The following is a 72,089-nucleotide window of genomic DNA, read 5'->3' as shown; positions in this document are numbered from 1 at the left end:
TAATAATACTCAAGTTTTACATTCAAAAAGTTAACAATAAAGCTTTTAAACAAAAGTTAGGTTTTTGGTTCGGTCCTTGACTCAGAATAAGACCGAGGATGGTTACCACATACCCAATTACCATGGAACTTGTAAAATAACTTATAAATAATAATACTCAAGTTTTACATTCAAAAAGTTAACAATAATGCTTTTAAACAAAAGTTCGGTTTTTGGTTCGGTCCTTGACTCGGAATAAGACCGAGGATGGTTACCACATACCCAATTACCATGGAACTTGTAAAATAACTTATAAATAATAATACTCAAGTTTTACATTCAAAAAGTTAACAATAATGCTTTTAAACAAAAGTTCGGTTTTTGGTTCGGTTCTCAACTCGGGATGAAACCGAGGCTAGTCACCACATACCCAATACCATGGAACTTATAAAATAACTTATAAATAATAATACTCAAGTTTTACATTCAAAAAGTTAACAATAAAGCTTTTAAACAAAAGTTCGGTTTTTGGTTCGGTCCTTGACTCGGAATAAGACCGAGGATGGTTACCACATACCCAATTACCATGGAACTTGTAAAATAACTTATAAATAATAATACTCAAGTTTTACATTCAAAAAGTTAACAATAATGCTTTTAAACAAAAGTTCGGTTTTTGGTTCGATTCTCAACTCGGGATGAAACCGAGGCTAGTCACCACATACCCAATACCATGGAACTTGACAAATATGAACAATAAACTAAAATATGTAGAAGTTAAGCAAGTATAACAAGTTATATGGTTAGATTTGTTAAATATATAAACAAGGACTACAAAGTCCTCCATGTAACCTTGCCTTACTAGCCCGACATTTCAACCGGCCGAGACCGGAGAAATGAAAGACCGAAGGTAAACAAGGAGTGTATATTATATATATGTTGTAACATCAAGCTTTAAGTATTGAGAAGCTAGTTAAAATGAAAGATTAGCTTATGAAGAACAACCTTAGAATTCAAGAATTTGAGAGAGAAATGAAGAAATGAGCAAGCACAAATGAAGAAGATGGGTGTGTATATATAGAGTAAGTTGAATGGGTGTTTCATAAAGGGTGTTTCATGAAAATGGGTTGGTTATAGACCCAAAAAGCACAAACTACAAATGGGTCCTTCAAGTCTCCATTTTGGTAGTTTTAGTCCCTGGAGTTCGTTTTGAGCGTTTTCGGGGAATTTTAAGAACCGAAAAGGGTGTTTTTTTTATCCAACAACTATAAAACAAATATTTAACATACAATTCATCATTTTGATAATATCGAAAGGTTCGGGATACAAAACGGGTCGGGTTTACATTAAGAATACAAGTATAAAATAACCCGAAATTGACAAATTTCACATGTAGTAACGAAAGTATCGGGTAAAACTGGGAAAATGTAAGTGAAAGTGAAGATGGGAAACCAAGAATGTTCATTATACCATGGGGAAGTTTGATCTATACAGGGGTTGGGCCGATTAATATAACTGGGGATGAGCCCAGTAACGGGGCACCTACGAGTGATGTTGGCAGCTAAAATTTTCAAATAACAATAACTCAGTTGATGGCCCAAGTACAAACAGTAGCAACCCAAGATCAGCAGCTAGTTCTGGTTCTGTTTTAGTTCAGGGTCCGCAATCACCTGCTGCAACTGAACTAGCCCAGCAATCATCGGTCTGAGGCGTTCGGACCGAGTTCACGTTTTGCCAAGAAGGTTAGATGACTACAGCCTCCATATTGACTTGGAATGCGGTGAATTATGGTTTACGACAGACAACGAGCCAAATTGTTATGAAGAAGCCAAATCGAAGCATGAATGGGTTAAAGCTATGCAAGCCAAAATTGACTTGATAACAAAGAATGATACTTGGATGTCAGTCAAGCCACCAAGAGGTTTAAAAGTTATTGGGGTAAAATGGGTATTTAAAGTAAAGAGAAACGCACACGGTACAATAAACAAGCATAAGGCGCGGCTGGTGGCAAAAGGGTATGTTCAACAACCGGGGATTGATTTTGATTAAGTCTTTGCCCCGGTTGCTCGTATTAAGACCATTCGCTTGCTAATTTCCCTAGAAGTAGCAAACTAATGGGAAATCCACCACTTGGATGTGAAAACTTCCTTCTTGCACGATGTTCTAAAATAAGACATTTATGTTAATCAACCAAAGGGGTTCGAAAAACGAGGCCAAGAGCATAAGGTTTATAAATTGTCTAAGGCATAATACGAGCTTAGACATGCTCCAAGAGCATGGAACACCAAGCTAGATCAGATCTTAAAATAAATGAAGTTTATTCGGTGCTCGAAAGAACAGGCGGTGTATCGAAAGATGGGTGGTAAACACTTATTAATTGTTGTTGTTTATGTTGATGATCTGTTTTGTTACAGGGACGATCCAGATCATTAATTTGTAGTTAAAGAAAGGGATGGCGTCTAAGTTTGAGATGCCAGATCTGGGAAAGTTATCGTATTATCTTGGGATTGAGGTAATACAAGGAAATGGTGGTATTAAAATAAAACAAGAATCGTATGCAAAGAAAGTATTGGTTCAAACGGGCATGGAACCAAGTAATTCGACTCATGTTCCTATGGAGTCTAGTTTAGCGTTTTCAAAGGCTGAAGAAGTGACCGAAATTGATCCAACTAAGTATAAAAAAGTGGTGGGCTGTTTGAGATATCTACTTCACACCCGACCTGATTTAGCCTTTTCAGTTGGGGTGGTTGTGAGTCTCATGGGTTGGCTATCAAACAGATTCTTCGGTATATGAAGGGTACTATGGGGTTTGGAATTTAATATGAACGAGGAGCTACAAAGAGATTAATTGGTTTGTGTGATAGCAGTTATAACATCGATCCCGATGATGATCAGAGTACTACTAGTCATATTTTCTAGGTATATTGGTTTTTAATGGTCCGAACTATTTCCTTTTGGTCACTGCTGGTCCTAACTTTTAAAGTATTTGTTCATAATGGTCCGCGACTAACAAAATCCTAACGCCGTTAGTTTCAGGTCATCGGGAAAACGTTTTTTGGCCAAAACTATTTCTCCGGCGACCTGAAACTAACGACGTTAGGATTCTGTTAGTCGCGGACCGTTAGGAACAAATACTTTAAAAGTTGGGACCAGCATTGACCAAAAGACAATAGTTGGGATCATTAGAAACCAATATACTTATTTACTATTATGGAAGGAATCTGGTTTCTTGGTGTTCTTAAAAACATGGAACCGTGGCACTCTCGTCTTGTGAGGCTGAATATATGGCTGCTACTAATGTTGCATGTCAAGCGATCTGGCAACGAGATTTATTAGTTGAGTTGTTGGGTGAATCACCTCATAAAGTTAGTCTGAAGATTGGTAAAAGCTCGGCCATTGCATTGCTAAAGAATCCTGTATTCCATAAGAGGACCAACCACATAAAGTCAAGATATCACTTTATTCGTGAACGTTATGAGGCGGAAGAAGTCGATGTTTTTCATGTAAATGGAACCGAACAGCGAGCTGACATCTTAATGAAAGCCTTAGCAAAGAACAAGTTTAAGGAGAGGAGAGATCTTCTTGGAATCAAGGAGCTCCCAAATACGATTACACTTGATCTAATAATAAGATAATAGTTTAAATAAGTTTGGTTTATCTACAAATGTTTATTAGATAAAGAAAGCGTATTTGAAGTCGAGTATAACTAGGAGTTAGCTAGTTATTATAAATACTCGATTATGTAATCAGTTTTTTTTGTGAGATTTTCTGGTTAATAAAAGTAGGAGTGTTTACGGTTTGGTTTGAAATTGTGGAACCATTCGAATCGGTCATTGGTTTGGTTTTACGGTCGCTTTTTTTTCTTAGCTTGTGGTCGGTCGGTTTCAAAATTTTCAAACCGTAGAGAACGGTTTGGTTTACGGTTTACACCAAAAACAGGCCGTATAAAACCGGACCGGACCGTTAGATTTAAATTTTTTAAAAATATTTTATATTAGATATGAATAGTATTGTCTATCACACTTAAATACATTTGAATTAAGGGTAATTTTTCTGAAGTAAATAGACTAAGTGGATATAAAATTCTCAAATCTCCATCCTCCATGGTTAGCTATTGAAATCTATTTTAAAGTTAGTGACCATTGAAATAGCTTTTAAGATGCTTGAAATTGTTTTATGCACTGCTTATGTTTTTCTTTTTTCACTTATGCATTTTATATTCATATTAACTTATATGGACTGTTATAAACTTTTATTGTAACTGGTATCTTCTTTTTTGGAAAAGTATTATGTTAGCTTTTATATCTTTTATATAGTTTAAACTGTGAAACCAAACCGGAACCAAACCGTCGGTAATGGTTCGGTTTGGTTTTAATTTTCAAAGGTTCGGTTTCGGTTTTCAATAATGAAAACCGTCAAAAGCCGGTCAAACTGGATCGTGAACACCCCTAAATAAGAGTACTTTGCAAGTTTGGCAATCACGTTTTTATTTTCCTGATTACCGATTCATTCTTGATGAGGTAATAAATATAAAACATTAAGTAGATGATTCATCCAAAAATGTACGTAAACAAACATAAATAACAAAGATAAATGAACGAACAAAAATGAATGAACAAAACGTGTGCTCATGTTTGTTCGTTTATTAAATAAACGAAAAGTTCACTAAACGTTCTACAGGGCCTACAAACATGGGTCGGTCAGTGCCAATACCGTGCCAGGCAAATGTCGTGAGGGCTTACGCTCCTACGAGCAAACGTGGCCTGGTTCTGCAAAAGAGCTAATTTTTTTTATCAAAAAAGGTTTTTCAATATATATTAGTTCACACGTTGTGTCTAAAAAATAAGAAACAAAATGAAAACTTTATATACCTTTACCATGAGCACCAAAAAACTTGAGTAAAATTCGTGTATTGCAGAGAGAAATGTGGCTGTAACTTTTAGAACGGAAAATGAAATTTCTCTGGGATATAAAGACCATAAAAGTGAACTTTGAAATGGAATACGAATATAGAACGAAAATAAACCAATACTTAACATCAGTGTTAACTTTATTTGACATTCTTATTTTTGTTTGTATTTAATATCGAGACAGTTTAGTTTGAAAGCTTGTTTAGTGTGATTTTTATGTTTCTCATCTCATTTTGAAGTTTATTTAGATGATTTTAATTTGTGGGTATAGCTAGCATATATGGCTTGATAGAAGAAAAAATTATAAAAAAAAATATTATATTAAGTTAGTTAAAAAAAAGTTAAAACTATAGTTAGTTACTCGAAAACATTGAAAATAAAAGATATAAAGAATTGATGTTAGATGAGACTATTAAAAACGTTGCTGTATTTCATCAAAATCGTTTTTTGTTTTTTTGTTTTTTTTTTGTGTTTCTTTTTTTTTTCTAACCCTAGAGTTAAAAAGAATTAAATAAAAAGGAGAGAGAAAAGAAAAAAAAATCCCCATTTTGTTAAATACTTTCAAAATAACCTACAATAGTAAATAATTTTTCCGCTCCACTCATTTTGATAAAAAAAAACCTCTAAATATCATACGCACATATGATGTGTATATGTTTGTTTGTACGTTACAAGTAGGGGTGTACATGGATCGGTTTGGGGCGGTTTTGAGCTAAACCCATAACCATAACCGATATGTCGGTTAATGGATAACCATAACCATAACCGACCCGTTATGGCGGTTTTGGTTAATCGGTTTTGTAGGTTATAGTGAGTCGATTAACCGTAACCAAAACAATGTAATTGTTCTAAAAGTTTGGTACCAATTATTACAAAAAACGACATGAGATAATCTTACAAAGTATACAATCCATAATATTAATACCAAATATACAAAAAAGGAATCATATTATATAATCGAACAATGAAATTCAACTTAATTTGATAACAAACGTTGAACCAAAAATTTTAAAATGATATAATCCAACAATATGTTTGGTGGAGGTTAATCCAAAACATATTGTTTATTAAATAAATGGGTCGGTTCGGTTATGCGCGGTTTTGGAATTATCTTTAACCAAAACCGACCCATATTTGGCGGTTTTTGAAAATTCATTAACCGACCCACTGGTTATGTCGGTTATCGGTTAAAATCGGTTCGGTTATGTCGGTTATAGTTCGGTTTAATGGTTATGACGGTTAAGTTGCACACCCCTAGTTACAAGAATAGAGTAAACAACTAAAAAGTAAATATGTCTACTTTCTTTCTCTCTATTTTGACCAAAATAAAAGGGAATGAACCATTAATTATTGATTGTTTTAGTAATATTCTTTGTTTATAAACTTAAAAAGTTGTACATAAAATAATGAGAACGTTGAAAAAATAAAGAGATTCTTTTAGACTTGTTAAAGTGAAGCATCAATTCCCATATCACCATATGTCAAGTGCCAAACACACGACTGTCTGCTTCTAATTCATGTTTAAGCCATTTGTATAGGTGCGGTTTTGGGATAAAGCCGCGGCAACAATCAAATTTGCGCTTTTTTAGTTTTTTTAAACCATTCGGTTTCGGGTTTTCAGGATTTTGGTTTTCAGATTTCGGCTTTGATTTAGTTTTGGATTCGGTGGTTTCAGTTATGCTAATTGGGGAAAAAAAATATTGGCCCAAGGTATTGATATAAGGCATAATATTATTATTTTTTAAGAAATGTAATGGGTAATAAAATATTAAATATTTGGGCCTAAAATAGAATATGAAGAGGCTAACAAAAAATACTTGCATACAAAATTATAGATATTCCGTGTCTCCGATCACAGCCGCCTTGTGTGCGCCTGACCCTTTTGGTCCAAGTGTTCTGGTTAGCTATTTAACTAAACGAGTTGTGTTCGATTTGGCATGTTTCATAAGGGGTCGTCTACGGTTTGGCTGGTTTAACTAAATGATAATTTTCCTAACATTTTCGCACTTAAAACTTCAAAGACATCCAAAGTCATGTCTAGAATGAGAGAAATGATGTACTTTTGTTTGTGTAACCTATTTATTGTTGTAATTTTACATTAGTTACTTGCTAGAATCTAATTTTACATTAGTATTTATTTCTAAGAATATTTTCTTTAATAGATTTCATACATAAAATTTCGCATTCCATTAAGGCCCATAAGTGTCTCATTAATCATACATAAATCTTTAACACAAAAATAGCTTCTAATAGAACTTTGTGTCACCTAAACTAACTCATTAACACATGGCCAGGCCTATTATGGCCCGTAAGTGTAGTTGTCATACTCATGTCTTTAACACTAAGATGACTTCTTATAACCGAGTGTGATTGTGTGCAACATAAAGAATCCACTGACATACGACAATGCCCATCGAGGTCCAACAAAAAAGTTGTGACAATGGACCAACGCTAAATCATAACTACCGAATGATTACCAACAAAATTGCCGCCGATAGCATTTTCTTTTCTTAGATTCTGCCAAACCGACCCCAATTGGAGTCGGCTAGAGGAATTACAACGACACATCTATACTACGTGCATTGTGTTTTTTATTGCATTCGGATCGATGTGTTTACACCACTAGTAAGTCAGAGACAAAATCACAACCTTTAAGGACAGTCTATGCTACCATCTTTCATTCTGCTATAAATTTGTTCTAGTTCCTTTAAAGCTTGTTCCGTTGCGTAGTCGTGCCTAGTGCACTTCAGTATTAATGAAAGCAGTTCATGCGCGCTCTCATTATCAGAATCGTTTAATATCATTCGTGGATCCACTAGATCCCTGGTCCTCGTATTTGACGCTAATGCAACTTCGCCAGACCAATGCTCTCGTCCCAAATAATCCAAAACAAATGGTTTCCCTCTAAGTATTTCCATCAGTAACATCCCAAGACCATTGATATCACACTGCCTTCTCTTAGATGTATGGCCTGAAATAGTGAAATTTGATATGATTTCATATGCAAATTATATCATACAACCATTATAGAAAAGAGTAAAACAAAGTGATAACTTTTACCGGCTAGTGGGTACCGTAGTCTATACAACAACATTGCTACATCGAAGTAGAAAAGCTTTGCGTTAAATTCCTGAAAAAGAGTAATTATATATGAGGACTTATTATGATTATTAATGATAGAGAAATAAGCATAGAGAAATGTAATATCATGAACATCTCAAAGTTTACCTTATCAAGCCAAATCTCATCCGTGTCCAGTATCCAACCTTCGACGAGCAGCTGATTACTTTGTAGAAAATGCAGGCCACGGGCAACTCCTACCGCTATTTTGACCCTCGTAATAAAGGGAATGGTTTCAATTCCTATTGCCAAGAAAGAATATATACTACTCTCTCAAATGATATTGTTTTCAAATTGAAAATTTAAATAAGTTAGAAGTAATACCTTCCTGCAAGTAATCTTTTAAGCTTCTTTTCTCCATGAACTCGTGTACAAGGTATAACGTTTCGCCTTCCAAACAATATCCTAAGAACCTATGAAGGTTGGGATGACAGAATTTACCCAATTGATGTATATCCTCCTACATATGAAAAGCTAATTAATCAGGATGCAAATGCAAAGTAAAGGCAGTGAACTGTATAAAGTAGCATATCATTAATATTAATGTTTGATAAATTGATAACCTCGATAAAATCAATAATTTGTCCGGTCCCAACTTGAGACGAGTGCAAAATTGGACCCTAATCAATAAAATAATAAGACAATAACCTTTTTGAAATCACAGTGGATATATATTGGTCCCAACAAAACTATATATTAATAATTACTAAAGGTTCCAAATTCTAAGATTGTATAGTAAAAAATGAAACTACAACCACTTGTTTTTTTTTTTTTGATGAACTTCAAATCTATATTGAGTTCATTTTTAAATCTCCTTATTGCACTTAAAAGTTGGGGCATTGGCTTCTTGTATTGCAACAAAAAGTCGAAAAGAGTTGTTGCCGCTTGCAATGCTTCTTTCCGAGTAACCGTGTTCCAAAGCTAGTGAATCATACCGGATTTTGAATGGTATCCGCCACAATTTCTTCAATGATTTGAACCTCGTAACATTCATTATTTTCAACAGGATAATCTAGCAAGTGATCAATTTCTAACCATGTTTATTGTACATGGAGAAGAAATGTGCCTTAAAACTTGTTTTTGTAATTTAATTTTTGTTTCATGAATTAACTTTTTACTTATTCAAAAACAATGAACTTGACAAATTCAATTAATTTGTAAATGTGTATATTGCACTTGGAAATTTAAAGGTCATACGTAGAACCTCTTTAAATTAATAAATTATTAATTTATCGATATAATAATAATTAATAAAATATCTCGATCCCAACATTATCAATTTATAGAGTTTCACTGTAATTGTTTACCTTGGGTCTACGGTGGAATGACGTCACCATAATGGCCAATCCAAAACCAGCCTCAGAGGAGGAATACGACTTCTTATCGATCCACCCTTTGTATACCCAGCCGCGCCGGTCACTTATTGTTGCATTTTGGAAGTTTTGTGTAGCATTTTTCAATTCATCATATGAGAATATTTTGAAAGACTGGGCATGCATTTGCTTATAATCAATAAGCATTTCATTGTTGAATTTGTCGCCTGCAGGCATTAGACGGTGTTATTATAAAAACAGATGCAAATCTATAACATTAAACACAGTGTACAAATTGATGAATTTGTCAACCTCGTGTTAAAATTACAAGTTGATGTTCTGATAACATTAAATATGCCATGTTTCAAGCCCCAAAAATATGAATGCTTTATTTATAAAAGTAAAGCAGATTGACTACTAATAACCTCTTCAATCTGTTTTTTTGAACGACTAATTTGGATCACTCACGGACCACTGGAGTATCATCATGCCAACAGTGGTACCACGCGATCATATCCACCACCAAGCCACCAATTCAGGAGGAAACTCAATATTTGAGAAAACCCCCTTTTGTGAGATTCGAACCCAGGACCTTATAGTCACTAAGTCTTATCTCACTACCAAGATACCTCTTCAATTTTTTAATATATATTTGTTCTACAATCATGTTTTATTTTACTTCTAGCCCAAGACCAACACAAATTTCCAAAATAGCCAAATTATTCCGTCGGATCCTACGGAATTTTAACACCGTCCGACGAATTTTTGGACCTTTAAAATCGCGCACGTGTCAACGTATTAATGGACCAGACGGAATTTCTTAAAATTCCGTCGGATCCGACTGAATTTTAGTGGGTCCGACGGAATTCTTTGTCTTCTACCTCTCAAACCCTAAACCTCTATAATCAAACCCCATTTCCATCTTTCTTATTTCTCCACAAAATCAAGCAAATCAATAGTGCAAATTGCTTAGTTTTTCGAGTTGAACACAACCATAGTGTTCAATTTCACTCTAGAATTCAAAATCAAAAACCCCCGAATCGAAAAGTCTAGGGTTTGTCAGATCTAACGGAAGCATGAACTGAACCGTCAGATCCGACTGTTTATTAATACGTCGGTTTGTTTCATTAATCCGTAGGACAAAATGGAAAATCGTCGGATCCGACGGAATAGTATGCTTCGTGGCGCGTCCTGATATGCTCATTATTCCGTCAGATCAGAAACGGTTTCCGTCGGCTCCAACGGATTAGTTTGGCTATTTTTGGAATTTGTTTTCATCTTGGGCTAAAACTGGAAAAAGTTGGTCAAAAATGGCTAGTTTGGGAATTTTCCCGGTATTAAATCCAAAAGTTCAAATAATATATAACTGGTAAGGACATCCTAGTATAAACACCAAAAAAGAAGTTTGTACCGGTAATTTCTTTTTTTCTGGGAAACATATAACTTGGCATCTTCCAAGTGAATCCAAATAGCCCTGCCGGTTTTGCACACCTCTCAAACTTCTCTTGTAACGCCAGTGAAAGCTGGAGTGCGACGACTACCTCAGACATCGTAGGGCGTTCTCTTGGATCACTATGCAAACAACGGTATCCGATTTGGACGAACTCCTTCAAACTTTTTGAAAATAATGTACCTCTTATTTCATAATCAACAATTTGATCCAGTTTTCTTTCTTTAACACAATTCTGAGCCCAGCGTGCCAAACTCAAATCGTCATCACCATCTGGGAGGACTGCGTGCCTCCCAGATAGCAATTCAAACAATACCACACCATAGGCAAAAACATCCGTCTTTCTTGTGAATTTTCCAGTCATGAAAATCTCCGGATCCAGATACCCAAAAGTCCCTTTAATGCCGGTGTGAACGTAAGTCGATTGATTTATTTGACATAGTTTGGCCAACCCAAAATCCGATATCTTGGCTGCCCAATCCTCATCAAGCAGAATATTCGAGCTTTTCATGTCACGGTGTATGATTCCACGCTGGGTGCCTACACCTGTGTGGAGATAGTCCAATCCACGTGCCGCTCCTATGCCTATCCGGAGTCTTTGCATCCAAGAATCATTGGGCATGTACTCATAAACAAGAATCATTTCTATTATGCAAATGATGATAAAGTGTTCCATTGGGCATGTACTCATAAACAAGAATCATTTCTTTCTCATCATCACAACAACCAATAAGAGACACCAAATGCGCGTGCCTCAGCTTAGAAAGCACCTCGATTTCAGCTCTAAACTCAGGTGCTCCTTGATCGGACATAGAATCTAAACGTTTAATGGCAACACTGGTGCTACAATCTTTTTCACCGGTGATCAGACGACCTTTGTAAACTTTCCCGAAACCACCATGCCGGATCACCAATCCATCGTCGAAGTTTTTCGTTGCTGATTGAATATCAACAAGAGGGTAGATATGACATGGTTTCTCTGAAGTTAAAGCCATTGTGATCTTGTCAACTATCTGGTTATGAACTTGTATTCTTGTTTTGATATGAAGTTGTCAAAATATTTGAAGGAAAGTAAACGCGTTATACTATAGGAAAGTCGTTGCAAATTAAATAAATGCTTATCCATCTACTTTTATTGACTAATTCAAAATAAAACATTGTGACTAGTTGATAATTTTACTATTAGTTGGGAATTTTGTGAAAGGTTCCTGTAAAAAGTTTCATTAACGCCTAATTCATGTCGAGTAGACCTTATTGTTGTGAGAATTATTAATTAATGAGTTGTAGGGAGGGATTTATATCACCACAAACAGAGACTAAAGCAAGTGTTGGATTCAAAGCCGGTGTTAAAGATTATAAATTGATTTATTATACTCCTGAATATGAAACCAAGGATACTGATATCTTGGCAGCATTTCGAGTAACTCCTCAACCTAGAGTTCCGCCTGAAGAAGCAGAAGCCGCAGTAGCCGCCGAATCTTCTACTGGTACATGGACAACTGTATGGACCGATGGACTTATGAGCCTTGATCGTTACAAAGGCCGATGCTATGGCATCGAGCCTGTTCCTGGAGAAGAAAGTCAATTTATTGCTTATGTAGCTTACCCATTAGACCTTTTTGAAGAAGGTTCTGTTACTAACATGTTTACTTCCATTGTAGGTAATGTATTTGGGTTCAAAGAAAAGTATGAACCGGACAAAGTAATATTGGTATGATCCCAAGATCTGTCAATGTAATTTTTATAGGATTAGATTTTGCCGTTTTGTAATTCAAAAATAGCTTACGACATAGCTCGTTGCATGTTTGCATTCTGTCTTGACGTAAACACCATATATCCTAGAATTGTTTGTGTTAATGATTTGAAGTTCTAAAATAAAAAATAATAATAAAAAAAATCCTAGTTTAAAAAGGTAAAAAAAACAAATATTCAACATTAGAGCCTCAATTCTTTGTGGTATTTTGTCACATCTCACTTCCACATATGACTTGACACCAGAAAACTGACATTTGCAACCGAGTTTCCAGTTGCAAATGGCGTTTTGCAACCAAAATGGTGGTCGCAAACAACTCCATGCTATTTTATCACAGCTCACTTAAAAACGGTCTCAAATGCCCAGTTTCTTAGTGGTGTCCCAAGCACCACTGGTGTTTGATGTAGAGACGGCGATCTGCGTCATGTAAAGTAGTTAATAAAAGCGATTATGGAGTCGAGGTCTGATTTTGATCGATAATTAAGAAAAGCGATTTCATAGTTCATAAGTTAGGAACTCAAATTAACTGCTAAATCTGACAGCGGTAAACGTAAATCACAAATCGCAAAATCTTGGCTGCGGATGATTAATTAGGATGAAAATTGAATTGAATAAATGTACAGTTTTACCATCGCATGTTTTTTTAAATCAATGACGTAAGTTACCTCATGCGCAATGTGTGATAAGACATTAATGTAGTTTATCTTTTATAGACTAATATATGTATATTTGTGCAAATATGTAAGAGAAAATTACACTTATAAAATGCATTTTAATGCCCGAACAAAACTTTTTGTATTATATTAAGTGCAATTATACAGGCAATTAGATAATTATTCCAAAGTAATTAACTCAAAATGCATTTATCCCTTTACTTGTTGGATCAACAAAGAAAGGAACCTTAATCATTTAAAGTTTCTCATATATAATCTCCTTTATACCTTCTTTAGCGTAACACAATCCTTTCAATATACTCTCAATTCACTTAAAAACACATTTCCTCTTGTTCCTTCCATTTTTAAATCCCAAAATAACATACTATGGCGGTGTTACAACATGAACACTCATTGAGTTTCGTAGATCTGAATCCAAAATATCCCCATGACGAAGAAGTATACGACGATGAGGAGGATTTGATTGCCAAGCAAGCTTTTCGATGTCCATGTGATCGGTGCAATGAAGAAATCACCTATTTACATCGGTATTACTATCATTGTAAACTATGTAGTTACTCCCTTCATAAATTATGTGCAGAGCTTCCAACAATATTAGAGCACGCATCCCATAATGCACATACTCTTAGCCTCGTTAGAGATGAGGTATTAAGGATTTGCCATACATGCAAAAGTACTAATCAGTACAATATTCATTATCAGTGTTCTCAATGCATGTTTATTATATGTTTATATTGCGGTATGAATGGAGTGCAATATCATACTCTTTATCATCCTAGCCACCAACACCCGTTAATTCCCATCCCTAGAGAGATTTCGACATACTGTTATGCTTGTGGGAAGGAACATAAAGGGGTATTCTATCAATGTATTACATGTTTTCGTTCTTTCATCCACAAAGATTGTATTTTCAAACCAAAAAAGGTTATTAATTCAAGATGCTGCATGTGACAATTTCTCTCATTCGCACCCACTAATCCTTGCTTACTCCTTTTCAAAAGTAGACCAACAAGCCAAATTTCATCCCTCATGTAGGTTATGTGACAATTCATTCTCGAAAAGTGAGAATCTTTGGGTTTTCAAATGCGACAAATGCAGATATTATGCACATCTAGCGTGTGTAAATTTAAGACGCACGCCCCCATATCGAGGTAAATCTAATACAAATTATCGTATTGAGTTAATTGCAACGAAATGTAAGATACTGTCTTTTTTTCACTAATTATATACAATTTATAGGGTGGTACCAAATTATCCCCAAAACCTTTTTTTAGCATTAGTTACCTACTTTTTTCTTTGTTTACCCTGTCTCGTTTTAAAAGAAGGTTTTCCTACATTTATTCACCTCCTTTCTTCTTATATTGGTCTTCTAGAATTATTTTCAAATACATTTTTTATATAAATTTTATGTTAAACTATTACAAGTAAATATGCATATGTATATATATATATATATATATATATATAGGCTAAGTATAAAATGAAAACCCACTTGAGTTGTGAAAACTCTATAAACTCATTCTAAACCACAAGTTTTTAATTAATGTTTAAATCTTGTGGTCCACAATTAAAGTGAATGATGTTTCGATGTTTTGTATTAAATGTTACAACTTACAACATATATTACATGTAACAAAAAAACCGATGTTACATAGGGTTTTCGTGGGTTTTCACAACTCAAATGGGTTTTCATTTTAACCTTACCCTATATATATGTGTGTGTGTGTGTGTGTGTGTAGGATTGAAATTACGTGAGAACTATTATGAAATTGAGAACTTTGAAAACCATTTTGGAACAAAAAAAAATCTTTTTAAGAAAGATAAAAAGATTATAAAACAAAAAAAACACGAAAATAAAAAAGTAAAAAAAAAATTATCGATTTAGAAAAATTATACATATATGTATAATACGTAATTTTAATTTTATACATATTATTCTTTATACACATACTAGGTTAGTAACCTGTGTATACACGGGCTGAATAAAGAATATAAGATCAATAATAAAGATGTTTATATATAATTCAATGGTACGATATGATAACTTTAATTTTAAAATGGTAAATGAAGTCAAGAATCAAGCCAAGTTTTACTAAATTTTCACAGAAGGCAAATTATGGGTATTTAAATGTACACACGTTCGAAAAAAAAGACCTTTAATGGTTTAGGCATATGCTAGTTGTTTTATGCAAATCAAATGAATCTTTATAATAATAATATTTTGAAACAAAGTATTTAAAAATTAGTTTAAAATACGTAATAAATAAATAAACATTAAACATTTTTTTTTATTTTTGGAAATCACCATTAAATGTGAGTTAATGAAAATTTAATTTGGAATTTTAAAAATATAATAAATGTAGCATATTAAATTTAATAGATTTAAATATGGTTTAATTTTGAAAATAGTTTATGTGTCATCCTATATGGACACCTTAAAAAGATGACATGTGTCCACATAGTTTTGCTTTAATATATTAGTAATGTATGATTAAGATAAACGATAATGTACGCATGTGAACATTATGTAAATCGAGATTAAATAAAAATATATATACGTGTATAATCAGTTTTTTTTTTATGAAACCGGGATGAAAAATAAAAATTTATTGGTTTTTTTACTTTTTAAAAATTTTTGGTTTTCTTTTTCGTTTTAAAATTTTTTTAATGGGTTTTTTTTCTCAAAATGTTTCTCAAAGTTCTCAATTTCAAATGGTAGAATTTCCAAACACTCGCCATTGCCGCATCCCACAACCAACGGGGGCACGGGTTGATGCCCAGCTGGTGGGCAAGTCGACAGTGGCCACTTAGGGTTTGTCAATAGACAATGGTGGCGATAGGTGAGCTGTGACTATGGTGATAAATTCCAATTCCTTTATGAATTGTTTTATCAAAATTAATCCTTTCATAAATTCTAATTTCTTTAATTTCAATTCATTTTAAGAAAAAATAAAAAGTTCCTAAGTCCAAGTATTTCAAACTCCAATTTTATTTTTTTATTATTATTATTATTATTTTTTTTTTTGAAAAAACTCGCAAACACACACCCTTGGTGTATTTTCTTTGGTACAGCTATTTACATGTAAGGTTGCATGAAAGTTACATTTTGATGCAATAGAGTATTTAACCATTCTTATTTCTTATAAAGGTCGCCGGCAGCAGTATTGTTTACCTGTACGATTACAACCTACACGAATACAACGCAAAGACAGATTATTGTTATATAATGAAAATGATCCTGATATTCTCCAACTCCCGTTTTCCTATCAAACTTACAACATGATAAAAGAATTCGTTTTCAAAAAAAGTAATAAGACAAGCCTAACCCATAATAGTCATAAGCATCCATTAATTATTGTGGATTCACGACACAATGATATCACAAAACCAATGCAAGAGGTTGAAGATTTATGCGATGGATGCTTGAGACCAATCATGGGGTTGCCATTTTACAAATGCACGTACGGATGCAACTTTGTTCTCCATGAGTGGTGTACCCGGTTGCCCAATAAATTAAAAGGCCACATAGGTTACCCTGAGCATACTCTTTTTCTCGACACAGAATTACCTTACAGAATCGGTGATGTGTACGAATGTATGAATTGTGCCAATCATTATAATGGATTTGCTTATTCTTGTGGCAAGTGTTTTTATAATTTTGATATTTGGTGCGCATTCATACTAAACAAAATCGCACATAAATCTCATCCAAATCGCCTACGTTTACAAAACAAATTCGCACATAAATCTCATCCGGATCACCTGCTTTCAAGAGTTCAGAAAAGAACAGGGGACAAAGATTATTGTCGTATGTGTTTGTCTGGTTTCACGTATCCTAAAGGAGTTTCATTTAGTTGTCAAAGATGCAATTTTCATCTACACCCAGAGTGTGCTTTGCTATTACCTGATACAATTAGGCACAAATATGACAAGCATCCCATGGCCCTAAGTTACCTTCCAATTGAAAACCACAAGGGTGATTATTTTTGTGAAGTTTGCGAGGAGGAACTTAATCCTAACGTTTGTTTCTATCACTGTTATGATTGTGTCCAGTCGATACATTCAGCTTGTGCCCCCTTAGTACCTCAAAGCAAAGCATTCATTTATGGCTTAAGTGTAGTTAAATCTGAATTTCCGAATGTAAAGTTTGGGCGCATTCATAAGACTAAACATCACCCACACCCTCTTCAATTTCTCAAATGGACAATGAATTCCGGTGATTGCAGCAAGTGTGGTACCAGTTTGCGGGACAGGATGATCTTTAAGTGTCTAGAGTGTAAGTTCGAAATTCACAAAGAATGTGCTCGCTGAAAGTTTCGTTTCTTTACTGTATGCTTTGATTAAAGTATCGATTATATGTTGCTTGTATCTCATAAATTTATTCATGCTATAAACATGTATTGTTTCATTCTAGAATTGTTAACTCAGCATCACAATATATCAAAAGGTTTAAAGATAAAACTAAAATACTTTTAACATACCAAGCCTGTTGTTTATTTTTTATTAGCTCTTGGATGAATGAATTAAGGAAAGAATATATTTTGCTAAGGGTATGTTTGGTATGACGTAATGGAATGGATGAGGAAATGGAATGGATAAAGGAATGAAATGGACCATTACCATTTCATTGTCATGTTTGGTTACCATATAGGAATGAAATGATCATCACTTTTTTATTATTATTATTATTATTATTATTATTTACTACTGCCACTACTAGTAATAATAATAATAAATAATAATATTAATAATATGAATATTCGTATTAACTCAATTTTAAAATATGCACGCTTCAACGAGACCATTAAAGCGAATAAAAATAATCATAAAAATGTTGAATAACACATGCACGTTATGAAGCGTTGAGTGTTTACTAATATTGAAAATACGATAATAACTCTAATATAATAATTTTTATATTATAATATAAAAAATAATAATAATATAATAAAATTAATAACAATAATATAATAATCTGATAATGTAATAATAGTTATAATAAATAATAATTCTAATATAATAATAATCATAATATTTTATTATTATTATGGGTGCTGTTGTTGATTCCATTCTTTAAAGGAATGAAAAAAAAACACCTACTCCTTAAAGAATAAAAATCCTATATTTGGAAGGAATTTCATTCATTATGGAATAGTTCATTCCATTACCATATAACAACCAAACATAGTTTTTTTTCATTTCTTTAAAATAACCCATTCCATTTCACCTCTCATTCTCTTCTACTAAACGCTAACTAAGAGACTTAAATACGTATCCCACAATGATTAGAAATCACATGAGCTAAATTTGCCTCTTAGGCTTACTTGGTGTGCAATGTGAGCTAGACCCTTTTGCCGTTTCAACGCTTACGTGTGATGAAATCCGTCATTTTCACATTAATTGTCTTTTTCATCCCTGTCATAATGTATAGTTTTATCCTTGCAAACAACTTTTTGTGCAAATATGTAACCGAAAATTACACGTATGAAATGCAATTTAATTAGAGGTGACAAATTGGGTCGAACGGGTTATGGGTCGAAATGAGTATTTAATGAAACGGGTTTAGGTCAAAATGGGTCAGGGTTAGAATGTGTCAATTAAAAAAGAGTTGTTTTGGTTTGGGTCAGAATAGGTTATGGTCGGAACGAGTCAGAACGGGTTTCGGGTTTTTTTTTTCTTTTTTTGTTTGTGGAACGAGAATAGCCGCTGGAACATTTTAGTATTTTTAGATTTTTTTTTAATTTATATTTTAAGTTATGATTTTTTTCTTTTCTAAGGGTTTTCTATTAAGATCAAAAATCTCTTACGAAATATTCAAAAATAATAATAAAAAAATCATAACTCAAAAGATAAATCACAAACAAAAAATTTTTAAAAAAATTAAAATGTTTCCTTAGTTGTCCTCGTTCCATAAAAAACGAGAAATCGAACCGAAACCGAAAAATCGACGGAAATGAAACAAAAAGCCTAACCAAACCAAATCAATTGAAATGAAAAAAACCAATCAAAACGAAACTAAAAAATTGAAACCAAACAAAAACAAAACTGAAAAAACAGACAAAAACGAAACAAAAAACCAAAAACGAGTCTGGAATCGACCAAAAAGAAACCAAAACCCAATCCGTCCTATGTGAAAACTCATGTTGGCTTGAAACCTGAACCGAACTAGTTCCCATCTCAAACTTGTTTCGTACCGAAACCTGTCTCGTGCGGAAACCCGTTCCAATTCGAAACCTGCCACATTTCCTTAGGACACTAACCCACATCGACCCATTTCTTTGAATATGTCGACCTATTTTGACCCGAAAATAACAAGATGAAATTTCAAATGACTTATTTTGACCCATTTAGTTAAAATCTCTGACCTAAACCAACCTATTTAATTTATGAAACAACCCAAATTGACCCATTTGAAATGATTTGGGTCAAGATTGCCACCCCTAATTTTAATACCCGAACCAAACTTTTTTTATCATATTAAGAGAAATTATATGGGCATTTTGGTATTTATTCCAAAGTAATTAACTCAAAACACATTTGTTTATCCCTTAACTTGTCGGATCAACAAAGAAAGGAACCCAAATCATTTAAATTTTCTCATATATAATCTCCTTTATACCTATATATTTAATATCATCAATCATTTCAATTTACTCTCCACTTAAAAAATAAAAAACATTTCCTCTTGTTCCTTCTTCCATTGTTAAGTCCCAAATTACATCCCAAAATAACATACTACAATGGCGGTATTACAACATGAACACTCATTGAGTTTCGTAGATTTGAATCCAAAATATCCGCATGACGAAGAAGTATATGACGATGAGGAGGATTCGATTACCAAACAAGCTTTTCAATGTTCATGTGATCGGTGCGATGAAGAAATCACCTATTTACATAGGTATTACTATCATTGTAAACTATGTAATTACTCCCTTCATAAATTATGTGCGGAGCTTCCATAACATTGGAGCACGCATCCCATAATGCATATACTCTTAGCCTCGTTAGAGATGAGTTATTAAGAATTTGTCATACATGCGAAAGTACTAATCGGTACAAAATTCATTATCAGTGTTCTCAATGCATGTTTATTATATGTTTAGATTGCGGCATGAATGGAGTACAATTTCATACTCTTTATCATCCAAGCCACCAGCACCCTTTAATTCCTCTCCATATAGAGATTTCTGCATACTGTGATGCTTGTGGAAAGGAACATAAAAGGGTATTCTATGAGTGTATTACATGTTTTCGTTCTTTCATCCACAAAGAATGTGTTTTCAAACCAAAAAGGTTATTAATTCAAGATGCTACATGCGATTATTTCTCTCATTGCCACCCACTCATACTTGCTTACTCCTTTTCAAAAGTAGACCAGCAAGCCAAGTTTCATCCCTCATGTAGGGTATGTGACAATTCATTCTCGAAAAGCGAGAATCTTTGGGTTTTCAAATGCAACAAATGCAGATATTATGTCCATCTATGTTGTGTAAATTCATTTAATTCAAGACGCGAGCCCTCCGATCAAGGTAAATCTGAAACATAATGCCGTATTAAGTTAATTGCCACAAAATGTAAGATATTATCGCGTTTAAAAAAATGTTTGTCCGTATTATTCAGCTCCTTTCTTTTTAAGATTTTCTTTTAGAATCATTTTCTAATACTTTTTAACAAATTTTATGTTAAACTAAACGCACACGTTAAACACACAGTATTATCAAATCTGAAAACATATTGATTTAAAAACCAAATAAAAGGTAAAAGGTGAAAAAAAAAATTACAAAAAACCTTTTAATACACTTAACAAAATGAGTTTTATTGGAAGCTGAAAAATAATAAATAATTTAGAAAACTATTTTTCTAAGACCGTTTAACTAGGAGGGTTATTATTTATTTATTTCATTAACTTCAAAAGCATACCGTTTAACACAAACCAAACGTATATCTAGGGATGAGATCGGTATCGTATCGAAATATTCGGTTCGATACCAGGACCGAAAATCTCGGTCCCGAATATCATAAATTCTTGGTACCGGTACCGAAATATTAGGTTCGATACCGGTACGGTATCGGTTAAAAATTCGGGAAATACCTGTACCGTAACGTACTGATCCCGAAACTCTAAACTTTGGTGCCGATTAGGTACCGACGGTACCGATTTCGGTACCGGTACCGGTACTGAATTTTCTCATCCCTACGTACACCAATTAATTAAGCATAGGGGTGTAAAAGAGAGCACGATCTTGGCTCGTTTTGATTTACGAGAGCTGAGCTCGGCTCGTTTCAAGCTCAGTTTGTAAGTTGTTTTTCAAGCTCGGCTCGGCCCATTTATTAGTTACTAATTAAATTTTACACGTTTTTAAATTTATATATATATATATATATATATATAGAGAGAGAGAGAGAGAGAGAGAGAGAGAAAAAACCTTCAACTAGCCTAAACCCTAATCCCTAAGCTCGGCTAGAGCTCATGTAGTACCTTAAACGAGCCAAAGCTAGGCTCAGCTTGAGCTCGATGTAAAATTAACACATAGATATCAAAAGGAGATCAAATTTAAAAATACACAAAGCTTGGTAAGGCTCGACGAGCCTATTCAAGCTTGATAAACAAACGAGCTTTATTTAAGGTTCGGACATAATTCCATGAGTTGGACTTGAATCATATCCCTTTAATGTGTTTGGATCGTAAAATTCGATGAAGTGAAAATCTCGATTTCATTTTTATTATGTTTGAGACAATTCAATTGGAATAACAAATTCCTTTTTACTTATATGAATTCAAAAATTCTTTCAAAATGTAAAGAATTCAAGAAAAGTAAACGAAAACTCTAACCATTCAAAACAGGAAATTTGAAATAGTAGGTTTGAGTCCGTATTTGAAATGTCGGATTCAGGTCTCTAAACAGTCCGAATTCCAAAAAAAGTATTTATTATTTAATAATTAAAAAAATATAGTTAATTTTTTTATAAAAAAAAAGATAATTATTTTGGATATCCGAAAATAGTCCAATTTTTTTCTAAAATATCTAAAATATATGAAGTTTCATAATAATATTGATTACTTAACAATTAGAAAATTAATATTTCAAATAATTCAGAATCCAAAATATGCAAAATTTTTCAAAAATTACTATCCTGAAAATTCAAATATCTGAATTTTCAGTGGAATTTCAGATAATTCTGATGCGGTTTCGGATTCGGGTTTTTTCTCGCCTCATCACCAGTTACCTCAAATTTAAAATCCTTTCCTAGATTTCAATTTCCTTTTGGAAAATTTTAACTGCAAGCCCCAATTATCACAAATTTCAATTCCTTCAATCATGCATTATGGTCCTTGTTAGTCAGGGGAACACCACGCCAATGTATGTGATGTTTATGGAGGTGGTCGAGGATTTGGGCTCGTGAAATTTTCACGTCTGTGAAGAACTACCAAACCGAACCAAACCTCACATTTATTTAACCAAGTCGATCAAATGCATACATGCGGCATAGTTTTTTTTTTTTTTTTTTTGCTTATTTTTATATTATAAAGTTTAATTTGATTTTTCTCAAATAACTTGTGCGTGGTTATTTACAAAAACTAAACAAGCTATCTTGTTTATTTTTTCTTTCCAAACATTCCAATATATATTTTAAAAAATAATAATAATAATGGGTGTCGTAAACAATTTTGACACTTATTCGGGTAGACATTTCGATGACAAGTCATTGTTCAAAAATAATTAATAAAATGCATTAAAAAACTAGAAAAACACCACTCGCCTTTCTCCTTACATTTCGGCTTGGTGTTTAACGCCCTTTTTGTTGATGTGGTTGGTAGCTTGGCGCCCCCAACACATGGTCTAACCATAAGACATAGCCTCAAATTCCAAATCTTTATACTAGTTCTGGTTTCTTCGAAAATATTGCAAACCAAACACTAAACACACCTAACTGTATTTTCTATGGTGCATAAGGTTGCATGAAAAATAGATATTGATTCAAGTAACTATTTAACCATTCTAATTTTTTATGAAGGTCACATGTATGGTTCATCAGCGCGAAAACCGACTTTAAAATACCTAAAGGGCTACTATGAAAAGGATCATAGTCTTCTTCACCTCCAGTTTTCCGATCAAACTTACAACATGATAAAAGAATTCGTTTTCAGAAAAAGTAACAAGACAAGCCTAATCCATGATAGTCATGAGCATCCATTAATTCTTGTGGATACACAACACAATGATATCACAACGCCAATCCATGAGGTTGAAGATTTATGCAATGGATGCTTGAGATCAATCATAGACATGCCATTTTACAAATGCATATACGGATGCAACTTTATTCTCCATGAGTGGTGTACCCGGTTGCCCAATGAATTAAAAGGCCACACATATTACCCGGAGCATACCCTTTTTCTCAACACAAAATTACCTTACAGAAAAGGTGATGTGCACATATGTAGGAGTTGTGTCAATCTATTTAATGGATTTGGTTATTATTGTGGCACGTGTTTTTGTGATTTTGATATTTGGTGCGCGTTTATACAAAACAAAGTCGCACATAAATCTCATCCAAATCACCTACTTTCAAGAGTTCAGAAAAGAACGGGGGACAAAGATTATTGTCGTATGTGTTGGTTTGGTTTCACGTATCCTAAAGAAGTTTCATTTAGCTGCCAAATATGCAATTTTCATCTACACCCGGAGTGTGCTTTGCTATTACCTGAGACAATTAAGCACAAGTATGACAAGCATCCCATGGCCCTAAGTTACCTTCCAATTGAAAACCACAAGGGTGATTATTTTTGTGAAGTTTGCGAGGAGGAACTTAATCCTAACGGTTGTTTCTATCACTGTTATGATTGTGTCCAGTCTATACATTCAGCCTGCGCTCCCTTAGTACCTCAAAGAAAAGCATTCATCTATGGCTTAAGTGTAGTTGAGGCCGAATTTCCGAATGTAAAGTTTGGGCACATTCATAAGACTAAACATCATCCGCACCCTCTTCAATTTCTCAAATGGACAACGAGTTCTGGTGATTGCAGCAAGTGTGGTACCAGTTTGTGGAACAGAATGATCCTAAAGTGTCTAGAATGTGAGTTCGAAATTCACAAAGATTGTGATCACTGAAAGTTTCGGTTCTTTACTGCTTGTATCTCATAAATTTATTCATGCTATAAACATGTATTGTTTCATTCTAGAATTGTTAAGTCAGCATCACAATGGCATACATTTCAGCTAATAAACAAATATAAGCTTGAGTCACTCAAATAGAAGCTACTAATGGCATGCTCAAACTCTTGATGTGAAGGATTAGTTATAATGTCTTACGATATCCAAATCCCAGTCGAAAAAAATGCTAATTGCCGAACAAAACATCAAAAATAAGACATAGAGCAACATATGCTAGATAACTCCAAAAATAAAGCAAACTAAACGGATGAAAACGATAGACTAATTGAGGGAGAAGTCACCTCCGTTGTGATGAATCTAGAACAGCTTGAACAAAAGGCCTCCATGGGTGGCAAAGAAGGGTGCAAACACCAAAGATTCAACAGCCATGAGCTTGATCAGGATGTTTAGTGACGGTCCGGAAGTGTCCTTTAAAGGATCCCCGACTGTGTCTCCGATCACAGCCGCCTTGTGTGCGTCTGACCCTTTTGGTCCAAGCGATCTTGCATGCTCAGAAACACCAGCCTAGCATTACAAATTAGAAAAAAGTTATCAGTAATTATTAATAAAAGCGAAAAGAGGATGTATAATTAAGAAAGAAGGGATTTTCATTGTACCTCGATGTATTTCTTAGCGTTGTCCCAAGCACCACCGGTGTTTGAAGCAGAGATAGCAATCTGCATTATGTTATAGTAGTTAGAAACTTCGCAATTTCCGACATGACACAAAAATACTCGGGTTTTGGCTTGTTCTATCTAGCCCGCTTAATAAACAGGTCGTTTTCAGGTTGACTTGTTTAATAAACGAGTCGTGTTCGGTTTGGCCTGTTTAATTAAATATGTTGTGTTTGGTTTGTCTTGTTTAACTAAACGGCTCGTGCTCGGTTTGATATGTTTAACTAAATGAGCGTGTTTGATTTGACCTGTTTAATTAAACGAGTTGTGTGCTTTTGACCTGTCTAATTAAAATAGAAAATATTATAATAAAAGGATCCAATTATAATAGTGCACTTTTGGCCTGTTTAATTGAATGGGTCATGTTCAGTCTGATTTGTTTTAATTAAACGGGCCGTGTTCGGTTTAGCCAGTTTAATTAATCCGGGCCGTGTTCGTTTGACCTGTTTACTTAAACAGCTTGTGTTCATTTGACCTGTTTAATTATACGGGTCATTTCCATTTCGCCAGTTATTTAGACAGACCGGGTTCTTTTGACCTGTTTAATTAACGAGCCCTGTTTGGTTTGACCCGTTTAACTTATTAAATTAAACAAGTCGACCCGCCAACCTGTTTAACTAAACAGGCCAACATGCTAACCCGTTTCACCTTTTTATTATAACCCACCAATCTGACTAACACGTTTAAAACCTGATTATTATCCACCAACCCGTTTAGATAAGAGGGTTAATCGGCTCGTGTTTGCGTTAAACAATTTCAAGTGTGTGTGTGTGTGTGTGTGTTTTGAGAGCTTATGTTTTTACACCCGAAAGTGTTTTTCAGGTCATTGTTAGAATTGAACAACTCAACCCACCAACCCGATACTATACACTAGAACCCTTTCTAACGGTTAAGACAAGTTATAATATTAGCATTACCTGCACACCCGAAACAAGAGATCCAGCAAGAACACCCGAAAGCGTTTCAACACCAAAGAAAATTCCAACAATGAGGGGAGTCAGCATGACAAGAGCACCAGGTGGGATCATCTCCTTAATCGAGGCATCGGTTGATATTTTAACACAGGTGGCATAATCGGGCTTAGCAGTTCCTTCCATGAGGCCCGGGATGGTGTTGAATTGCCTACGGACCTCTTCAACCATTTTAAGTGCTGCTTTACCCACACTTTTCATTGTCATGGCTGAAAACCAGTATGGAAGCATGGCACCCACGAGCAAACCGATGAACACTTTGGGGGTCAATACATCTACGGTTGTAATTTCGGCCCGGCTCACAAACGCGCCGAATAGAGCCAAGGATACAAGAGCCGCTGAACCAATGGCAAAACCCTTGCCAATAGCTGCAGTGGTGTTTCCGGCAGCATCAAGGGCATCAGTCCTCTCACGAATCCTGTGGCTCATTCCAGCCATTTCAGCAATGCCACCAGCATTGTCACTAATGGGACCATATGCATCGATGGCCAAACCAGTGGCTATGGTGCTCAGCATCCCAAGAGCCGCAACAGCAACACCATACATGGCGGCAAAGCTAAAACTAACAAAAATACTTATTGCGATTGCAAAAATTGGAATGATACATGATTTGTATCCCAAAGCAAGACCAAATATGACATTTGTAGCAGCTCCGGTTCGGCATGAGTCAGCAACATCTTGCACAGGGCTAAAAGAAACAGTCAAGTTAGTCAACATACAAGTATTTGACTTTTTATTTTTAAACAGTTATACTTGGTTTTTTGTCGCAAAAGACGGTCTTTCTAAAGAAGAAAAACTAGTACCTGTAAGCATTGCTAGTGAAGTACTCGGTTACAAATCCGATAATAAGACCAGCCCACAAACCAACACCAACACACAAGAACAGCTGCCTGCATCATATTACAAAAGTGTAAGGTTTTAGGACAATTTTTTCCCAATATTGAAAAAGTAAACGCATTGAACATACCAGTTTTTAACTACTTTCTGGGCTCCAAAATTGAAGATGGTGAAGCTAGAAGGAAGAGCAATCCAACTAACAATGGCTATACCAATAGTCATCAAAATGGTTGAAATAATGAGTTGGTTTTTCAAAGACGGCTCAATTTGCTTAACGGTTTTGACTTCAAAGAAGTCGGTGGCAAACAAGGTGGTGATCAAGCAGACAAGGATGCCAACAGAGCTCACAATTAGTGGGTACATCATCGAAGTGAAATCATGTGTGTTTCCAAATGAGGAAATTGAAGCAACAACAAGTGCTGCACATGATGACTCAGCATATGACCCAAACAGATCTGATCCCATACCAGCAATATCCCCAACATTGTCGCCAACATTATCAGCAATAACCTGCAACATTTTGACATTAAATTGATAAGCTTACCCAAAAACACAATGTAAATGTTGTTTCCTACCAAAAACACCTTGTTTAATCTCCAACGAGCAAAAAAAACGTTACTAAAATGAACAAACACGAACAACAGTTTTTGTTCATTTATCTTCGTGAATGTTTGTTTGTTTACGTTGATTTATTTTTTTTAGTTGACGTTTGTTAAGTCCGTTCGTGTATATAATTATTTAAATCTGTTAAGCGAATTAACATTTAGGCTAATTTTATAAAAAATAAAATATCACCCATAACTTAGTTTAGTTTTATTAACTTTTTAGGCTCAACAAATTTGATGTTTATTTTCTTAACAAACGAACACAATCGCCTAATTATGTTCTTTCATCTATGTTCAGTTATATTTCGTTCATGAACCGTTCTTTTATGCTGTCAGTGAGCAAACGCGAACACAAACACGAACACATTCATTTTCTTAACGAACGAACACAATCAAGAAACTTTACCGCTGGATTTCTGGGGTCATCTTCAGGGATGTTTCTTTCAACTTTGCCGACAAGATCAGCACCAACATCAGCAGCTTTTGTATATATACCACCACCAACTCTACCAAAAAGAGCCATTGATGAACCACCAAGTCCATAACCGGTTATTGACTCGAAAAGACCTTCCCAATCTTCACCATAATAAATCTTGAACAAATTAATGGTAATATACAACACAAGAAGACCATTTGCAGCAAGGAGAAAACCCATAACTGCCCCTGATCGGAATGCAACAATAAACGCCTTGCTGACACCCTTTCGTGCCTCAAGGGTAGTTCTGGCATTTGCATATGTGGCAATCTTCATTCCAAGAAAGCCTGACACAACTGATGTGATGGCACCAAGCAAGAATGACACGGTGCTGAAAACAGCTGTCATTAGAGCCGGTTTGCACATCTTTGTGGTGTCGTATGTGCATACTTGGCTGCTTGTGCTGAATCCCTCAACCGATCCGAGGAAAACAAAGATTAGGATTGCAAAAATGACCATAAAGACCCCCACATATTGGTATTCAGTGAACAGGAAAGATGTTGCTCCTGCAATTTCAAAATAAAATTTGATTAATCGCTTGAATTTACACCTGAAAACACATCAAGATGATATATCATATGTCTATATGTCTTGAATATAAACTATTATTATCAGTATAAATGATCATTACAATACAAATCTTTATATTCATCCTGAACCAACCATATTAGCAAGAGAAAATCGAAAATTACTGGTCCCTACACATACTGACATACAAGTTTCTTGTTTTAATTTACAATTTAACCTACATTTTCAAAAAAAAATGATAAATTGTTTGAATTTCCAAAAACACATCAACATAATATATCATATGTCTACGTCTTGAAAATAAACTGATTATTATAACTTAGTATAACTGATAATTATATGTATGACTGAGCTTAACACTTTTAACAATTATATTACTGGTCCCTGCACAGTGACAGACAACTGTCTTGTTTTATTTACAACTTAGCCTACAGTTTGGGCATCTTTTGTTTTCTACTGTAAGAACAAATCAAGGATAAAATGGTCCACACTCCAGATAAGGCATTATCTACACCAGCAAATCAACTAGATCTATAAACAGCATCAGATGCAATCGCATTTGCATCATATAAAATATTGCCATATTGTCCAAGATCCAGTTAACATATTATAAAATTATTTCACCGACCACCAGCAAGATCCCACCAACTGTGATTAAACAACATCAAATCAAAACTAATCATTTTTTTATTAAGGGGAATTAAAGTCTGGAAACTTAAAACAGACCCTACCAACACTAAAATATATAAAATATGCATATTTTTAAGAAATGGAAAGGTAGATCTCAATTTTCACAAACTTTTACAATTATTAAATTAAAACCACTAAATATACAAAAAAAAAACAACGTAATTATAAAATTTGAGTTTTCCGGATATTAATAAACAAAATTCAAGTAAGTTATGAATTAAAATTAAAAACATTAATTAAACATCAATAAAATGTAAATCAGAAATTAAACAACATAATTATCAGATTTTAGTTTTCAAGAAATTAATAAACAAAATTCATGGAAATTTTATGACATTAAACACTAACTAAACTTCAATAAACTGTAAATTCAAAAATTAAACGCTAATTAAACATCAATAACGTGTAAATCAGAAATTAAACACTAATTAAACATTAATAAACTGTAAATCAGAAATTAAACAACATAATTATCAGATTTGAGTTTTCCAGATGTTAATACTTAAATAAGCAAAATTCAGGTAAATATATGAAATTAAACACTAATTCATGAGATTAAACACTAATTAAGCATCAATAAACTGTAAATCAGAAATCAAACAACATAGCAATCAGGTTTGAGCCTTCCAGATATTAATATACAAAATTCATCCTAATTCATGAAATTAAAAACTAATTTACGAAATTAAGCATCAATACACGGTAAAACAGAGCTTAAACTACGAACCTATCAGATTTACGGAATTAAACAATAATTAAGCGTCACTAAACCGCAAATCACAAAAATAACTATCAGATTTAACTTTTCCAGATATTAATAAACAAAATTCACCTAAAATTCATGTAATTGAACACTAATTAAACATCACTAAACTATAAATCACAGATCAAGCAACCTAACTATCAGGTTTGAGTTTTCCAGATACTAATAAAAAAAATTCATCTAAAATTCATGAAATTAAGCATCAATATACTGTAAAACAGAGCTTAAACTACATAACTATCAGATTTATAAAATTAAACAGCGTAATTATCAGATTTAAGCTTTCCAGATGCTAATAAACAAAATTCATCTAATAACTCATGAAATTAAACACTAATTAAGCATCAATCCACTGTAAAACAAAGCTTAATCAACCTAGCCATCAGATTTATGAAATTAAACAACGTAACAATCAGATTTGAGCTTAGCAGACACTAATAAACAAAATTCACGTAAAATTAAACACTAATTTACAAAATTAACCATCACTAAACCGCAAATCACAAATCAAACAACCTAACTATCAGATTTCACTTTTCCAGATATTAATAACCAAAATTCATCCATAATTCATGAAATTAAACACTAATTAAGCATCAATAACCTCTAAAACAGAGACTAAACAACGTAACTATCAGATTTATAAAATTAAACACTGATTTGTGAAATTAAGCAAAGATTCAACATCCTAACTATCAGATTTAACTTCTCCAAACACTAATGACCAAAATTCACGTAAAACTAAACACTAATTAACGAAATTAACCTTCCGAAATAGCGTTCTGAATCTCAGCACACTTCTGCACTACCGTATGATCATTAACACCTTCCTCTTCCTCAATCAACGCCTCCGTGTATCCGTTCTTACCGTCAGCACCTGGCTTCTCCGGCGAGAGCTTGACCTGCGAGACGAGGTACCACTGGAACAACGAGAACGTGATTCCGATCACCGCGCAGATCGGGATTATGAGCTCCGTTCCGAGATCTGATAGGATTGTTGTAGTCGTCATCGCTGACGACAACGACGTCGTTTCGATGGAGTGATGATAATAATAATATTAATGGTGGTGGTGATATTATTATTGTGAGGAATGGATCTCGGAGGTTATGGTGGATGGAGAGTGAAGGTGTGAGGTGATAAATAGAAGATGATAAGTTGTTACAGAGTGGAAAGTGCTAAGTGAAGAGAGGTGTGGTAGTTGAGGATGTGTTTTGTGGAGTGAAGGTTGTGTTTTGGTTGGTGGTTAGTGGTTTTGGATCTGGAAGACGAAAAATGATAATCCAGTAGATTATAAATCTTTAATTAGAGGAACACAAGCCGGTTTAAAACTCAAATCGGTTTGGTTTGGTTAATAAAAGTTAGAACCGGTTTACGATCGGTTTTTATTCGGGTTGAAACATGTTTCTTACCATGGTACGATTGATTTTGGTTCGGGTTTTGCTCGGTTTTGGCCGGTTCCGGTTCGGTTAACCCGCTTGGAACCGGTTTTGGTGGAGAAAGTTGCAAACCGGTTCCGAACCTACGTTTCAATCGGTTCCAAACCAGTTTCTACCTAATCGGTTTCAAAGCGGTTCGGTTTGGTTTTCGGGTTGGTTCGGTTAACCGGTTTATTTGCCCACCTCTACTTCTTGTGTGTTAGGCATTGTCACTTTCTAATTTGGAAAATCATGTTGTTTTAACCCATCCGACACTTGCTTTTAGAGTGTCGCTTGGGCGTATCCCGAGAAACCATAGTATCGGCTGCCACTTCTACATAACAGTCGTTGTACCGCTACAACAATATAACTCTTTTGCGTAACATACGAAAACCCGGGTGGGATCGGGGTTCAAACTGGCAAGTGACAACCTTTGCACAATGCCTAGTTTAAATCCTTAATTGTCAATATCCACCTAAAATGCCACAAGTGGGGACGGAACTTAGGTCTATATTAGAAAACACAAGTCTCTTACCACTAGGCACAATTTTAAGAAAATATAAACTCTAGTTGTTTCTTGAAAAAAATATTGACGTATAATACAAAGGCGGATTAAAAAAATTACAGTGTGACATAATACTATTCAGGGGTGACGGAGGGGCGACGTTATGGATGTGTAATACGAGAAGTTGGAGCGATGTCTACGATGTAGAAGTTGGATGGTTTGCCCTTCAAATACAATGAATTTGTGTGCGTGTATGAAAAAGTTATTGGCGGTTAAAAGTCGTGAGAAAAGTAGTTTAAAGTGAGAATTTAACAAGATATATTATTAAAGATAGTTGGATAAAAAAGTGAATTTTATAAATAACTAGAGGGTGATTTAAGTTTTGAGGACAAATTTGTATCATTATAATTTGCTAATCATAATGTATTATATTATATTTATTACTAGCTTTTATTCCTTTTATTATAGGGTTTTCTTACGTTATTTGTTTCTAATATTCATATATTTTTTGGATTTTAGTTTTATCTATTGTAAGAAGTTTCACAAATAATACTCAGGGTTTGATGATAAAAGAGTTTTATAAATAAATGAAATGTTATAACTCAGCTTAAAAGCTATATGGATTTGGTGAGACCCGTGGTCCACTAATTTTTTTACTATAAGATTGTTTCTTAATTATAAATAATATAATTAAAAAATAAATCGGATATTAATTTTTAGTATCTTCATACTTTATAGGATTTGTGTATCAAATATTTGATGAAGTTAATTTTTAATTTAATGAGATGCTATAATTCGTTTAAGGGTTATTTGGGTTTGGTAAGACCCGTACCTGTGAATTCGGATCAAATGCATAAGAATTCATTTACAAATAAAACAATCTAGTGGCTTGAGAAGATGTGACAAGCAACCAAAAAGATTTTAAAGGTTTTGTTTATATATATTTAAAATTAAGAGTTAAGATTATTATTATTATTATCATCATCATCATCATCATCATCATCATTAGTGATGATGATAATTATGAAAATAATAGATCTCGGAATTTATTGTGGCGAACGAAGGTGTGTGGTGTTGAAGTGATAAAAGTTTTTGCAGTGTGGGAATTGCTAAGGGCAGAGCGCTTAATGCATATTAAGATGTCTTTTGTGGATTGATGGTTGTATTTTGGTTGGTGGGTAATGGTTTTGGATCTGGAAAAGAGGGTGGGCCTACCGTAACGTAAAATATGATAAAACGACGAAATAGTAATTTTAGGGAAAATTCTCAAAATAGCCTCTTTTAGAGAGAGAAGTCCTAAAATAGACATTTTTTCCTCAAAATATTTTATAATTTGGATTGTCAAAACGCATTGGGAATAGATAAAACAAAGACTAGATTTTGAAAGAAAGTCAGGTAAAATATGAGATTTGGGCAAATAATGTCGTGCAAGTCTAAATTATTTGTAATCGTTGAGCAAAAGTCCATATTTTTCCAAATCTTTTTTATTTATAAAACCGTCTTGAGATATTGTTTTTTTATGTTTCCTACATTTCCCGTCCATATTTAGAAAGTCCATATTTTTCCAAATCTTTTTTATTTATAAAACCGTCTTGAGATATTGTTTTTTTATGTTTCCTACATTTCCCGTCCATATTTAGAAAAATATATTTTCTACAATTATACCCTTAACTACCACCACCACCACCATCACCGACGCCGTTGTCGGCCCCACCCCATCACCACCACCGTCACTACCACCATAGCCGTCGGCCACCGCCGGTATACCCATCTCCGGTGACAGGTGGCGGATCTGTCACCGCTGGTATGGTAACTCCGGCGGACAGTTAGCATTCAGATCATTAACTTCAGAGGCAGTCACCGAAACCACTTGTTGCCTTTATTCCGATGCCGGTGCACTCAAGGGTATTGCCGCATTCGCCGGTGACGCAGTTAGGTTAGGTTTGTTGGTGATGGTGTGGTGGTGGTTCCGCATGAGGTATGACCGGATTCGAATGCATTCGCAGTGGTGGAGAGGAGGTGATGGGGTGGTGGTTCGGTGGTGGTGATGGGGTGGGGCCGCCGTGATGGTGGTGGTTCAAGGTGGTGGTGGTGATTAAGGGGTATAATTGTAAAAAATATATTTTTCTAAGAAATTGAAAATATGGACGGGAAAGGTAGGAAACATAAAAATACAGTCTCTCAAGACGGTTTTTTTGAGTAAAAAAGTTTTTAAAAAATTTGAACTTTTGCTTCAAGATTACAAATAATTTGGACTTGCACCGCATTATTTCCCTAAATCTCGACTTTTACCTGACTTTCTTTCAAAATCTCGTCTTTATTTTTATCTATTCCCAATGCGTCTTGACAGTCCAAATTATAAAAGATTTTGAGGAAAAAAAGGCTATTTTGGGACTTCTCTCTCTAAAAAAGGCTATTTTGGGAATTTTCCCTTAATTTAAACCTTTATGGAATTTTTCTGAAAAAAATCACATGATATACAGTTAAGAAAATTATTATATTTTTTGAGCGGCATATATTAGTGGCCGGAAGACTTGATTCAACGCTACGATTCTGAAAAGAGTTCAGCTGGTCGTGCATAGTAAATCATCGATACCAAAAACAATAGGTTTGTTTTCAGTAAGATCGGGTTTATCATTCAAAACGAGTTACGACACAGCTTGTTTTCCGGCATGATATCTTTCAATTTTAATTGGATCCTTTATGTTATATTAAAAGTATATTGAAGATAATAATTTATCTGTTTGAACCAAGATACTTAATAAATGAAACAATAGATAATTGAATTAAGTAATGGGTAAATATGTCATCCATTTATATTCAACATAATAATCATACAAATATATAAGTTAGATGAAAATAGCGATTATTATCATTGATTCTATATAAGAACTCCGAACATGAATTGGTAACGATTAAATAGTCACTTGAATGTATTTTAGGCTAACAAAGTAACAATATTGTATTATATTATTAACTTAATCGTTGCATAATAATAGTTACACCAATTTAAATTTAGCCAACTTTAAAAACGTGCCAACACCAATAACATGTTCAACTTCAACATAATGTTTAAAATGTACAAAACGTTAAAAGCTTTTGGTAATTGGATTTGAGTGTAAGAGTATTGTTACTTGTTAATGTAAATGAATCATGAATAGTTATAATATTTGTCTTGAGTTTTTTAAACAACTTTTGAATATAAGACTTAGACGTCTCGCATAAAATCTCATAATAATATTAATATTAATATTTATTCATTTAAAAATCATAATATATTTCTTTATCCCTAAGAGTTTAATATATACTATTATTTGTGTAAATATTAAATAAATTAATTTTTTTGCTGGCAAAAAATATTATCTTATAACACCTGTTATTATAGAAACTTGTAGTTTGTCATGTACTTTTTGTTTTTATTGTGTGCAAACTATAAAGTTTACAACTAATAACAAAAGCATTTATTATACGTTAATTACCTAAATATATGTAAATTTACGAGTAATTTAAATAAAAAAGTTGTTCCAATTAAAATTCAAACATCCTCGTTTGCAAATATTTCAACTTGAATAAAGATGGGTGAAAATAAATAATAATTGTTCCAAATTTTCAAGGTAGAGAAATGGCATATTCGGAGAGGTGTTGGTTGGAAAGTTAAAGAGCATCTTTGGTGATTAAATGGGAACATTTTTTTCCGGAACTCGGATCATCCTAGCAAGTGGATCACCATTTCGTTCGAACAACAGAATACGATAACCCGACCCACTCACAAGAAAAAAACCCATAATTGAGAAAATCATATGACTCAACCTGAAGAAACTACTCCAAACGAGACTTAAACCCACAACCTCCCATATAAAAAGTCACGGGGTTGATGTTAGACCAAATGGTCTTTAGTAAATCCGTAACAATTCATACGGTTGTTGAAACATTAATATATGTGTACTTCGCTATATTGGTTGTGTATGTGTGCAATATTAATTAGCCAATTAAAAAAGGAAAAAGAAAAGCTTTTAGAACTCGAATTCATCTTTGATACAATTTGAGCTAGCTCGACTCATGCTGGCTTCTTATCCTTACCTTGTTATTTTATATTGCATGACTAACTATAACAAGATACACTATATGAATAGCACATGATATGTCATGACCATTTCATTAATGTTTGTTTCCATGTGATCATAACATGTGATAATGAGACAGAGTTTAATGTAAATTTGTGTAATGTGTGGTTTTATAATTGTCATACATTACCAAATATTTTGTGAAATTTTCATAATGTCGTTTCTAGTCAACATGTGAACTTATACATGCCACGCATTGTTGTATGACTTTTACAACAAATTAAATTTTCAAATGGTTTCTTACATTTAGTATCGACATAACTTTCAATTTTGTGCATATTAAAGTTCAGCAGCATACCGTGTACAAAATTTCATAAAAGTTGCATGCCTTTATAACGTTTGTTTAAGTAACACTAATAAAGTGGCACGCAATATATTTTGAGCTTGATTTTTTGATCCAACTTGAGTTGCGGTTCGTTTCACATAAGCTTGAGCCATGCTCGAGTTCAAGTACCTTGATAAAAGCTTAACATGTTTACAATAGTCAAGGTTATTTGCCAACTTGTGCATAATCATTAAGAGACCTGATCGATTAAAAGGTAACCTTTGAAGCATTAAGCATGGTTCTGAAATTTATCCATTAAAAGGTTTCATCAACCATTAAGATGCGTCCTTTTAGTTAATAAAAAACGCACTCTATCTCTAATCAATTAAGAGGTAGCCTCTTAATAGAAATCATTAAGAAGCTAACACATAAAAACTTGTATCAAAATAATGCTAACATTTCTTGACATAATCTAATAAAATTTACAAGTCTTTGAAATAACAATAATAACAACTAATATAATAAATAATAATGTGCATGTTACCATTAATTCCATGAAAATGACATGAATATTCTTTGGAATCAAATCAAGGCTAAGGAATAACACGAAGAATCTACATTTCCTGGCCATAATAATATAATTTCACTCTCCTCTTTAAATTTAATTATTTCTCCACCTTTTATTTATGGATATTATGCATGAAGTGATGGGCTATTTGCCCTTTGTTTTCTATTATTCAAAGGTGTACAATTCTAAGGTGTACAATTCTTGTGTATGGATATTTATCCTATTTTACAATGTCCAATTTAGTAATAAAATCCCAAAAGAACTAATTTCATTAAGATTGATAAAATGAATGGTCAAAATAAAATGGTAATAACCTTAAACAATGAAATATGACATATATAGTTTAATACTGGGTTATGTTGTACCATATAGCTTTTATAAAGTGATATTAACATCTAAACAAATAGTGCTGTAAAAATTGTTAGTCGCTAGTTGGGTGGTGGGGTGATAATTAACGATTAGTCAGATCGACTTTAATGTATAATTTTTAGTTTTATACACACACAAACACACATTTTTATATGTAATTTTCAGTTTTATATATACACATATACATTTTGACCGGAATCTCATTGGAAGCCCCTGAATTTGGCCGGAATCTAGCCAGAAACCGCCGATTTTGGCCGGAACCTCACTTGAAAACGCTGACTAAGTCTGATTAATCGGGATTTTTGTCGGATTTGACCATTGACCGATTAATTGGCCGACTAGCCCAAAATCAATCAGTGGGGTGAGGACTAGCGATTAATTGGGGATTAATAGGCGTCTAGTCAAGATTTTTGCAACACTGCAAACAAGTAAAAGCTCACATGACATTCTACTATTCAGATTAATATCTGGACGTACCTCAAGCCAATGTCGAAACCAACATTGTTCCAGAGGAAACACACTGTGGCATCCAGACATTTGATTGTACATACGATACGCACTATGCTATTCAGACAATATTTGTTTTGGACAAGGAGAAAAAGTCATTTTAGTATGCGTTACATATATCTCAACACATCAACTCTATATAAAATGAGACAACGATTTGTACATGTATTTGCTACAGGTATATTCCTTAATAACCACACGACTTGCATGACGTAATCAGAACAATGTTCGTACTTAGTACAATACTTGTTAATCGTTAATAATGCGCCAACACATGCTATAAATATAAGGACTCACATGACATGTAAAAACATGTTGTTCTCTCTATCATTTACCATTAGTCTATCATTATACCTTACATTTGTGCTAAAGTATTTAAGTTAAACTACATATTACATAATTAAACTACATATTATATAATTATAAATGATTTAAAATTTAAAATAAAAAAGTCTATACATTTAGTTCGGTTTTTTCGATTTTAGTTACATGCAAAACTAAAACTGAACCGAAAGTTCGGTTCCACAAAGACAAAAACCCAAACGTTGATTTTTTCATTTTTCGATTATTTCAGTTTGTTTTTTTCGGTTTCGTATCATTCATCTCGGTTTCAAGTACAGCCTTACTAGTAAATAATAGGGGAATGTTCATGTGCAAAATACATGAGAATGTAGGAAACACTACCAATCTACAAAAAGTGAGAACGTAAAAAACAATATCAACTACAATACCAATCTATATAAGCAATGTTTTATAATAACAAAAAAAAAAACTTAATAATAACAACAAATGAATCAAAATCAATACCTAAGAGCATTCTCATCCAACCCCTCATTTAATGTGAAGGGTGTTTTTATAATTTAGAGAGTGATTCAGGGTGTTGTGATTGAAGAGTTTTTATATTTTAGAAAAAATAGTGATTTTTCTGTATATTTGAAAAGCTACTGTTCATTCCATATAATTTTTAATATATTTTAAAAGTGGTTGTGAGTGAAGGAAAGAGAAAAGATAATGATAAAATGTATAAAAAGTATTATTTAATTGAAATAGAGAGAAAATGTAGTGAATTTTAATGTAATTTTTGGTTTAGGAATAGGGGGTGGGATGAGAATGCTCTAATAACAGTAAATACTTATAAAAGCATAAGAAAAAAACCTAATGATAACAAAAAAATGTAAGTCAACAAATGCTTATAGCGTCTCATAATTGGAAATCAACAAATACGAATAAAAAATAATAGCAAACAATTATAAAAACAAACATAATAATAACAATAAATTGGTTCTCACTTTTTCATGTTAAGAATAAAATTTATTTTATTCTAAAACGTAAATAATAAACGTGTTTTATACGAAACTAAACAATTTGTATATATTATATTGGATTAAGTTGTAGCATGAGGTATATATGATTATATGCAACCAAAAATGGTTTAAACGGTTTTGGAGTCACAGTCATGATGAAGATGACCGGTTGTCCGATTGGGTGAATCGGCTCGAACTTCTCTTTTCACAGCTGTTTCCGGTGGGACCCACCCCCACAAGTTTGAGTTAAAATATTAATATATTTATTCCTAGATCTACCTAGGATCCAATCCCATGTAAAGTTTAGAAGACATGAATGTTTATTATCTCTATTTAGTAAAACTACATCATTAAGTTACTATATAAGTAAAGCACAAATTTTTAATCAAATAAACTTAGGCTATGTGTAGTAGAGGGGCTATGTTTGAGGACGATTTTCGACACGTGGCATCACGTTAGTAAGTGAGACTATTTTCATTTTAAGGTGCAGTGGTTTATAAATTTTGAAATTCTGAAGTTGGATGATTTTGAAGAAAATAAAAAGCTCGTCTCCTTAAAACAAATTCCTCTAGGGAGACTATACGTGCACAAACCAGGTATTCTCAGGAATCGGAACCGGGTAGGAACTGGAACCGGGTATAGTCAACAAAAGTCAAAATCGGGTCTGGGTAGGAACAGGTTCTGGGTATAGTCGGGTATTTGACCGGGTTTTGACCGTTTACATCGGGTTTTTTTCGGGTTTCGGGTAGGGTACAGCCGGGTTTTGACCGGGTATTGGCGGAACCGGTTCCACCGGGTCCGGGTCGGTTCCACTTTCAGAGGGAAACCCAAGACCCAGTCCATACCCGCGGGTAGGGTAGAGTCGGGTCTTGTTCCGGGTAGGAACCGCCGGGTAGGGTCCAGACCTGGTTGTTTTGTGCACCCATAGGGGAGACTGCTTTATGAGAAGAAAAGTTAAATCCGAAATATGACATGCTCTCTCAACATTTTCAAAAATTTGGCTTTGTCCATCAATATTATTCCCATACTTGGCCTGCTCGCTCAACATTTTCAAAATTTTGGCCTGCTCATTCATAATAAAGATCTTCCCCCTAGACGTCGCCCTAGTCCAAATTATTTAGGTTATTGTAGGAATCCTCAAGATATTTGGGCTATTTTGATGTTTTCTTTCTCTAAAAATAGGTTATTTTGATAATTTTCCCCAAAAACATATTATATTGATCTCAAGATCAATGAAGTACCCCAATGATAAAACTTACAATAACATGAATGGGACAAAACTTCACTCTACATTTCTACTAGTGAAAAAACACCTTTTCATTGTTAAATACATATATACGCCATCCTCAACAATCATGTAGTATGGCCCAACTTTAACCTTTATTGATATAAATTATTATCATATCAGCAAACTTAAAAAATAACATTTAATGTATAAATTTTCTTATATATTTAAAATGCTAAGATAAATAAGTTGATAATGTGACACTCGCTTTACTACTACTACTACTACTAATAATAATAATAATAATAATAATAATAATAATAATAATTTATGTCAAATTAAAGAAAAGACGCATGCTTTGCCTTTCTATATTAAGATACAATTTTGTGAATAAATATATTAAAATCTTTGAAAAAATTTAAATGTCTCGGGTGGCTACGGGTAGGGCGGTTAGGGCAATGACGGTGAGTGACGGGACATTCTAGTTACTTTAGTTAAATTCTTTCGCATTTTAAAAATTATTGAAATCTTTTATATGAAAGAATTAAAATAAGTTAATTTCAATTCCATCTTATTCCCTAACCAAACATTAAAACAATGAAATTCATATTAAATGGAAATAAATTTCGTATATCCTCGTGTAAAAGTTCTTAAATACATAACCAATTTTAAATAGATTTATGTGTGAACCGTACAAACACTGCTACAGTTTGTTTTAACGATAATATAAAGACAATTATGCAACCATTTATCCTTCCAAATATATTATGCCGTTCCCACAGTTTTTCTACTTAAAACCGAGTAACGCACCCAAGTTGAAATAACTCAAAAAATAAAGCGAGCTTCTCGAAAGAGCGCATAACACTAAACACAAACACAATCCAGACTTCAACATGATTTCAAACAGAAATCTTTATTCACCAACTTTCTCCTACCTTCACTAGAGTAACTTCTTAAGTCTTAAAAAACAAAAACAGTTCAAAGGTATAAAATCTAACCACATGTGCTCAAACCAAGTCATTCAAGTTCAAACAAAGCATATAAACAAAGAAACTAAAACATCTATAATATAGTCTCAAATGTGCTCAAACCACCACATTCATACCTGGTCCGCTCTCGACCGTTGACCAAAGTCAACACGCTTGTTGCAACTGAAACTAGTTGCAAGACTTCTTATTATGCCCTTGCTGCTTGCATTTTGTGCATGTCACTGTCCTCTTTGTTTCCACTTCAGTTTCTTCCCAGTCCATCTTTTCCTTAACTACATCAACTGTTTTCGTGGGTATAGGCGGAAGCACGAGCACCCCCTCGTCTTCTTCAAGTTTACCCTTTTCACCCTCGACTTTCTCGATTGTCTCCTTTTCACCCTCCACTTTCACACCTTCGTCATTTTCGTCCCATGTAATCTCAATCTCCATCTTCTCACCCTGCTCGTCTACAACTTCTATCTTTTCGCTCTCGTCTTTCTCGGTATTCGTTTCCGTTTCAACGTTTTCACCCTCGACGTTCAAAGCTTGTTCCTTTTCACCCTCAAGATTCAAAGACCGTCCATTTTCACCCTCGACGTTCAAAGCTTGTTCCTTTTCAGCCTCAAGATTTAAAACTTGTTCCTTTTCACCCTCAAGATTCAAAGATTGTCCATTTTCACCCTCGACAATCAAAGCTTGTTCCTTTTCACCCTCAAGATTTAAAGATTGATCCTTTTCACCCTCGGTATTAAAAGCTTGTATCTTTTCACTGTCTATTTGCTCAAACTCTGTCTTTTCAATCGGTACTGGATTAATTGGCTCGAAGTAGGTTATACGATAAGCCTCCACGGTGAAGTAATTCGAGCAAAAGTCGTATGGGTCTTTACCAGTCAACGCGAAAACCGCAAGCGCGTGGCGACACGGTAGGCCCGTTTCTTTCCACCCTAAACAAGTGCAACTCCAGTTAGCAAGATTCACAACATGAGTCGAATCTTCACGGACCTCAAACAAAGTATCAGACGAAATCAACACTTTCAAACCGCATGAGTAAACAATCTCTTCTTGAAGTTGTTTCTCCTTTGACGGAGTAAGTCGCGTTGACCACATGCTTCCATCCAACTTAGCATCATTAACGGCATCAATCATGGTTCGGATGATCGCATCTATTTTATGTAAAATGGGTAGCTCCTGGTAATCTTCCATTAACTTACAAAGTGGCCCGCTGACATCATCGATGATGTGGTTGTACCGTTCGCCCTTGAAAGACGAAGTAGTCCAATGTTCAGGTTCAATCTCCATGACCCAATCATAAGCTTGTGTGATATTAGCTTTATCTGTTCGGTTGACTTTTTAAAACCGACAAGACGGACCGCGTGTGCTGCAGCCAAGAAATGATACGGTAGAAAAGATTTACCATCCCCGTGAAACGGGCCCTTCACGTTTCTCTTGAAGCTTTCTAGAAGATGGTAAATTGAGTAACCGACATGAGAATCTTCAAAGATTTCAAGAACCGGCGTTTTCAGATTCTTTTCTCTATCAAACACGAATGTGATCGGTAGTTGTGAGTTAAAGATCACAGCTTTTAACTGTTCCAAGAACCAACGCCAATTATTATCATCTTCAACATCGACTACAGCAAATGCAACCGGGAAAAAGTCATCATTTCCGTCAATTGCATTAGCCGTAATTAAAACTTCACCATACCTTGAGCACAGAGATGTAGCTTCTAGAAACAGAAGCGGGCGACAGCTACCTAAGAATCCACATAATGACGAGTAAAACGACACAAATAGGGCTTTAAATCGTTTACTCTCGCCGACAACAAGTTTTGAGATGCTACCTGGATTTGTTTCCATAATCTTCTCAGAAAACCAAGGTAACTTATTATACGCGTCCTTATCAGAACCGTGAAGTTGTTCACAAGAAACCAGTTTTCCGTCAAAAACTTCTGCACGGTTTGACTCGACCTGAGCGTCTTTCAAAAGCTCTGTAGCAATTTCTTTTGGTGTTAAATGTGGAGATTCTTGCAGTTTTTCATTTATGGTATTAAGCAACCGGTTGTTTGATTCTTTTTCACATGTATGCACGTTGTTCATGGTTTTTATCTTGAAAGATTCGGTAGACGGGACCCACACGGCGTTAAACTTCCAAGAACAGTCTTCGTCCGCACACACACCAGCCACACGGTTTTTATCGTTTTTCTTGAGTCTAAACTCAAAATCATTCGCAATAGCATACCGCCGCAACGTTTCTTGAAACTCGTGCGCGTTAGTGAAATGTTGACCAGCGCCAGTAATGGCTGTCTTCCACAAGGAAACTAAAGTTTCAGGTGACACGTCATCATCACACATGTCGAGAGCAGTGGGTCCCATAGCATCTTCATGTTCTGGATCATTTTTAATAGCTCGAGGACGCCCTCGTTTTTTCCCTGACTTGTTTTCCTGGGAATTACCTGCTTTAGCAGCTAACCTACCACTCTTTCTCTGTGATACTTTATTTCCAGAACCGCCCTTCGACTTTGACCCTGCAGCATCAGAAACTAAAGTCGGACGACCATTGGCACCAACCTTCCAAGACGGCGTGCGTCTTCGTTTCTTAACACTGTCAGCAGGGGTTGCATCAGCTTGTTTCCTTTTTGCAGACCGACTAGGCGCATAGTCAGAACTACAATCCGAGTCAACATTCACGTTGACCTGCTCGGATTCACCACTTGAAGAAGACCCCTCCGGCTTATTAGAATCATCCGAATCCTTTTTTTCCTTTTCCTTTTTTTCATTCTTTTTATTTTTTTGAGAAGATGCTTTGGCTTCGGCTTCAGCAGCAGCAATGGACCTACGTGTCCTTCTAGTTGGACACGTAACAGGACTCTTGACCACCTTATCTTCTTTGTTCACCTTCTTCTCTTTCTTGGGGCCCACTTTGCCTCGTTTTGTCTTCTCGTCTTTCTTGGTACTCAAGTTATCATTGTTTACCGTCTCATCATTCTCGGTAGGGCTTTGCCTGCATGTATATCACCAATTTAATTAAAAATAAGTACACTTTAGACACATTTCATAATATGAATAAGCAAAGTGCTATTTTTATCAATATTAAACAATACTTGTTAGTTGGCGTTTCTAGGGCAGGACGGATAAAACCGGGTGTTCCCATAACGAAGACTTCTGCTGTAAGTGCATCCCCATGAAAATCAATCATCCGTTTTACATCCTTGTCATTCTTTACGGTAATTAAGTTTCGCTTATTTCCCGGTAGGAAATACTTCACAGTCACTGTTCCTTGGTTTAGATTACAAGTTTCGACCAAGGTTAACTTTAAATCACTGAACGGAGTCTCGGAAGTGGCATTTTCTGCGTTTGCTTCTCCTCCGTTATACGACATGGTTCCATCATCATTTGTCACAAACTCACCGCCAGATCAGCAGATTAATATAAGCTTCCCTTTAGCCATTACACTTACCTACAAAAACAAACAGCGAGAACTGTTACTTTCATTATTAAATATATATGTAACGATATGATACCAATCATGTACATGTTATGAGTTGCATACACGGACAAAACGACAATAAGACAAAATAGTATCAATACTCTCCCTTCTTTGCATATCACTATTCATTATCTTGTTTCTATAGCTTTAAAGAAAAATGTAACAAAAAGGGGAAACAATATATAGAATTTTTAAGATGGTAAAATACTATATGATTGCATTCCATTTAAAAGAGTTACGATATATAGAGATAAAAATCGGGCCCATGGTCTCAACACCAAAACTCAAAACACTATATTCCAATACTACCCCGCAGTCAAAGCGGCAGAGAATGGGACCCTAGACTCGAAACAATAAAAAAAACAACATTAATACTAATAATTAAACTAATTTAAGAACAAAAGCATTAATAACTTAATACGATCATTATTCAAGAACATATTTAAGACAAAATCCACATATAATACCAAATTCATACCTTTTACACATACATCTCAACTAAAACATAAACAAGAATTTACAAAAATAATCAACACAACAACAAAACCAAGCTAGCAAACCGTTAAACACGTTAATCGTGTTCTGCAAATTGAGTTCAAATCTACAAAGTTCAATTAGGTCAAACTTTTGATCATCCATCTCATGTAAAAATTAAATCTTTCTTATGTCAAATAGAGCACATATCAATACAGATGTCAGCAAACCAAACACCAGCATTGCTCAAATAACATCACATAAATGAAAAAACATAACTGAGCATATAAGAACATAAACAAACAAATACAAACGAACATAATGAAGTTACATAGTTAAATGGGTTATTCAAACATAAAAAAACTGACATTAATGAAAGAACATAAAAGAGAGTAAATAAACGAACGTTGACAAATGTAAATGAATGAATGTGTTCATGTTCGTTCGTTTATTAAATAAACAAACTTCCCACCAAATGGTTTACAAAACAGTTCACTCGGTTCGTTTACTGGCCTAAACACACAGTTCACACAATTACACCACATCTGTTCAAATCAAGAAAGTTCAATTAGGTCATCTATCTCAAGTAAAAATTCAATCTTTTTATATCAAACTTAAATGGAACATAAATGAAAGTTGACAAACGTAAATGAAGGAATGTGTTCATGTTCGTTCGTTTATTAGACAAACGAACTTCCCTCCGAACAGTTTTGTTTACAGGCCCTAAACACACAATCACACCACATGAGTTAATCAAGAAAGTTCAACTAGGTCATCTATTTCAAGTAAAAATTCAATCTTTTTATGTCAAACTTAAATGAAACATAAACGAACTTTGACAAACGTAAATGAAGGAACGCGTTCATGTTCGTTCTTTTATTATAAACAAACTTCCCACTGAACGGTACACAACTACGCATAGTTCACCAGGTTAGTTTACAAGCGTAAGCACACCGTTAAACACAATCACACCCCCATGAGTTCACATCAAGAAAGTTCAGTTAGGCCATCTATCTCAAGTAAAAAATCAATCTTTTTAAATGGAACATAAACGAACGTTGACAAAACGTAAATGAAGAAACGCGTTCATGTTTGTTCGTTTATTAAATAAACGAACTTCCCGCCGAAGGTTTGCGAACAGTTTCGTTTACAGGCCTAAACACACAATCACACCAAATGAGTTCAAATCAAGAAAGTTCAAATAGGTCATCTATCTCAAGTAAAAACGCAATCTTTTTATGTCAAACTTAAATGGAACATAAACGAACGTTGACAAACGTAAATGAAGGAACGTGTTCATTTTCATTCGTTTATTCGTTTAAACGAACCTCCCGCTGAAAGTTTAGGAACAGTTAAACACAGTCACACCACATGAGTTCAAAAATCAAGAAAGTTCAACTAGGTAATCTATCTCAAGTAAAAACTCAAATCTTTTTATAAACTTAAATGGAACAGAAACGAACGTTGACAAACGTAAATAAAGGAACGTGCTCATTTTCATTCGTTTACTAAATAAACAAACCACTCCCGAACAGTTTACGAACAGTTAAACACAATCACACCGCATGGGTTCAAAATCAAGAAAGTTCAATTTGGTCATCCATCTCAAGTAAAAATTCAATCTTTTTAGTCAATTAGAGTGCATAACAAACACCAATACACAATTAACTAAACCAAACATCAGCATTGTTCAAATAACATCCCTTAACAAATTAACCCTAAATTCAAAAACACATATAAATTTATAATACAGTTAAAATCTCAGCAACCCACAAAACCTAAGCAAGAATAAACATACCCAACACACCAATTGAAATAACTAACTCACTTAACAGCTGCTCTTCACCAATTTCGATCAATTGAGCGGTTCAAAATGAGGGTTTTGAAATTGGGATAAAATTGGTGGTTTTGTAGAGCACAGAGAGGTGATTGATGGGTCGATTGTGAAAATTTGGATGGAATCGAAGAGGAAATTGGAAATTGAAGGGGAATTATGAAATTAGGGCAAAAATTGGGGATGTGAAAATGAAAGAAGAAAGACGGGATAACGGCCGTTTATAATAATAAGCAGTAGGTGTCTAATGTTTATAAGTTGGTGGTGGGTTTGTAAATTTATTGGTGAATATTGGTTTGACTTTTGCCTAGGTCCATTAGGTTTTTTTATTTAAAAAAAACTGTAACAAATAGAGAATTGTATAGATACTCTGTATTAGATTTAGATGTGTATAAGCTGGTTTAAAATATAAAACCGGTTTGAATTGAAACTGGTTTGGTTTGATCAATAAAAGTCAAAATCGGTTTATGATCGGTTTCAGTTCGCGTTTAACCCGATTTCTTGACCAGGTTATGATCGGTTTCAGTTAGGGTTCTGACTGGTTTTGGCCGGTTTCGGTTCGGTTAACCGGTGTGGAATCGGTTTTGGTGGAGAAAATTTCAAACCAGTTTCAATCGGTTCCAGACCGGTTTCTACATAATCGGTTTCAAGCAGGTTCGGTTTCGGTTTGATTTTTGAATCGGTTCGGTTAACCGGTTTATTTGCCCACCTTTACTCTGTAAAGGGCTACCTAATGGAAAAGGCCACCGCTAGTTGGTCAACTCAATCGTATGGAACTCTTAAGCGTCTCCAAGTTGTCTCTTGTTCCGGGAAAAACTCACTTGCCCGAAGGCTCACTGGTGGTAAAACCTGGACGCTCTCATCTCGATCTTTCTTCATTGAGCCACCCATGCCCTCCACAAAGTGTTGTCTGTGGGGACGAAAATGGGTCTCCGTTGAAGACCCTAGGCTTTTTACCGTTACACCACATTGGTAAAAGGTCATTTAGGTTTTAAATATAAAAAGGTTATAAAAGTTTATAAATATTACAATTTACAAGCTTCTTAAGGCAAATATACTTGATGAATACAAGTTATGATGATGGTTCTTTTATATATATATATATATTTTTTCCGAGTAAAATTTATATTTCTCATTAAACTTAAAAAAATTTAAATATTACAATTTACAAGCTTTTTAGGACAAATATACTTGATAAATATAAGTTACGATGATGGTTCTTTTATATATAAAAAAGTAAGGTATTTATTTGATTACGGATGTATGATAAGTTGATGATATAAAGCTATTTATGAAAATATGCATGTTTTCATTATGTGTATATGTAATGTAAAATGTTGGAATTTTTGTGTTTAAGAGTAAATGTGAGGTAATACTTAATAGAATGTTATTTATGGGAAGATACGTGTTTTCATTCTATGCATGTAGTTTATTGGTGATTGTTACCAAGCAATATGAAGATAATTCATGGAACATTGAACATGAACCTATAACTTGGATGGAAATCGAATGATAAGTTGATGGAAATTGCCTCGTGCGACGACAACATGTATGCATCAAGTAACGCTCATTAATAAAGACAGCTACAATGCTTTCTGATGAATCTTATAAATGGAACCAAAGGGATCGAGGGGCATTATGGAATTAGGGAAAACACAAAGAAAAAATTGAAACATTTAAGGGTTAACATTGTTAAAAAAAGGTAGGACATATTGTGTAGAATCTTTATTTAACAATATATGCACGGCAATAGAGCGTTATTTATGAAAAAAAATATGTACTTATGTTCAATGTTTGTCATTGAGCAAGGCTTGTATGTACCCATGATATAAATGTAATTAAAAATTGACGTTGAACAAGACCAAGAGAGTTCATGAAAGACGAACACCTATCGGTTAGGTTTAATCATTTGATAACCTGAATTAGATGGTCAATATGATAACAACGTATGTGTACAATGTAAACCACATGAACAAGACAATTGTAATGTCTCTAACTGGGAAAGACACAAAGACGAGATAAAAATTTGTTGAAAGAACATGAAACTATGATTCATATTGATTTATGTGGTGTTAGGGTCAACAAAAAGATAGAAACAAAGTGTTGTGACAGAAAAACTCAGTTTCAGTTTCAAGAGTTATGTAATTTTTATAATTTCAAGTTTCTAACAGACCGGTGTGATTCATCTGCTCACGTAATTTTGGTTTCACTTTCAACAACTGTGCTAACATGTTCAATTGATGGGTTGGTTTTATCTGACTTATCTTAATATTTTTTAACATGATTCGTTTGCTAACATAAATTCCTTAATTCGCCACTTTAGAGGAAAGAGAAGGTGTGCTTTTGTATTACAAACTCTAGATGGGTTCAATTTATAACTAACATTAACATGAACTTCTTAACTTGAATGGGTTTAATTTTTGTTCTTGACTTTTATTATGTTCCTTTACATTGTATTTTTGAGTTTTTATTTAAGAGTTTGGAAAAATGGATTTTTACATATTTTCTCTTCTTAACATTTGAAATTACATATTTTCCCAAAATACAAGTTTTTAATGCAAAATGTACAATGCTCTTTAAGCATAGTTTGAGGAAATATGTAATTTCAAAGTTTAGGAAGGGGAAATATGTAAATGTCCATTGGAAAAAAAAAATATAAGAATTTTTTTTTTATTCTTGAGTTTTTTTTTAAGAAAAGACCCAATTACAAATTTTGTCCTTTAAAATAAGACGAATTACGGTTCGTGTCCTTTTTTTAGTTTCCTTGCAGGCGGTGTACTTTAAACTTTTTTTTCCTACAAGTTTTGTCCTTTACGCTAACTAGGTTAGAAAAACTCAGTTAAATACCCTCACGTGAGGCGCATGTGAGGACATTTTTGTCTTTTCGACTACCCTGCAACTTCTTCTTCTTCTTCTTCCTCTTTTCTTCTTCATTTTCGTCAAAGGCCTGCCCCCACCACAGCTCCGCCACCAACCACTACCACCACCTTGACCTCTACCACCGTCACCCACCTCTGCTACCAGCCGCCACCACCACACCTCCACACAAGACCAACAGCTCGGTGTTGGAAACACATCTATTTGCTCGACCGAATCAGCTGACCACCACCAATTCAGTCATCGATCTCCTTGTCGGAAAATAGGCTGTGGTGGTGATGATGATGTAGATGACGTGGAGGGGATCACGGCGGGCCAGGTTGCAGGTGCTGGGTATATGGTGGAGGCGTGGTGGTTGATTTGGTGTGGTGGTGGCGATTAACATGGTCTCCCGTGGCCGTTAGTGGTGTGGTGGTGGTTTAACCATGTTTCTTGTACAGAGCAATCCAATCTCACCATTTCCGATCACCCCTAACCAAACTACCACATATCCCCAAACCAAACCCTAACTTACTCACCCCTCAATTACTCGATTAGAACATAATTCACCATCTTAAAACCCTAGTTCTCGCTCCATATTCATCAACCATCAGTTTAATTTCATTATCAGAAGCAGTTAAGTTTCTCTCAATGCTTCAGATAAATCAGATCTCCGATGAGTATCGGGATTCGTATATGGAGTACAGTTTAAACTTTAAAGCTACTAGACCTATGTAATTTGATCTCATATGCAGTGAATCAGTTAACAAATCAACGGATTTTGATTAATTACAGTCTTTGGTTGCTAGAATATTCCGGTGAGTTTCCGGCGCCGGAGAAATTGATTAAGGCGGTATTTGTGAGGGTTTCGAGGGGATTTAGGAGTGATGATGATTGGTGGGTTGAATGGAATGGAATGGAATCTGCAACGCGGTGGGTGGGGGTATGGTGGCCGGAGTGGTTGTGATATGGTGATGGTGGTGGCGTAGAGAGAGAAAGAAGAGAGAAGGGAGGAGGATGGAGTTATAAGTTTGTAGGTACAGACGAAAAGACAAAAATGCCCTCACATGCGTCTCACGTGAGGGTATTTAACTGAGTTTTTCTAACCCAGTTAGCGTAAAGGACATAACGTGTAGAAAAAAAAAGTTTAAAGTACACCGCCTGCAAGGAAACTAAAAAAAGGACATGAACCGTAATATGGCTTTTTTTAAAGGACAAAATTTGTAATTCTGTCTTAAGAAAAAGAAAGAGAATGAAAGAAAAGTTAAGGTTTTTTTCCTCCAAAAATTTTCAGCCAAATATGGCCGGATTGAGAAGGAAAAGTTTATAGCCATGTACAATATTACTAATTTACCCTATTTTTTTCTTCCTATCTATCTCACGAATGAGGACATAATTGTAAAGTTACAAATTTTTTTCCTATCATTTCCTTCCTATATAACTCAAGAATGTAATTAAGACTTTCTTTTCTTTTATTTTAATTCGAGAATAATATATAATTTCTTTTCCTTTCTTACTCGAGAATTACAATGTTAATTAACTTTAATTGGGTTGCACTTTAGACCCATATTTAAATGGGCCATATGTTAATCAATTGGAATTTGGATATTATTATTTACTATATCTAGCAACAAAAGCCCATGTAGGTCCACTATTTTAGTCTTTAGATATTCATACACTATTAAAATGTCAAATATCATGAACTGTTGAGAGTAACATGTATGGTGTTTCGTTCTTCTAATTACGTGATCATACAGATGAGTATGACATGACAGACTTAATATCATACACAAATTTAAGAGAAAAATACCAAAAATTAAATGCTCTTTGCATTTATTTCATAAAACATTCACAAATTAAATTATATTACTCCTGGTTTTCTATATTTAGTTTCAGCAAAATCATAAAAGCACCATAGACTTATTTTTGTTAACTTCCTAAACTAAACAAAATAATTTGGTAGTTTAAAGCTTTTATAACGATTAATGAAAAAGAAGTCTTAAAGTTATATAAAACTTTTATATTAACTTCTTCGAGTGGATGAGTTTTCTCCAAAACTGAAGATAAGTTAGAGACGTTTAAATGCTATATGTAAGTCTGGGTTAGGCCGGGCCAGCTGATGGTGTCATTTTGCTATTTGGTCATCCGCCTTTAAAAAAATATTAATATTAATAGAATAAAATAAAATATTAAAACCGGTGAGTGTGACTGGTGCGCATAATAATTGGTAATACCCACTAACTTTTATGCTAATAATTTAAACCACATAATCATGGAATATACCTGCTAACTTACGCATCCAACTGAATCATTGCAGAATCTTCTTCAACCATTCAACCTACCACATCCTCTACTGTTCATCTCTCCATTGAATCCAAGGTCAGTCAACAGGTTTTAATCTCCGTTAATTTAATCTGTAATTGCTTCTGTTTACGAATCAGATTGAATGATTAGTTAGTTAGTTAGTTAGTTATACCGCATTGATCGATGCGAATTGAGGATTTGATTAGATAAAGTGCCTTAATAATTATGCCTTATTGTGTGAGCAGGATCGATCATTATAATATGTTGTTATATGTGCGTCAATTGTGACTGCGATCATTATCATTTTTATCAACGATAGACTTATATTTCTGTAGGATAGATATGTATAACTAGATTTCACGATTTGATTCCGGAGTGAACATGTTCGTCAGTTAAGCTTTTACTAGACGAGTGACGAACACCTAACGGAATGGAATTTATTGTTCTTGTTCGTTCATAATGAACTCTACGGTTCACAAACACAAACGAATGAAAATGAACACGGAGAATGCTCGGTTCAGTCCGGCTGCCAAGTTTGTGTTGGTGTTCTTTTTTAAGTTTCATATTCATATGTTAACTTTACATACAACTTATCACATAATACTCAAATATATTTTTGTTATATTTGCTTCAATTTTATGGTAAGATTATAAAAGTCACTAAAAAGTAGTGAAAACCTTAAATGAACAAACATAAACAAACAAGCATTAATGAACATTAATGGACATGAACGAACATTATCAAACGTTCACAAACACAATTGAACAAATATGGCCTCTGTTCGTGTTCATTCACAAAGTTAATCGAACGGAATTTCATGTTCATGTTCATGTTCATGTTCATGTTCGTTCGTTTATTAACTGAACGGACATAAATGAACTTCCCACCAAACGGTTCGCGAACAGTTTGCCGAAAGTTTGGTTCGTTTATAGGCTGGAAGTATTGCAAATCCTAAATTCTTGCGCAGGTGTTGAGATTGGGTCATTATAATTCTTTTGGGGATGAAGCCCTAGATTATTCTAGATTTCTGATATTTTTCTTATTAAATTGTTAATTTTACATAATTTGAGGAAACTGAGTCAAACTCAAGTCATTCTTTGTTTGCAGTTTATACTGTTTGGGGATTGTAGCTGATTTAGCAATGATCATTTTGAATGATAAGAAAATGAGGCCTATGATGCATCAGCTTGTGGTTATTGGCTTTGTTTTAGTCAGCTTTCTGAATAATGTCTATGCTGGTGTCACGAGTAGTTTCATCCGTTCAGAGTGGCCGTCAGTTGACATTCCTCTTGATAATGAAGTTTTTGTGGTTCCTAACGGTTATAATGCACCTGAACAGGTAAGCTTTTGAGGTTATACTAAGTAGTACATATGCGCAGCTTATCAGTATACTGCATATATGCAGTATATCATACTACATAAATGTAGTACTACTGTACTAATATCATATGTGTAGTGTGATATACTGCATATATGGAGTTCCTTAGTTCTCTCATGATGCTAAGTATATATATTATATGTATTCTCTCCTTTTCGCATTTACATTGTGTAGGTACACATCACTCAAGGGGATTATGATGGAAAAGCTGTAATTATAATATGGGTGACACCTAATGAACCAGGGTCAAACCAAGTAAGATATGGAAAGTCAGAGAAACAGTATGATTTTACTGCAGAAGGGACGGTGAAACAGTATACGTTTCACAACTATACATCTGGTCATATTCACCAATGCCTTGTAAATGACCTTGAGGTATATCATATATGTTAGTTAACACTTAACTTAATAACATCTAATTTAAATATATCATCATCATCATCGTCGTACTCAGTATATCCCACCAATAGCAAAGCTATGGTAGGGTCTGAGGAGGGTAAGATGTAGACAGCCTTACTATGACACCAATAGCAAAGCTAATTTAAATATAGTTATTCAAATTCACTTAAAAGTGTGTTTTGTTGTTAGTATGACACCAAGTACTATTATGAGATTGGAGAGGGTGAGTCTGCACAATCATTTTGGTTTCAAACGCCTCCTGCAATTGATCCAAATGCTTCTTACAAATTTGGGATTATAGGTGAGTTATTTCGATTTTTGTATTTGTTTTGATGAAAATGTTACTAAATTGTATTCTGTGTTTTAGGTGACTTGGGTCAAACGTATAACTCTTTATCAACTCTTGAACATTACATTGAGAGTGGAGCACAAACCGTGTTGCATGTTGGAGATCTGTCTTATGCTGATAGGTATACATATCATGACATGGGTGTGCGTTGGGATTCGTATGGTCGTTTTGTTGAAAAAGTTCAAGCGTATCAACCGTGGATATGGACTGTAGGAAATCATGAGATTGAGTATATGCCATATATGGTAAGTGTTCAAATTGATGTGCATTTTATGACATTTTCTCATACACATGATTGATAATATCATCTTTTTTCATTTCTATGTCCAGAACGAAGTTGTTCCTTTTAAACAGTATCTTTATAGATATCCCACTCCATATGCAGCAAGTGAAAGTAGCAGCCCGCTGTGGTATGCTGTTAGACGTGCATCCGCTCATATAATTGTGCTATCCAGTTATTCTCCATTCGGTAATTTTCCTAATATTGTTTTTATATTGGGCAAACAAGGGGTGTAAACGAGCTGATCCGAGCCCAACTATGCTCGAGCGCGGCTCATTTAACTTATTAGAGCTCGAGCTTGGCTTGTGAGTGGTTTATCAAGCTCGAACTTTGCTTGTTTATTTTATATATTTTAATTTTGATTTTTCATATGTAACACAATGTATATTCTTTAATTATTCTTATCATTATTTTATGCATAACATTGATTATTATATAATTATATATTTAATTTATCAAATAAAATTATATAAATATTAGGCTCATTTAGGCTTGCGAGCCAGCGCAACCTTGATAAGTGCTTGAGCTCATTTATGACAAGCTTATTTTTAGGCTTGAGCTCGGGATCAAGCTCGTCTAGCTTGGCTCGATTCAAGCTTTTTGCTAGCCGATCTCGAGCAGTTCACAAGCGGCTTGGTTCGCTTGCATATTACACCTTGTTTGCACTCACAAAAGGTTCAAACTTTCAAAAAGTTTTTAACTATCCAAGTTAACTAGTTTGCTGATGCCATGTCAACAAAACTCAACATGGTCAAAGTTACCTACAATGCCAACTGCCATGTCATCATTTTGACTGTTAACTGGGTCATATTACCCTTTAAAAGTTTGAGCATTTTGTAGGTGCATACAAACCATGATAGCCAAATTAGAAAACAACCCAAAGTTGGTTGGTTACCTATAAAATAGTATATAGATAACATAACTATATATTATTCGTTGTGTGTGAATGTGTGATATCTTACATATTTACTTGACTTGTGACAGTAAAATACACACCTCAGTACATTTGGCTAGAAGTAGAATTAAAAAAGGTGGACAGGGAGAAAACACCTTGGCTTATTGTTGTTATGCACACTCCTATATACAACAGTAACAGCGCTCACTACATGGAGGGTGAAAGCATGCGGGCCGTGTTCGAGAGTTGGTTTGTTGAGTACAATGTGGATGTCATCTTTGCTGGACATGTTCATGCTTATGAAAGATCGGTTCGTCACCTTCGTTCAATAAACATATATCTACTGCTTGTTGGCTTGTAACACTAATAATATTAACTCATGCAATTTCAGTATCGGATCTCAAACATACAATATAATATAACGGGTGGAATAAGTTATCCCGTGCCAGATAAATTTGCTCCGGTTTATATAACCGTTGGAGACGGTGGGAACCAAGAAGGTCTTGCATCAAGGTGAGTTTTTGTCGTATTATAGTTTAGGGTGTAGTGTTCTTTTATGGTGATTATGTTTTGTTTTTAAATGGATGATGCAGGTTTAATGATCCGCAGCCTGATTATTCTGCATTCCGGGAGGCTAGCTATGGGCATTCTACACTTGAGATAATGAATAAAACGCACGCGTTATATCATTGGAATCGGAATGATGATGGAAAGAAAGTTGCAACTGATGCGTTTGTGCTGCACAACCAGTACTGGTGAGTAGGGGTTTCAATCGTGTCAGGTTGACGGGTTGCAGGTTGGCCGGTTGAATCGTGTAACCTGAACATAAACATTAAAACGTGTAACCTGAACAAAACCCGTTTAGCCCATTTATCAAAACGGGTTGAATGGGTTGGAGGATGATATTGTAAACGTGTTAATCGAGTTGGTGGGTTGTAAAAAATGGGTTATACGGATCATAATGGGTTAGTGGGCCGGTTGTAGAAGAAGGGTTAAACAGGTCATAAATGGGTTAGTGGGTTGACTTGTTTAGTTAAACCGACCAGGCCAACTTGTTTTAACTAAACCGCTTAAACAGGTCAACCCAAACACGGCCCGTTTGTTAAACGGGTTAGATACGTCAACCCAAAACCTAAGTATTTTCATGTCATGACAAAAATTGCTACCCTTATACCAGATCACTCTTTTTACTGTTTCATTAAGTTTGCAATTAATTAATGAGTAAAAGTATGTTTACAATAATAATCTAAACGGTTTTAATAAAGTGTTTTATGCATTTGAAATTTAAATACATGTTGGATGATTTACAACCAGTCTGACCTGTGCCAAACCATTTTCTTTTTGGTTAAATATTTTACCTGAATTCATTTGATCCATTAGAGATAAAAACATAACTCAAACGGACCCATTCGTACATGAAAACCTGACACGGTTACATTTTGTAGGAACAAGAGTCTTCGTAGAAGAAACTAAAAAAGAATTATCTGCACACAACCGTCCCGACTCCAGAACTTAACAAGATATAAATATGAAGATACGCGTCTCGCATAGTTATTGAAAAAAGGCTATCTCCCACTCGATTCGTCTGGTAATTCCTATCTGTGGTATCCATGAATTGCAGGAATAGATCGCGTGTTGAAATAAGTTTGAAAGAGAATGCTGTTACATTTGGAATGGAATGTATAACATATTAACATGTATATGATTGTTGCATTTCATTTGAGAGTCAAAATGGCTAGAATTCTACTCGCGTGTTTACTTATATTTCATTATATTACGAATTGTCTGGACCGATAAGCAGTCGAGTCGGGATTGCTGGATAACGGATCAAAACGAGTATTGAGTTTAAAAAAAATACATTTAATTATTTTTTTTTCTTTATAAATAGCTCACTGCATGGAAACTGAAAATCAAGTTTACAAATCTACAACACAAGAAACTGAAAACTTTCTTCAGATCACTCTTTTCCACCGCGTTTAAGATACTTCACTCGAATAGCCCATAACTGCTCCGCGACAGCCTTCATATCGGGCCGATCAGCCCGGGTGGGGGCCGCACATTGAAAAGCCAAATTCAGCATCTTCTTGAAGATCTTCCTGTCCACGGCTTCCGTCATTTGTGGGTCCACTAGATCCATTGTTTCATCATTGTTATGTTTCCCGAAAGCCTGCGAAAACAATGTACAACTCTTAATGCTCATAGTACAGCATGTCAATGCAAGGTCCGATAGGTAATAATCATTACTTAAACAAAAGAATTCAGGCCCAGATTCATTATTTTGGGCCAGTTTTCGGTCCAAAAGTTTCGCACGTAGATGGTTAAACCGAAACCGAATTGAATCCTTTTGAAAACCAAAAAAACAAAAAAAATACTGGATGGTTTTTTGAAACCCAAAAACCGAATTGGTTTGAGCCCAAAAGAGATAGTGCATGACTTTTTGGGTCAGTTTGAGCCCAAATGCACAACATGTTAATGCAGCGGGATAGAAGCTTACCCATCTAATAGTGACTTTTTCATCCGGAGACCGTCTTGAATCAACGGGCCGACGGCCCGTTAAGATTTCTACGAGTAGAATCCCGAAAGAATACACGTCACTTTTCGGGGTGAGTTTGAAGGTTCTCATATACTCTGGGTCAAGATACCCGACCGTCCCTTTGACTTTGGTCAACACATGGGTGTTACCGGTCTCATTATCCCCTAGACGTGCAAAGCCAAAATCCGCCACTTTGGCTCGCATCCTATCGGTTAGAAGAATGTTGGATGACTTCACATCTCTGTGGATTATTTGTTTTTCTGTTGAAAAAATTTAAATAACATAAGCAAATAATTAATCGGGCTTTGCAGCATAAAATCTAGCCCGAACCAGACTTAGATTTCAATTAATCAAATGAGCCCGTTTGGGCCCTCTAAGTTGGTCCGTCTTAACTATTATACATTCCAAATCGCACATCCAAACACACTTTAAAAAAACCAAATGCAAACAGGTTCACCTGCGTATAAATGAAGGTATGTTAAGCTGTGAGCAATGTCGATGGAAATTTCGAGCCGTTGAATGAAGTCTAAGCAAGTTCCATGAACACCTAAACAAGTAATAACAGAGTTATTATTATTATTATTATTATTATTATTATTATTATTATTATTATTATTATTATTATTATTATTATTATTATTATTATATGATGAACTTACCATCTAAATGTTCTCTAAGTGTACCATTAGGTACATATTCTGTAATAATAAGACGCTCAATTCCTTTATCAACATAACCGAGCAACTTTACTAAATTCCGATGCTCGATCTTTGCAAGTAACTCGATCTCGCTTCTAAATTCACTTCTTAGAGCATCCGAGTGTTCCTGCATAAAAGATGAAACTTTAAATTTTACAACTTTAAGGTACATTTGGATTTCTCTAGTCAAACGGGTCAACGGGTCAAGCTTAAGATACATAGTTGATACAAAAAGATTAGATTTTGAGGTAAATAAATGTACAAAATTAAATCATATGATAATGACAAATTACAAATGTAAAAATAGGTTAGTTGAGCAAAAAAAGTGAGTACCTTGCTTGCTCGTTTAATGGCAACCGTTCGACCATCTTGTAATTGGGCTTTATAAACGGTCCCGAATCCTCCTTCACCGAGTTTCAATGATGGTGAAAAGTTTTGAGTAGCTCTTGCAGCTTGTTTCATGGTCAAATGAACTGAACCGATCCTATCAAGCTTTGGTGACATTGAGAATCTACCGGGACTAGCTGGGACCCGCAGTGGGCTTGGTGGGACCCGCAGTGGGCTCGGTGGGACCTGCTGTGGGCTCGGTACGACCCGCAGTGGGCTCGCGGGGATCTTTCCTGATCCGGATTTCATTTCTATAGACGAAGTTGAGTCCACTACAAAATCAAATGCATATTTTTGAGTTTTTGACTTTACACATGGTTTGTAAAAGTCTTTGTATTTTTCATGAGTTTATGTAAAATATATAAAAAAAGAACTTTTAGAAAATAGAAATGTTTCGTTTTATATATCCTTAAGAGGAAATCATTGTGCTATAAATAAAATAATAATATGTGTTTTTATAGGCAGAAAAAAAACCTAAAATTTTTGGGCAAACGAGTTGTGTTAGTGTCAACCCGTGAGTCGTTAAGTCATGTTTGATTTCATGTGTATCAGGTTTGTGCCACGTGTGCATGGGTCAGTTTTGGGCTCAAACCAAACCAAAAATCGAAAATTCGGTTTTTGGGTTTTTGAAAATCATTCGGTTTTAGTTATTCTGGTTTTCGGTAACCAGTGATTAATTGGTTATTACACATTTAGATCTAAAAACGTTTTGTTGGTTCCAACTGATTCGGTTTTGGTTGATAGCAAAACCGAACTGAAAAATCGGTTTCTGAAAAAGCATAACACCAAAGCGTCAGTTTTTTAGTTGGAATCGATTATTCTGCTTACAGTTTTGTTATTTTGGTTCCATTTAACACCCCATGACAGTTACAATAATTCAAAATATTTTAGCGTTTGGACGACAATTAAAATAATTCAAATATCATAATTTTACTCACTTGGATTTGGCTCCTTGGTAAGAACCGCATCATCTGCATCTTTCGTTCTAGATCGAAAACAATGGCAAAAAAAACTGCAACACATAAGCAATAGCCCGGGTGCAGCCATGACTGTATATTTTGTATGTTTTCTCGAGTTTCTATTATAATTAAATCGAGCAAAAATCCCTCAAACAGTCAAACTATAAACCATCTGCATAATAACACAACTATGCGTAAAAATCCAATTTTTACCCATAAAAAGAAAAACTAAGTCACATAAGTAACAAAGATTATATACCTGAAAAGGATCTAAATCATGATTATATAATTTAGATCTTTTTTAAAGGCCATTGTTAAATTCAACAAGTTGCTTATTGGTTCATTGAACTGAGGAATATGAGAGAATCTTGATGGCAAAGTTGTAATTTTTTAATATCTCTGATATTTTGGATCAAGAATCATGGGAGTTGAAGTTATTCCACAGTCACCAATCAAGTCAACCAGAAGTCTTTAAAACCCTAATTACAGAATCAAAAAACCTGCATTATAATCTTTATAGAAATTACTAGGAAGCTCATTAAAAAAAATAAAAAAATAAAAAAAAACTGTGATTCTTGATTTAGATTTGGTATTCAAGAACCCTAAGACTAAAAATACCCAAATTGATTACCTAAATTCATTTCTTTGATATCCATTAAAAAAAAAGAATCAAAACAAACAGTAAGCTATTCAAGATTTGCAAACTAAGGGTTTGAATCAAATATAAATTAAATTAACGTGTTAACTGTGATAATCAAGCAGTATAATATTTTAAAGTTACAAACTTTAACATCCAAATGACCTAAATTGATGATTCTTTAATACCCTTTTCAATATTTGCAACCAAACACCCAAATTTCTCATCAAAACCATGAATTCAATCCATATGCTAAAAAAAACCAAGAACAACAACATCATACCGTGATCGGTAATTTGTGAAGCAGCAGCTCATCAAGAAACAAATATAAACTCAAGTCAAGATAACTGTAGACACAAAGATCAAACCTTTTAAAGATGATTGATTGATTGAACACAATAAACCTAAAAGTTTCCAGATTTGCAAGATTCTTGATTTAGACTTGCTATTTCAAGAAACCTTAAAGTTTCAAGATTTACCCCTAAATCATCAACTTAAAATGGATCACATCCACATATGAAACAAACCCATGAGATATAAAGTTATAAACACAAGAAACAGACAAAACCCTAATTCTAAAACCTCTTTAACTGCCACAAAACAATACACAACATATTAAAGTTACAAACTTTAACATCCCAAATGACCTAAATTCATGATTCTTTAATACCCTTTTCAAGATTTACAAATTACCACCAAACACCCCAATTTCCTATCAAAACCATGAATTTAATCCAACCCAATTACCAATTTCAATCATGAACTCAAACCCATATGTTAAAATGTTAAAACAACAAGATTTGTGAAGCAACTTATTAAGAAACTAATTCAAATTCAAGTCAAGATTAACTGTAGAAAGAAAGATCAAACCTTTGAAAGAAAATTGAATGATTGACTGAATAATAATTGCAACTTTGAAGACAGAGATAAAGATTGGGAATTTAAGGAAGCTGCCAATGAATAATGTCATGCTATGATGCAATAAAAACAAAATTGAACTATCAGCTTGTTATTGAAAATGGTATGTTTTATTTGAGTGTTCACATTTGGTGGTCATCATTTTTGGAATTGTAGTTAGATTTAGTCAATTTGTTTTATTTATTTTTGTGATTTTGTTAAAAAAAATAATTAGAACAAGGATTTATACCCGCGCGTTGCGGCACGCGGGCTTGTGTTTATATGTAATGTAACTAACTTTTTACCTGGCGGGTTGCGCCGAGCAGGTTGGTAAAACCCGCGCAGTGAAAAAACACAAGTGTTGTCGGTCCAAAGTGTTGAGGTGTTAATTTGACGCTAATTCGATTGGTTTCGGTTACATGTGTTATGATACCCGAACTAAAACAAAAAAATAAAACCAAAATGTATATGAAAATGGAGGTGGACCAATGGGTAGCCGTTGTCGGTAAAGCTCAGGCGTTGATTAGACCCGAGCGTTGTCGAACCTGGACGTTAAGATGGTGAGTTTACACAATCTCGATCGGTTTTCGTCACGTCGTTATTGTACCGAAACTAAAACAAACAAACAAATACAATTGGCATTCGGTTGGTTTCGTTACATTCGTCACGGTACCAGAACTAAAACAAAACGCAGTGAGTCTACGTGAATTCGGTCACATTAATTACGATACCAGAACTATAAAAAAACTGATATTTGATCGGTCGGTTTTCGCTACAGTACTGGAAGTAAAACGGGAAAAACAAACAAAATGTCCTACTAATATGGTGCCGCCAAGTGGCCCAATGAGGGCACCAAATTCTAAATTACAAATTATATAATGTAATTACACCTAAGTATGTGTCAATTTTGTCAAAGTGTCGTCTGAAGCCTCTATCTTGCCCTCTATATTTCACCGCCATTAGTGCGTCGCCGGTTTCCCCACTAGCATAAGGTTCGTTAAACAGCCGTCGGAAACGTAAAGCCTCAAAATACAGAGACGAAGCATTCGAGGAAACAAAACCACAAGCACAGTTAACCCCAACCGCCACCATTGACGCCATTAAACGGTTATTTTGGAAACATTAACCATGAGACGGAAAGATTGGGAAAGTAAATGGGGAAAAGTGACTTTTCATGTCATAAAAATATGAGCAGGTTACATAAAATGCAGCATTATGTGGACATCAACAATAGTAGAAAGTTGTACCGAAAGAAACTTTACTGATGAATAGTGGAATTAGTGACGAAAGGAAATTTTAGTTTTTTATATATATATATATATATATATATATATATATATATATAATCTATATTGATAGTATGACTAGTGAACTTTTTTTTTTTTTAAGGTATATTGATTTTTAGTTGTTCTAACTATTGTCTTTTGGTTACTGGCGGTCCCAACTAATGAATTGACTACTGACAGTCCTAACTTTTAACGTATTTGTTCCTAATGGTCCGCGACTAACAGAATTCTAACGCCATTAGTCTCAAGTCGTCGGAAAAACGTTTTTGGCCGGAAAACTCAAATTTGTTGCCGGAAAACACCACCTAAACACCACAACGACCACCAATTGACTCACCGTCAACCAACTACCACCACTTGAGCACAATCAACCAATTCCGACGATGGTTCTACGGTTTCCAACGACCTCAATAATTGGGGATTTTCCTAGAAAAAGGTTCCTAAATGTCCGATACAAAGTTACCAAGATGTTTGGGACGAAAATGTTAAGTTTTCGGGGAAATTTGAGTTTTCCGGCCAAAAACATTTTTCCAGTGACCTGAAACTAACGACGTTAGGATTCTGTTAGTCGTGGACCGTTAGAAACAAATACGTTAAAAGCTGGGACTGTTAGTGACCAAAAGACGACAGTTGGAATTAATAAAAATCAATATACCTTTTTTTAATGACGACTTGTGAACTTTTGATTTTCATTTTCATTTTCATTGTCCTCATGAAGAAGTAACGCCACACACTCTTTACTTTAATTTACGCATTTCAGTATGGTTTGCTACATTCTACTTGAGAAAAAATCATTCAATTGTCATTAGGGACACACAAAGTTAACTTTTGTTAAAGTGATACCGTCACAAGCAAAAAGAGGTGAAAGCTATGAACATCATTAGTCACATTGTTAGTGTAGATTATTATTAGCAGGCCCGGCCCATAGGATGGGCAAGAAGGGCTACATCCTAAGGCTCAACAAATTTTTGGGCCTAAAAAAATATTATACATTATTAAGTCATATTTTGAACGATTAATATTGAGAGTTAATGTAAGTTTATATCATTTTATAAACATGTTTTTTCTTGTTTACAAGTTTTTGTAAATATACGGTTGGGGATTCTATCCAACCCGATCACCTATTTCAATAATCAACTTAAAGTCTCCAGTTCGTGCTATAAACTAAAAGAACAGCATTAACAACACGCCATAATCAGTTTTTTTTTTTTTTGAATGTTAATGCTTTCCTCCTACTATTTACAATATACCACCATTGCCAGGAATCGAACCCTGGACCTCTCACCCAAAGGCCAAAGCCTTTACCATCCCACCAAAGTGGAGATGGCGATCAGTTAGATTTGTGAAGCAACTCGTCAAGAAACAAATACAAATCAATATAAGTATAGACAGAAAGATTAACCTTTGAAAGATGATTGAAATATTGACCGATTGATTACAACACACGGTACGAAATTAAGAAAATTAAGGAAGCTGTCAATAAATAGTCACGCTCAGATTATCATGAAAAGAAAATTGAATAAAATTTGGTATGTTTTATTTAGGTGTTCACATTTGAGAATGAGATCATCCTTTTTGGAATTTTATAGACGTGGTCAATTTATTTTAGTTATTTTATTAAAGAAAACAATTAAAATGTGGATTTGGATATAATATAAGTTATTTCTTTGGTACTAAATATTATTAATATGTTAAATTAGTGGTTGATGTTAATTGACAGTTATCTTTTCTTCATATTGTTAAATCCAACTAGTTCAAATAGAGTAAGTTTAGTTGAATTGTAGTGAACAATAAAGAGTATTTAACAGGTTATCCAATGACCAATCATTGCTTCAATAATATTATCTCACTTGCTATTTCAAAAGAATAAATAAAACAAATCCAAGAAAATAAAATAAAAAATTTAAATTCAGAGTACTATTTGTTGGGGTCATTTGATGGAGACCGATTTTTTATTTAAAAATGTAAAAACTGATCTTGAAGGCAGTGATGACGATCTGGCATACCATGGATAACACATTTCTCCTTATTGTTTTATTAAAAAATAATTAAAAACTCAAAACATTATGAACTTTCCATAAACTCCAAAAAATCGAGTATAAATGTGTGAATATACCTTTTTCCTTCTTGAAGTGCTCGACTCGAATGTTTCGGCCAACATTTGGTGGGCCAATGAAATCAATTACGCACTTGTGTCTTTTCCAATCCACCAAGAAATCATTTTCCATACTTTAGACGCATACATGTACTTGAGAAAGACGTGATCCACGTCTTTGATATCAAGTGTACATAGCGGACAAACCGCGATAGTGAGTTAACTCCTCATTTTTATCATATTAATGTAGATTACCAGCCCACAACACAAACACACCGATTATAATTTTTCATGGTTAATTTATGCGACCATAATGATTCACTATCTTATATATTATTACAAAAAAAAATAATACGTGCATCAATTGAAGAACCAAGATGAGATGGGCCTAAACTTGGGCTTTTGTATAAGCCCAGAAATTTGTGGAAAACTTTAGTTTATCTATTAACTATGGGCTAGAATGCTAACTATTTTTATTTATATCTTTAAACCACGTAGTGTTTTACCCAATGCGTTATCCCGGGGCAAGCCAGTAAAATTCGGAAAGTGGTACAACTCAAGCGTTGTTGGTCTCAAGCGTTGAAGTGGTACGTGGACGTGAATTTGGTCGGTTTCGGTTACGTACGTTATAAAACAAAAAAAAAATTATAAAAACTGAAATGGACCAACTGTTCAGGTGGCGTCGGTCATTAAACTCGAGTGATGGTAAAACCGACCATTGTCGATTTCGGGCGTTGAGGTGGTGAATCTACGCAAATTTGGCCAGTTTCCATCACGTTTGCGATACCATAACTAAAAAAATGGGCATCCGGTCAGTTTTCGTTACGGTATCGGAACTAAAACAAAATGCGTTGAGTCTATGCGAATTCGGTCGGTTTTGATTACATTTGTGATGATACCAAAAGTAAAACCCGAACGTTGTCGGCCGCGAACATTGTGACGACGAGTCAACGTGAATAACCGGTTAGTTATCAAATTTAAAACCCAAAAAAAAAAAAACAAAAAAAATGCTTGATTCAATCATACAGTGCCACGTGGACCAATCATGGTCATGCGGCGTCAACCTTCTCATTTGTAATATATAATAATGTTTTCATAACCGGATCGAACAGCGAACCGGACGGGTAACCAGTTCAAATGTCGAACCGGTTGGACCGGCCGAACATCTTTTCTCCCAAAAACGACGATTAAGGTTGAAAAATATAATTTCAACAAAAAAATATTTTTTTTTCATAATAAACGATTCGAACCGGCCGATTTTTTGAAAGCCGAACGATCTACATAGAACCGGACCGGTCGGTGGACCGAATCCCGATTGAGCCGGTCAGATCCGTCTCAACAACATTGTTTATAACTATGTCAAAATAAAGCGTGCATTATCATAAGATAAAACAAATTTGTAGTTGCCTATATACACACTTTTAACATAGGATTGATTCCTCATAAAACCGCCACATAGTTAAATGTTATATTACACCATCACATATAAGCTTTAAATTCATGTAATATCTTTCCTCATAACACCCTCTTAGCTATAATTGTCAAATCCTAGTTATTACATTGCTTCGTAATAAAAGAAAGATATTAATGTACAAAAGAATAAATGATGCACTATTAATATTTTCTTTCATACATCTATTATTACCTTGTTATAAGCTTTAATATTTGGTAATAATTATTGTTGTTGATCCAAAATAAATAAACAAAGAATAAATGATGTACTATTAAAACTTTTAGCATTGCAGAAAAGTGCTTTCAAAGGTAAATTTGAGAGGCACATAAATAATATATTATGACATGATGGAACACTTTGTCTATTCATTTTCTTGTATAAAAGCACTGAACACATGGTTATGTACTTACGTTATGTCTTGAGGGTATTCTTCATAAAAATAAGTTTTTAAACGAGTTTCAGAAAATAAACGTTTAAAATATCTTTTTTTAACTTTTGTTCTTGTTTTTTTTTTAATTTTTTTTTCTGTGAGGCCAATCTCTTTTTGAAAGTATTTTTTAAGTTATGCTTATTTTCATTTATTAAGCAAACGTTTTTTTAATGATTGTCAAATAAGTACAATAAACGTTTTATATATTTATGGTGGACATTTTCTTTTATTTTTTACTTTCAAAGCAGTCTTTTTTTTTAATATATTTTTATGAATTACAATTCTCTAAGAAAACAAATAATTATAGCATTTGACAGTTTCAACTTTTTTTATTATTTTTATATTAAGGTTATTCTAATACTTCCAAACATTTATATAATAACAATTTTGGGAGATTTTGTGCATCATGGGTTGTAAACCTTGACTTATCTTTTATACATTAGTACAAGACTATTTATTCTCTCTTTTGTTTTTATACATATATAAATACACAAGTAATTTTTGAAACAAATAATTCAATTGGTGTGGTGGAAAAGTTGTTGGGTGTGAATCTTTAGGTCTAATTAGATTCAACTCTTAGATGATCTGGTTTTTGTGCTTGATTATTTAAATGAATATGTGTTCAAATAACTTTGTATTTACTACATATATATACTCGCAAGTAAATTTTTAAACAAAGAATTCAACGGGGGTACATTATAAATGTTTAAATAACTTTGTTTTTACATATATACACTCGCTTGTAAATTTTTAAACAAATAATTCAACTGGTATACGTTGTGTAATAGTTGTTGGGGTGTGAAGCCATGGGTCTCTTCAACACTTAAATTGCTCGGCTTCATGTTTTATTTTAATAAATATAAATGTTCACATAATTATATTTAGTTTTAATCAAATTCAAGTGGTTGTCCCTGAACTTAATTTATTAAAACGACAAACCGCTTCATATTCAACCAACAAATAATTTTTCGCTAACATTTCATAAACAAAGAAAAACAAAAAGCTTACCCCCAACCTCGCCGCAACGCGACGAGCAAACCAACTAGTTCTGTATAAAAGCACGGACACCAATTGTCTAGGTTAAAATCAATGACCTATTGACCTCCAATTAAAAGGCAAAAGCTTGTATCAAGCAAAGCTAACTCTACATTGATTTATACTGATTTAATTAAATGAATATCTTGTTTATACTTTCCTAATAAGCAAGTGAACTCAAACATGTTCTTATACCTTAATGAACATGTTACTGCCTTGTTTGGGTACTTCTAATCACCTCAAGTGGCACAAACATGTGTATACACACACATTTTTTTCTAATTTCTAGTTAAAGATTATGTACGTTAATTCTATAGAGTATAGAGAGACAGTGATACGTTTTTTTTTCAAACTCTATGTTTAATTTCTTTTTTAAGAGTGTGAGGGTTCGTGCATGCGTAAATATGCAGATTGAATAGGTAATGTATTCATAAACAGTTTATAGGAAGCTTTGCGTCGCCGGATGGATATTTTTCGTATAAAATACCTTATTAAAAACCTTATTTTTTAATTATTGTGTTTTTTTGTGTCTCGCATATAGTAAAGAAACAATTATTTTAAACTAGACAATTTTTTTAAAACTTAACTTGTAATTTTATTATAAATTTAAAATGCAATATCAATAGTATTTACAATAACAACAAAAATAGAAAAATTATGATTAAAAATGATTTAAAATGGAAAAATATGATTGACAAAATATATAAAAAAAGGTAAAGTTTTGTTAAATTTAATGTTTAATATTTTAAAATGATAAAAAATTTATGTGCACTCCCTGGTGCATTTTACAATACTATTTTTACAGGATTAACAAAATGAAAAGTTTAATATTTTATTTTCGTAAATGAATTTATAACAAATTTGGTCCCACCATATAATACATGATAGTAGTCACTTGTCATTTTCAATTTCATAAGCTAAATCGAAAAGCAACACTTCCGTACCAAACGCAACAACGAACCTTTGTCTACAAAGATATGGCTATAATAAATATTGGTCAAATAAAAAAAATTAAAACTTAGGAGTGAGTTTAAATAAAAAGTATTGGGCATTTATAATTATTTTATTTATTATTAATATACATTACATACTATAAAGATGAATTTCATAAGTGGTCATAGTAAGAATTACAAGGTTTTTATGAGTGAATACATTATTATATTATAGATTTTTATTAACATTTATTTTCTTTCATACATCTAATTTTTCATACACCAAATAGTATATATAGCATTAAAAATGCAGTTTTGAAAACCGTGCCACCACCTATTTATATGTATATAAGGCCGAGGGGTGCGCAGCGCTAGGAGTGGCGCGAGAATGCATGCGATAGCGCCCCGGGGCGCGAGAGCCACACCACCGGGGCGCGAAAGGGGCGCGAGAGGGGCGCGAGAGCGGAATCCGAGGCAGGCGCTGGGGAGGTTGCGCTCGTGAGAGAAGGTTGGGAAACGTGAATATAGCCGTTGGGGGTGTTTGGCCGTTGGAATAAAAAAAAAAAAAAAAATTTATTACTTAAATATACTCTATATATATCACATACATATTTACATATACATATTCACATACATAACACATATCACACCCAAAAGAATTCTCACACACCACACCCAAAACATCAACGATCTTATTGAATCCCTCAATAAATTCAACAAAACCTTGGAGGGGGTCTCTGTTGACAAAAAGGAAAAAAAAAGAATGAAAGATTTGGACTTCCTTGCAAGAGACTTCAGCCACCTAAATCCGATCGACCAAATGCTGATGGAAAAACAAAAAGAACGTATCCGGAAGAGGTTGATCGAAGAAGACGAAGCCGAAGAATAAGAATAATGTTTTTTTTAGTACTTTAATTTTTTTTATATATTAATGTGTTTTTTTAATTAATGTGTGTTTGTTTAAATAATTACTTGTTTTTTTAATAATACGTTTTTTTAATACATTTATAAAAAAATAAAAAAATAAACCTCTCGCGCCCCCTCTCGCGCCCCCTCTCGCGCCCCTCCACACCATGCCCCGGGGCGCTATCACCATTACCAACACCCATCTTTTCAACTTTCTCTCTCTGCCACACGTCACAATATTATTGGATGGCGCCCCCTCTCGCGCCCCCTCTCGCGCCCCCCACACCCCTCAGCCTAATACATCACAATTAACCCTATAACCTTATAATATGGTAACGGTCAAGTTTTATTAATTACATAATTAATTTTAAAAATTTTAGCATAATAGTTCTCAAACTTTCCTTATTTACACAAACAATTCACAAGTTTGCTTTCAATCTAAAATATCAAAATTTTAAACTTTAGTAGATTCGTGTGCATAAACTGGAATATTCTTTGTATAAATACAAAAATATAATATAATACTATAATATACGATCACGTAACAATAAAAAAAAAATCTTATTATATAGATACATGCTAATGCTAACCAGTGAGTCATCCATCTGGTACCAACTTCAAGATTATGATACATACGAATATCACAAATCCCCATAAAAATTAATAAATAAATAATAAATTATATTTTTGAGTATCGTTTGAAACTTACTCCAATACCTGGGTGGACATTTATTTGATAGCATGTTAACCATCCATATTGATTTTGATAGTTTAGATCTGACTCATTTAGAAAACCATTAAAAAAAAAAGCCCCACCATTTTAGGAAACTCTCTTAAGTCACGTTTCAAACTTGAGACCATATTGATTACTGATCCCTAACGTTAACCATCATCTCATGTCATTGGATTAGAAAGTAGGAGTGAAAACAAGCCAGGTAGCTCGCAAGCTAAATGAGATTGGCTCGTGAAGAAACTCGATTGAGCTAAGCTTAAACGAGTTTGAGCTAACTTGCAAGCCTAAACGACCCTATTAATTGTAATATATATATATATATATATATATATATATATATATATATATTAATGAATTATTAATGTGTATAAAGTTAAAAAAATAACCAAATAATATATACATACGTTATACATATAGTTAAAATTGAAAAAAATATTAAAATAATTATAAAAAGTGGCGAAGCTTGGATTTAATCACAGGAGTGATCGAAATCATGGACCCAAAAATTTTCCAGTTGACGATTCGGTTCGGTTTGGGTCAAATCAAATAGCCCCCCTTCAATTTTGAGTTTTATAAAATGAAGCTTTTACTATTCTACTATTTTGTAACTTTTGTTTATAAAAACCGCGAGGTTTTATAAAAAAATCAAACGATGAGGTATTATATTTATAAAAAAATCAAACGATGAGGTATTATATTTATAAAAAAATCAAACGATGAGGTATTATATTTATAAAAAAATCAGCGGTGACTGTTAGCCTTTTGGAAAAATACATCGGGGGTGACCTTGCTTAATATCTATAAAAATTTTCAGAAAAAATTGCTAAAGTTACACTATTAACCGAAAAACGACAGTGCCCGGAGCCACCCCGCGTCCACAAGAAGATACGCCAATTTATAAATATATAAAAATTAATTAAAAATGAGCCGCGTTGAGCCAAGCTCGAGCTTTATGTATATCAAACGAATTTTGAGCACGAGCTCAGCTCGTTTACACTCTACCAGAAAGCTAATTACAAATATAAATAAAATATAAATATATATATATATATATATATATATAAATATAAATAATTAATAATAATAATAATATATACTTAAATAGAAGATACACCCTATATCTCAGCCCCCACACTCTCTTTCTCTCTCTTTCATCATCTGCTGCTGCGTGTTATCAGATCGTGTAGTGTAATTTACAACAAACACTCATCTTCAATCATCACCTTCTTTCGTTGCAAAACCGTCGCTAATTCATTTCACCTTCACCTTCACCTTCACCTTCACCTTCACCTTCACATCTCTCTCACACACAATAATCAATCAGTCAATCAATCAACCGCAATGGCGGGAAACGACTGGATAAACAGTTACTTGGAAGCAATACTGGACGTAGGCCCTGGCCTCGACGACGCTAAGTCGTCGCTAATTCTGCGAGAACGAGGACGGTTTAGTCCTACTCGTTACTTCGTTGATAACGTAATTGGGTTTGATGAAACTGATCTTCACCGGTCATGGGTGAAGGTGAGTCGGTTTTAATTATCAATTGATTTGTTACATTAATCCAGCTTTAGGGATGAGATCTCGAACCGAATATAAACACTGTACACAGATTTTTTATCGTTTGACGGTAACCGTACCATTGAAAATACGGAAATGAATTTAGTACACGTACCGAAAACACGAAAAACGAGTTTCGGTACC

At 34.1% G+C, this 72,089-nt stretch overlaps 6 protein-coding genes and 2 pseudogenes across 7 annotated transcripts in view; 2 read left to right on the top strand and 6 right to left on the bottom strand.

The window, feature by feature from the left end:
• Nucleotides 1-7,540: 7,540 nt before the first annotated feature.
• LOC143556893 (uncharacterized) lies at nucleotides 7,541-11,394 on the bottom strand. Its single transcript, XM_077046107.1, has 6 exons — nucleotides 10,767-11,394; nucleotides 9,317-9,549; nucleotides 8,334-8,469; nucleotides 8,118-8,251; nucleotides 7,950-8,019; nucleotides 7,541-7,860 (listed from the first exon to the last, which is right to left on the bottom strand). The coding sequence occupies exons 1-6, from the start codon at nucleotides 11,392-11,394 to the stop codon at nucleotides 7,541-7,543; spliced, it is 1,521 nt and encodes a 506-aa protein (XP_076902222.1).
• Nucleotides 11,395-11,398: 4 nt separating this feature from the next.
• Nucleotides 11,399-11,767, bottom strand: LOC143556892 (putative receptor-like protein kinase At5g38990 pseudogene; annotated as a pseudogene).
• Nucleotides 11,768-24,516: 12,749 nt separating this feature from the next.
• Nucleotides 24,517-30,911, bottom strand: LOC143556904 (pyrophosphate-energized vacuolar membrane proton pump-like). The gene is made up of 7 exons (XM_077046116.1): nucleotides 30,668-30,911; nucleotides 27,852-28,426; nucleotides 26,971-27,350; nucleotides 26,807-26,893; nucleotides 25,950-26,691; nucleotides 24,976-25,035; nucleotides 24,517-24,883 (listed from the first exon to the last, which is right to left on the bottom strand). The coding sequence occupies exons 1-7, from the start codon at nucleotides 30,909-30,911 to the stop codon at nucleotides 24,677-24,679; spliced, it is 2,295 nt and encodes a 764-aa protein (XP_076902231.1). The 3' UTR covers nucleotides 24,517-24,676.
• A 10,917-nt stretch (nucleotides 30,912-41,828) lies between these two features.
• LOC143556891 (uncharacterized) lies at nucleotides 41,829-42,355 on the bottom strand. The gene is made up of 2 exons (XM_077046106.1): nucleotides 41,923-42,355; nucleotides 41,829-41,854 (listed from the first exon to the last, which is right to left on the bottom strand). Exons 1-2 carry the CDS (start codon nucleotides 42,353-42,355, stop codon nucleotides 41,829-41,831), a joined length of 459 nt encoding a protein of 152 aa, XP_076902221.1.
• LOC143556903 (uncharacterized) lies at nucleotides 42,224-44,609 on the bottom strand. Its single transcript, XM_077046115.1, has 2 exons — nucleotides 44,253-44,609; nucleotides 42,224-44,152 (listed from the first exon to the last, which is right to left on the bottom strand). The coding sequence occupies exons 1-2, from the start codon at nucleotides 44,528-44,530 to the stop codon at nucleotides 42,355-42,357; spliced, it is 2,076 nt and encodes a 691-aa protein (XP_076902230.1). The 5' UTR covers nucleotides 44,531-44,609; the 3' UTR covers nucleotides 42,224-42,354.
• A 7,484-nt stretch (nucleotides 44,610-52,093) lies between these two features.
• LOC143556878 (bifunctional purple acid phosphatase 26-like) lies at nucleotides 52,094-56,933 on the top strand (annotated as a pseudogene). The gene is made up of 10 exons (XR_013139459.1): nucleotides 52,094-52,181; nucleotides 53,214-53,445; nucleotides 53,659-53,859; nucleotides 54,073-54,184; nucleotides 54,251-54,477; nucleotides 54,563-54,701; nucleotides 55,497-55,717; nucleotides 55,799-55,920; nucleotides 56,001-56,162; nucleotides 56,853-56,933. The product of XR_013139459.1 is annotated as a bifunctional purple acid phosphatase 26-like (transcript).
• Nucleotides 56,934-57,364: 431 nt separating this feature from the next.
• Nucleotides 57,365-60,143, bottom strand: LOC143556877 (calmodulin-binding receptor-like cytoplasmic kinase 3). The gene is made up of 6 exons (XM_077046094.1): nucleotides 59,964-60,143; nucleotides 58,972-59,297; nucleotides 58,600-58,765; nucleotides 58,398-58,487; nucleotides 57,902-58,200; nucleotides 57,365-57,574 (listed from the first exon to the last, which is right to left on the bottom strand). Exons 1-6 carry the CDS (start codon nucleotides 60,070-60,072, stop codon nucleotides 57,365-57,367), a joined length of 1,200 nt encoding a protein of 399 aa, XP_076902209.1. The 5' UTR covers nucleotides 60,073-60,143.
• An 11,577-nt stretch (nucleotides 60,144-71,720) lies between these two features.
• The window catches only part of LOC143556901 (putative sucrose-phosphate synthase 1), a 7,881-nt gene continuing 7,512 nt past the window's right edge, over nucleotides 71,721-72,089 (top strand). Inside the window, exon 1 of the mRNA XM_077046114.1 lies at nucleotides 71,721-71,909. Coding sequence (XP_076902229.1) covers nucleotides 71,730-71,909 — 180 coding nt within the window. The 5' untranslated portion in view covers nucleotides 71,721-71,729. The remainder of the gene's footprint in view (nucleotides 71,910-72,089) is intronic.

Source organism: Bidens hawaiensis, unplaced genomic scaffold (assembly GCF_021521415.1).
Source record: "Bidens hawaiensis isolate Kalapana, Puna unplaced genomic scaffold, B.hawaiensis_p1.1 tig00018749_1, whole genome shotgun sequence".
Lineage (NCBI taxonomy): Eukaryota > Viridiplantae > Streptophyta > Magnoliopsida > Asterales > Asteraceae > Bidens > Bidens hawaiensis.
Note: the sequence above shows the minus strand (reverse complement) of the source record. Positions and strands in the feature narration are given on the sequence as shown.

Bases quoted from the DNA above. Each gene is read 5' to 3' on its own strand.
- LOC143556893 (XM_077046107.1), bottom strand. From the start codon at position 11,394: ATGCCCAATGATTCTTGGATGCAAAGACTCCGGATAGGCATAGGAGCG. The intron at 8,470-9,316 runs GTAAACAATTAC...TTTCATATGTAG, and splicing joins CATTCCACCGTAGACCCAAG to GAGGATATACATCAATTGGG. The intron at 7,861-7,949 runs GTAAAAGTTATC...TCACTATTTCAG, and splicing joins ACTACGGTACCCACTAGCCG to GCCATACATCTAAGAGAAGG.
- LOC143556904 (XM_077046116.1), bottom strand. From the start codon at position 30,911: ATGACGACTACAACAATCCTATCAGATCTCGGAACGGAGCTCATAATC. The intron at 26,894-26,970 runs GTATGTTCAATG...AATATGATGCAG, and splicing joins CAGAAAGTAGTTAAAAACTG to GCAGCTGTTCTTGTGTGTTG. The intron at 26,692-26,806 runs GTACTAGTTTTT...TGTTTCTTTTAG, and splicing joins TTCACTAGCAATGCTTACAG to CCCTGTGCAAGATGTTGCTG.
- LOC143556891 (XM_077046106.1), bottom strand. From the start codon at position 42,355: ATGGAAGATTACCAGGAGCTACCCATTTTACATAAAATAGATGCGATC. The intron at 41,855-41,922 runs GTGAAAAGATAC...GAGGGTGAAAAG, and splicing joins AGAGTTTGAGCAAATAGACA to GAACAAGCTTTGATTGTCGA.
- LOC143556903 (XM_077046115.1), bottom strand. From the start codon at position 44,530: ATGTCGTATAACGGAGGAGAAGCAAACGCAGAAAATGCCACTTCCGAG. The intron at 44,153-44,252 runs GTATTGTTTAAT...ATATACATGCAG, and splicing joins CTAGAAACGCCAACTAACAA to GCAAAGCCCTACCGAGAATG.
- LOC143556877 (XM_077046094.1), bottom strand. From the start codon at position 60,072: ATGGCTGCACCCGGGCTATTGCTTATGTGTTGCAGTTTTTTTTGCCAT. The intron at 58,766-58,971 runs GTACTCACTTTT...TCTTTTATGCAG, and splicing joins CCATTAAACGAGCAAGCAAG to GAACACTCGGATGCTCTAAG. The intron at 57,575-57,901 runs GTAAGCTTCTAT...TTGTTTTCGCAG, and splicing joins AAAAAGTCACTATTAGATGG to GCTTTCGGGAAACATAACAA.